This window comes from Heloderma suspectum, chromosome 17 (assembly GCF_057233095.1).
Source record: "Heloderma suspectum isolate Gila_16-S chromosome 17, 16-S_ref, whole genome shotgun sequence".
In the NCBI taxonomy this organism is placed as follows: domain Eukaryota; kingdom Metazoa; phylum Chordata; class Lepidosauria; order Squamata; family Helodermatidae; genus Heloderma; species Heloderma suspectum.
The window spans coordinates 11,990,444-12,041,823 of NC_139474.1; the positions used below are offsets into that span (position 1 = coordinate 11,990,444).

A 51,380-nucleotide genomic window follows, 5' to 3' on the forward strand; every position below is an offset into this window, starting at 1 on the left:
TATTTTCCAGTGCCCCGGATCGATTTCCAAGAGCACTGAATGTCCATTGGTTCCCATGGAATGCTTTTTTAAGGCTTAATTGCTGGGTGGGGGAGTTTTCAGGAGGTATCACAGCTGAGGAAGAAAGGGTTAATCCTCCCCTCCTGGTATCTTGCAGCCCCCCACCCCGAGGCAGCAAGGAAGCGTAGGAAAAACATTTCAGTTGGTTAACTTGGAAGGTTTGTCCTAAGTTTAATTGCCATAGTGGCTGGAGGATGCTGGGAGTTGTAGTTCAACACATCTGGAGAGCACCAGGTTGGAGAACACTGGTCCGCTGTGGTGGGGTGCAGCCTGTTGGACACAGGGCGGAGCTAACAGCCAAAGAAACCAATAGGCAAATAGGCTTTCCTCCCCCACTTGATTCTAGCCCCTCTCCCTGAGATTTTACCCCTTACACTGGACAGCCTGAGAATTCTACTGTTTATTTTATTTTAGGATATTTACAAACCAACCGTATATCTCTTTCTCTCTCTCTCACGGCGCTAGAAATTCCTACGCAAAAGCCTCCCTGAACTCAGTGGGGCTTACTCCCAGGAAAGTGGGTATAAGATGCAGCCTAAAACTCTAATTCGGCCCATAGCTTCTAGCTATCACACATACTTTAAAAATTAAAGACATCTCCACCCCTCTTTCTCTCTTGCCCACCCAATCTGGGCATCCCACACTCATCCTCTTCTCCGCAACCCCACAGCTCATCTACTGCTGCAGACGGAACCACCGAGGCAGCCTGGATCTGCTCAGCTCCAGGGATGCCTACCATCCCATGAGCGAGTACCCTACGTACCACACGCATGGGCGATACGTGGCTCCCAGCAGCAACAAGCAAAATCCTTACAGTGAGGTGAGTGGAAAACACATACGGACAGGGCCGGCGTCAAGGGTAAGCATGGTCAGGCACTTGCCAAGGGCCCACACCCCAGGAGGGGCCCACTGACAAAATTCCTCCCCTGGACTTGCTCCTCCGCTTCAGCATTGCAACCTGCTTGTTCACCTGCCTAATGCTCTGGCTCAGACAAGGGTGGTGGTAAGAAGGAGAAGCACAGGAGATGGCACTGCGGACTTGCTCACTGGCTCTTTGCCTGTCAAGCAAGCAAGTGGGAGCCACGATGAGGAAGAGGAGCAGCAGCAAGAGCAGCTCGTAACAATGGTGGCAAGAAGGTGTCTTGCCCAAAGGCCCTCACAATCCAGGAGCCTGCAGTTCACACACACCAAATCCAGGGGGTTGGACTGGATGACCTTTGAGGTCCCTTCAATCCCTATGATTCTGTGATCCATCATCCCACTCTCCTGTATTTAAGTTAATAGCAGCTGCAGGGTGGGAGAAATTGGACTGAAATGGCAATAGGGCTGAGGGGGGATGTGAACTGTGTTATTTTCCCAATGATCGCTCCACCTCCCCGAGCTGTTACTTGGGGTAGGGGAGATAATTCAAACTGGAAAATGGCGTGAGGGGGAAGGGTCAGCTCCCCTATCCCACAACACAGTCCTTATCTGTTTCTCCCCTACCATGACCACTCCCCCCCCCCCCAGGAGATTCTGGTCATGGATCTGTCACACTGCATCTAGCCGTTGCCATCATTATATTTATACAGCTCCATCAATGTGCGCGGCGTTTTACAGAGTGACAAAAGCACAGGTTCCCTGCCCCAAGGAACATACAAACTAAAAATTCGATGTAGGGAAGACAACAGAGGGAGGGATACAGATGTAAAAAAGCCAGAAAAAAAGGGTGCAGGGGACTGGAAAAATTCAGGGGGGGAAAAAAAAACATGGTGGGGAGGTAATGGGGGGAAAAAAAAAATTCCAGTCCCCCCCCCCTCCCCTTTTCTGGGTTTTCCAGGCCTTCACATCTCTAGGCCTTAAGAACTGGAAGACTTTGGTGCAGTAAAAACTGTCTCACACCCTGCCATGTTCTTTTTGGGGTGGGGTTGGGGCACTGCCTGCCAATCTGGGGATTCTCCCTTGCCTGAAGTCCCCGCTCGCCTGTCGGAAGGAGCCACCAGCCTCCGGCCTCTTGCCCGTCACGAGTCAGCGGCTTCTCCGGGCCGTCAGCCATCAACCTCCCTGCCCTCCTCTGTCCTGGAGTTAATCTCTAACCGGGCGGCCAGCGTGGGAAACAAAAGCCGTCACCACACCACTGGCCTACGGGGCTTTGGCCTAGCAGGCCGCTTCTGCCGCCGTGCCCGCACCCAGGCCAGAGTGGCTCTCGGCCTGCTGGGAGGGCTGCCCTCCCTTTCCTCTCCCCTCCACCCTGCTGCACCCCATGGCACAAGACTGCGGAAGAGGGAGAGCCCCATCCACACACACAGGCCGCTGACCTCTGGAGAAGGGCCGGCGCGACCGTCACACCCGGTAGGCCGGTCGCCGGGGCAACCTGCGCCAACTGACCCCAGCCGGAGCCTGTTCTGTGTTTTGGCAGTAGGACTGGGATGGAACGGGGCAGGGCGGTCACTGACTTTTCACAGCGGGGCGAGGCCGGCTAATGCCACCTCAGCCACTCTGGCACTGCATCCTGCTCCATTCCTTCCTGCCCGAGCCGGCCATATCTGTTCCATTCCGTACACAGCTCCGCTGAACAAACACGAGGACGCTGAGCAAATACACCACTCATGCATCTGTGGGGCCTGGAGAACTAGGGGAAAGGAAGGTGGGAGGGAGGGGGTCCCGCTTGGAATCGTGGGCCCCTGCAATGCTTTTATCCTCCCCTGGTTCTCCAGCAGCCCCCCACCCCAATAAATAAAGCTCCAGGTATCATCCACCAGGACAGCAGAGGGCGGGTATCCCATTTGCTCTTGGTGCGGGCAGCACCTCAGCTGGCCGGGCCGCTCCCCAGCCTCATGACCAGCCAATGTTTACACATGACATTGAGTCGCTTGTGTGCTGTTTCTGGCCACCGTCCAAGCCTCTCCACCGCAGCTGGGTGCTCCCAGCGTTTTAATCCTGCGCAGAAGTGATACTTGAGGTCTGGGCACCGGTGGGGAGGGGGGTAGTTATCCATGCAAAGTGGTCAGCCGGTTATCGCAGATGCGAATCTGGCATCCTGAAATGCTCTTTTTCTCAAAACGGGGCAGGACATCCCCCCCCCCCACAAGATTCTAGCCCTCATTGTTCTGAGAGAAAAACCGGGAAATGTCTCTGTGCCCTTTGCTTGTCTCCATTTCTTCTGAACTGGAACGAAAGAAGAAATGGGGAGAAGTTATTATTTCCCTAATTGGGGCAGGGGGGTGTTTTCCCAAAGATGCTCAGGCATCTTTTTCGACAGGCCGTCCACTCACTGGCTGTGGGATTCTGTGATCAGGATGGTGCAGACAGCGGTGTGTGTGTCAGCTTGTGGGTAAAAACATACAAGGGACCCAGCTGGATCACACACACAGTCCGTCTTCCCCAGCATCCTGCTTCCAACCGTGGTCAGCCAGATGTTCCTGTGAAGCTCATGACATGAAGGAGGGTGGTTTCTTATGTAGCCAAAACTGCACCATCTACATACAAGAGGGAGGTATCAGCATGCTGAAGGGTGCCCCAAGCTTTGCAGAAATGCAAACTCCCAGGGGAAAAAAAAACAGGAACAGACTAAGGACTGAAGATGCTCATAAGGCACAAAATGACTGACTGTTGGGTGGGGAATAGAATACCTGGGGCGGGGGGAAATGGAGTCTCTTAGAAAAGAGCACAACTGGCTAGCTGGAACTCTGAACAGGAGCACTCAGCGCTGCAACAACTTTGTTGCAGGTCTCCCTTGTATAACTGTGTAACCCACATCCCATTTCTTAGGTGCAGGGTAGCTTGTAACATATATATATGAAAGACAGAGAGACTAACAACAGAGTAGTCAAAAAAGAGATTTTAAGCTAAACGTTTCGGCTTCTGCCCTCATCAGTAGCAGTGCTGTAGCATCCACAGTGCATCCAGAGTCTCCTTGCTCTTTTGCTGTTGTGCCGCTTTACACCAGCCTCCCTCTCCATAGAGCTAGCCGAATCAAAGCTAATAAGTGTTCCAAGAAACCTATGCGTGATGTGCAGGCCAGCCGCCGTCTTGGAGGCGTTTCACTGCTTGCCTTGGAAGAAGCCATAATGCCAAGGGGTGGCACAGCAGGGACATTGCCCCAAACATGTCACCCTCCTAAACAGCACCCCAGAGTCACCTCGGAGCTGGGTTGTCCTTGTTTGCACACCCTCTACGTTCCAACCTTTGGAACATGCAAATGGGTACACTTGTGATTGTTTGAAAAAAACCTTTACATGACAAAGTGGCTTCTTACAGCCTGGGAACAGGAGCCCTAGCACTCCTTTCACGCGTCCTGATGACTGGCACACCCTCTGAAAGAATTTTGGAAATGTTCACTTCAGAACTGCCCTTTCGCCTCAGAAAGGCTCTGTGTTCTTACTGGGTTGGATTCAGATTTAGTCAGAGCAGACCCACTGAAGTCCCACTGATTTAAAGGGAACTGCTCTAAGTCTGACCAAGTCTGACCAGCCTATTATATCTAGCTGCTGCCACATGACAACATAATTTCCATTATTTCCAGGGGATCCCAAAAACGTCCCTCTCTGGATATTCTCATTTTCAGGAGTTTAAAACCCACTTCCAGAATGAGCAAGGTATTAGGTCTAACACCAAAGACATGATTTCATGCAGTTAGATCTGTGCACAGCCCATGCTACAAATCTGTGAGTCTGTCCATGGGGTGGGATCTGAACCCGCCTCTCCCAGTTGAACATCTCTCTCCAGCGCTAGAGAAAGGTGCTGAGGAATCTGAATCTGTTCACCAGCAGTTGATATTAGCCTTCTCCACTTTCAACCTGGTTGCGGAGAAAAAATTCAGGGGACAGAGCTATTCCCGGGTACAGTAACACAAGAAAGCTCAGCTCTCCTGTTTTATTTCGGCATGCTGCACCCACTGTTAATGGTGCCAGAGAAAGGCTAGTTAAGCAAAGAAAAGCTGCTGACTCTTGGGCCAAATCCTAGAGTTGGAAGGGGCCCTGAAAGTCATGGGGGATGTACGTGGGATGTACAACACAGGGTAGAACTACATCATGGCTGACACGTACCCCTCCCTTGACACCCAACAGGTTCCCTGACCCTCCTGATTTTTATTTTATCAGGGGGGGTGTTTTTTAATTACACATTTTTTAAAGAAAAAACTAGTTTGCCTTCTAGGAAATGGGTATTTTGTGACACAAACCATAGCAGCCATTTGGTGAATAAGGAAACCCCTCCCTCTATGGCAGCCATTTTGCGAGAGCGCTCACAGCACTCTCCACATTCCAAATGTGCCTAAAATGGTGGGGGACTCTTATCCTAATGTTTAGCCAAGATCTGCAATTTCCCCCCATCATTTCTTGTCCTGCCTTCTGGAGGGACCAGACTGAGAGGTACAGACAGCCATCATGTCTCCCAATAATCCTCCCTTCTTCAGGCTAAAACATACCCAGATCTCGGGCACTAATGTGGCAGCACTTTTGCAAAGGTTCCTTAGTGTCAAAGCAGAACTGACTGCTCTAACCAATGGTATCTTTCTGTTTCTTCCACAGCCCCTCCCTAGGAATGGTACCAGCCCGTTCTCTTACACCAACCCTACAATGGCCAACGATGAACTGTAACGCGCAGGCTTCGTACACCCGGACATGGGGGTTGAGTCAGGCTGCAGAACCCGGCTGGGCCAGGCTGATTGAGAAACACATCGATGGGAACATTCCTGGGCTCTGCTGGGAAGGACCAGACTTGAAACAGCTACTCGTCTAGGGTGAACTGAACTGCCTGCAGTAGGCAGAGAAATTTTGGCAACTGAAAGAGTATTTTTAAAATGGGGAGGGGGGGAACCAATGATGTGCCAAAAATGAGCCTTGGTTAGTATGCTGCGAGCAAGCAGACACCTGCAAAGAGATGGAGACTTGCTTTGAGAGACTGATTTGCGGAGCTGGCTACATCCCTCAATCCTGGAGCATAATGTTACAAGCCAGCGGAATTCACCATCACAAGGATCTCAAAAGATCAATGCAGGATTCTCCAAGCACTGGAAAGTTAACCAGGAAGAAGCAGAAGAGACTTCCTAGCTGCAGATATCTGCGGTCTGAATTATTTCCCGTCACCGGTAGACACTTTCTCAATGAACACTGGATGTTTGATTTCCCCCTCTCCCCTATGAGTGCGTTTTGTTCATTTTGCAATATATTAAAAATGTACATATACTGCCTTTTGGGGAGAAGACATGTCATGCTGCGGTGTTACATTACCAAATCTCTTCTTGGGGCGCTCAACACCCCCCTCCTGAAGTCTGGAGAGGGCAAAGTGCAATCTTCAAAACTGCAACACTCCGAACCCATACGTATGGTGCAAGTCTTTCACTTCACACCCTCCTGCGATCTGCGAGAGATTCTTCCCATGTTGCAGGATGTAGGTTGTGCCAGGGGACTGCCCCCCCAATTCCTCCCCATCACCACCACATCAAGCACGAGTTCCAGAGAAGCCAAATCAGGATGCATGACGGAACTGAATAAAATTAATCTCAAACGTGTGTGCGGGGGGGGGGAGGAAAACGCCTCCTTCCTTGCCAGCCCTGGCCTCTGGCCTGTTATACTAGTCGTTCCCAATCTGGTGCCCTTCAGCCATTTTGGGTTCCAACTCCCATCAGCCCCAGCTTAGGAATGATGGATGTTGTAGCCCAAAGTCTTTGGAGAGCACCAGGGCTGCTGTTGCAATGAATATGGACTTGAGCACACTCCAGGAGAGAGCGCAGGACAGGAAGGCCTGGCGTGCTATGGTCCATGGGGTCACAAAGAGTCGGACACGACTGAACAACAACAACAAGGGCTGCTGTAAATGTTCATAACCTTTAAATTGTGTTGGGGGTGTGTGTGAAACAACCGGTGTTTTCTGTGGGGCGGGGGACGACCCAAACCTGGCAGCTCTCCTTTCCAGGGGACCCTCTCCGTCCCCACCAAAGGTGGGGTTTTGTACGGCTGGGCCCCACGTATTCCTCAACCTACGAGCCTTGGGAGGCAAACAGGGAGCAGTGAAGAGAGCTGTTGCGTCCTTGAAAAATTACATATTTATACCTTTTCACAATAAAATGAACTGTGCTGGTATCGAGTCGTGCTAGCTTCGTTTTGGGGGTGGGGAGGAATCAACAAGCGTGGGGAAAGGACTGCCATTCTGGAGGAGCGGTCCCTCTTTTATTGCTGACTAATACCACAAACTTTTCCCTGGCTTGGCTGACACACGGAAAAACAGCAAGTACATCAAAGGCCAATGTTCCACGGCCCCTGGGAGGCCCTATCTCCTCAATTTTACCCAGAAGGCTCCTGGGCAGCATCGCTGTTCTTCCCAGAAGCCCCTTGGGCAGGGTTACCAGCTTTTTTTCTCTCTACGTCTCCCCCATTACTGCTTCTCCACTCCGGGAAAAGCATCACCTATTACATCTCTTTTCATACCAGAGTGCAAAACCTCTTTCAGCCTCAGGGGCCACATTCGAGCGGTGGGCAGTGCCACAGGCAAAGTGGCCAGGGGGAATACCAGCATATTTTTGCTTAAAGCTCCGACTGCCATAGCTAAGCATTAGGAGGGGCATGTCATCCCTGAATGACCCCTCTGTGAGGCAAAAACTGGCAGCCAAGCCAGTTTGGATAATCCTGAACACTGGACATCATATGTTGGCCTGACCTCCATTATCCTTACACTAGGTCCGACTATTTGTCCATCCAGGCCTCAGTCTTGTCTAGACTGACTGGAAGCAGCTCTCCAGGGGTCTCAGGCAGAGAAGGCTTTGTCTGATGGCTTTTAAACTGGAGATGCCAGAGATTGAATCTGGGACCTGCCCTGTAAAGCCAACTCCGTCTCTGAGCCTGGATCTCCCATGAGACAAAACAACACTATCCACACAACAGAGGGACGTATACGCAAGGTTTGCAGAAGTTCAGACTTGAGGGGGAAAACTCCAAGGGGTGGCGGGGAACCCCAAAAGAGCCCCATGAGGACTGAGCAAGGACAGTGGACACAGAAAGCTCAGTGTCTGGGAAAGAAAGAAAAAACCAGGGAGGACAGAAGGGAGCGTCTTGAAAAAGGGCATGGCCGATCGGCCAGCCGGCGGGAACCCTGAAGCAGAACACTCCAAGCTGCGTTGTTTTGTTGTCAGTCCCACTTGTGTGCTCGAGACCTGGGCTACAATTCAGCCCAATGGGGGGGCTCCCAAAGTCCCCACAAGGCTGCCATGCTCTTCCTTGGCATTACCCAGGAAGCCACTGGGCACTGACACTGCCTCGAGCGCCCACAATGGCCAGCATCCAAGGAGCCAACCAGAAAGCCAGCATCTCGGGGGGCACCTAGAGAAACTGTGTCTGTGTGAGAGCCAGCTCTATATTTGGAGCAGATAGGGTGGCGACACCCCCGCCTATCTCCCACCCGCTTATGGCAGAGAGATCCCCCCACAAACCGAAACATTTGCTCCAACGTGCAGCTACCGAGCGTCACCGGCAGTCTCAGTAGAACATTGAGCATTTGTCCTGCCCTCCACCGCACCAACTGTAAACACTTCCATACTGTACACCTCTCCTTGCTATTTCAAAGAAATGTGTAAGGCTGTAAAGAGATAAGACTGTAGCAAAATAATAAATACCTGTGAACTGTTCTCAGAGTTCATACAGCCGCTTTATAATCTCCCACCCATTAAATACAATGAATATTGACACAGCCTAACTGTGGCCCATCTCTTCCGGGGAAGAGTCATCCGGGTAGACCCTTAAGTCACAGTGGACATGCTGCAAATGACACAATGAAGTACAGATACAGCTGTGAATGCACCTCCCCCCCCAAAATATATCTTCACTCCTTTCACACAAAATCTGGACCCAAGAAAAAATGGATTCTGCAGCCGATTTATGCAAATCCAGCACGCCTGACATTGCCTATTTTGCATAATTTATTCCACTCATGGGGAGGGTGATGAGCAACAAGGCCGCAGCACCCCCCTCATGGAGAATCCAGTTCAGAAGCTTTGGCTTCTGAGGCTTTGACTGGGATTGCCCATGCGCTTTCCAGGCCTATCTTCACAGCCATCAGGACTAGAAACTTACTTCTTCTCTTTTGAAAATGAAAACAAAAGTGGACCTTTTCTGGATGATGATTTCTGCTGTTATCATCACAAAACCTGACAAACACGCACACACCCAGTGCTGGGAAAAGCAAAGTGGGTTGAACTGTCATCTGTCATGTAACTGTTAATGGTAATCAGACCACTCCTGTGTAAAGGAAGGTGGAAACCCCAGTATGTCAAAAGTTCTTCCAACTCCTTAGTGCAGTTAAGGAAAATCTAAGTTACCATGCCAAAAGCAAAAGAAGAATTTCCTATAAAACTGAATGCTTCTGTTTATACAAACAACATTAAGATTAGCAGACTCCAAATGAGATTTCTGCATGTTGGTAAGAATCTTAAGAGGAAAAGACACACACAAAAAACACCGACACCCCAAAACCCTGCTTTGCAAATTGAGTTGCCAATTTAAAAATTTAAATACATAGAATCATAGAATAGTAAGGTTGGAAGGGGCCTACAAGGCCATCAAGTCCAACCCCCTGCTCAATGCAGGAATCCGGAATCCAAGTCAGAGCATCCCTGACAGATGGCTGTCCAGCCTCGTCTTGAGTGCCTCCAGTGTGGGAGAGCCCACCACCTCCCCAGGTAATTGGTTCCATTGTCGTATTGCTCAGACAGTCAGGAAGTTTTTCCTGATGTTCAGCCGGAACCTGGCTTCCTGTCACTTCAGCCCATTATTCCGTGTCCTGCACTCTGGGATGATGGAGAAAAGATCCTGGCCTTCCTCTCTGTGACAACCTTTCAAGTCCTTGAAGAGCGCTATCCTATCTCCCCTCAGCCTCCTCTTCTCAAGGGTAAACATGCCCAGTGCTTTCAGTCTCTCTTCATAGGGCTTTGTTTCCAGTCCCCTGATCATCTTTGTTGCCCTCCTCTGAACCCTCTCCAGTTTGTCTGCATCCTTATACAATAAATACAATAAACTTTGACAGACCTTCTTGTCTTATTGAAACATGGGGCAGGCAGAAATTCACCCAGCTCAGCCTTTTCTCAACATGCAGAGGCAGTAATGGTCAATGCTTCCCTGGCTGAATTTCTGCCTGTTTGGGGAACTGTAAAAAGGATAAGATGGTCTGCAGTGGGGAAGGGAAGATGGTGATCCTAGGAAAATTAAAGAGGCTGCAGAAGAGAGAAGTGAGTTGGGAAACTGGACCATTCTAGCCACCCCACTTAAAGACCACTTGTTTTTTTTCCCTCTTCCCTCCCCAACCAGTTTTTCCTTTTGTGTCGTGTCTTCTTAGATTATAAAAGTGTTCTCTTTTGTTCTCCAAAGTGGAACGCATGCATTAGGAACATCAATCCTTTTTTAAAAACATTTTTGGGACAAACTGCAGCACATGCAGTTTATCACAATGCATGGCCTCTTGATTTTGTGACTCCCCCACCCCCACCCCCGTGTATTGCCAATGCGCGCATCTGCATGGATAAAATGTCGCAGGCAAATGGTCCAAATGTGATTGCATGTGCAGTCACATCAAGATTCTTTTTGTGGGGTGTTTCACCCAAGTGTGCATGCATCTGCGCGCAAAGAAGCAGTGCTGATGGGAGTGTTCCTACAGTTGTATCGAAATTGGTTTTGTTGGTTTTTGCATGCCATGTTACCAATGAGCAGGAGCGCGTGGTGTGCACATCGGTAAAATACTGCATAAAAATAACCTTGAGGCAATCAAATCAGTCCATCCTAAAGGAAATCAACCCTGAGTGCTCATTGGAAGGACAGATAGTGAAGGTGAAGCTCCAATATTTTGGCCACCTAATGCGAAGAGAAAACTCCCTGGAAAAGACCCTGATGCTGGGAAAGACTGAAGGCAAAAGGAGAAGGGGACGGCAGAGGATGAGATGGCTAGATAGCATCACCGATGCAATGAATATGAACTTGAGCACGCTCCGGAAGAGAGCGCAGGACAGGAAGGCCTGGCGTGCCATGGTCCGTGGGGTCACGAAGAGTCGGACACGACTGAACAACAACAATCATTCATATGATGGCATGCCGATTGCACAACCCTTTTTTCCCTGCAGGTCCAGATTTTGTGCAAAAGGGGTGAAGATTTGTGGGGGGAGGGGCAATACATTCACAGCTCTGTTGATACTTGATATTTGAGGCACATTCACCGTGACTTAAGAGTGCGGCAGGATAGCTACTCACTGGCAGGAATGGACAGCAGCTAGGTTGTCTCCTTGCCCACATGGGTGGAAAAGCAGAATGCAGCTGTAGGATGTTTTGAGCGATGCAGACACTTCATAGCTATTTATGGTCTTGGTACGGTCTTATCACTTTATAGCCTTATTATCTGCAATTCGTCACATTTTCCTTTGGAAATTGCAAGGAGAGGTGTACAGTATGCAAACGTTGCCACAGACCGCCACTTTCTGGCTGGCTTTCTGGCTGACGTCCAGACACGGTGCATCATGAGATGCAGTCACCCGTACCGTCCGATGAAGATGCGCTCACTAGTAACGTGGAGGGAGAAACAGTTGGATGTGAATAGAAGGAAGTGAAAGGCAGATCATGCTGCGTGTGCCTCAAGGCATCTTGTCCCTAGAGCGCATGTGTCCCAATGCTGGTGCATGAACATTAAGGCTTAGCAGTTTTATTGTGAACCGCTTAAAGATTTTAGAATGTTAAGCAGCGTACAAATAGTACACATAAATAAAGATCAGCTATGCTGTGTGCAGCCTGCCATATCACACACCCTGGCTGCACCTGAGATGTGTTTTGAACAGTCAATATCAGACAGCAGAACAAGGCTGATCTTTTCCAGTCATATTTTTAATCAAAAGAACACATGTGGCTTTTAAATCAACGGAAGGGAAGCCGTTGCAGTGCGAAGGTACATAGGCAATGAAACAGAGCCATGAGCCCCGTGAAACAGTGTTTTGCATGCAGCAATTCGGTCAGTGAGATTTGGCGTAAGATTTGGGACAGTAGCAGCCCCAGGTTTGGAGGGATATGGCGGCCTCCCCCCAAAAAGAGGAGACACAGGGCCAAAAAATGAGGGTGCTGATTTTCATCAAATTTGCAGATGCCCTTTTTCTCTTCTGGGCTGGATCCATGCTACTGCCTAGAAGGAGAGGTCAGTGCATTTCCAAGCCCAATTCAAACTGCTGGTTTTGATCATTAAAGCCTTAAACGGTTTGGAACCAAGTTACTTGAAGGACCACCTTCACTCATATCAACCTGCCTGCACTTTAAGATCAGAAAGAGAGGCTCTTCTCATTTGCCCACCTGTGAGTGCAGTCAGGTGGGTGATCACACCTGAGAGGGCCTTCTCTGCAGTTGCCCCACACCTTTGGAACAAGCTGCTATCAGAGATCCGCCGTGCTCCATCACTGTAGACTTTTAAGAAGGCCCTGAAAACATATTATTTTACCTTGGCCTTCTTTCCATATGGCTGCTATTGTTGCTGTTACTTCTGTTAACGTTGCGGCTGGTTTTATGGTTGGCTTTTATTGTTGTTTTATTGTTTTTATCACTTTTCATATTTTAACTGTTTTTCTGTATGTTATTGTTGTAAGCCGCCTTGGGAGGGCTTCTGCCCTCAAACAGTGGCCAAGAAATATTTAAAATAAATAAAACAAGCAGGCGATGCCAGGCCAAGGGGGTGGCTCTGATGTTGTGAGCAAGTCTCCTGGGGGGTTGGAGGAATCTGTGAAACGTTGAAGAGTATGGCATGGCAGGGGTGGGGGGACGATGCATCCAGTTCCTCTCTTGAAACCGGCAAGGTGCTTTTTCCCCCCCATCACTGTTTGAAGCAGGACTCCTCCAGAATTTGCCAGACAAACAATAAGCCAAGGAAAATGAGGAAACGAAACTGAATATTTGAATTGGCTAAGATAGTGACAGATGACGTTAAATTAAAAAAGTGGGTGGGGTGGGGACGGGAGGGGAGAGGGGGGATGAGAGAACAGGGTTGGCCTAGCTTGGAATTTCTGTGCAGAGAGCGAGAGCTGATGAGGCAGCAGGCAGGGGAGTCATCAAAAGGTGACCAATCTTCTGCTTTTGTCCCAGTTTCCCCAGTTTCTCGTTCTCGGCCAGGGCTTGAGGTGAGGGAGGGATACATAGAGTGTCAAAGGTGAGGTGCTGAGTGTCTTTGGGCTCGGAGCTCAGTCCTGGAGCTGAATTGGAAACCCAAATCTCAAACTTTGGAAGTTGCCAAAAAATAAACACACAACCATGCTGTGGCCCTCCAGAAGTGGCCGCACTCCAACTCCCACAATGCACAGCCATCAGCCGTGCCAGCTGGGGCTGATGGGAGTTGGAGTCCAACCACTTCCGGAAAGGCTGCAGGTTCTCCATCCCTGCCACCAGTATGGGGTCAAAAGTCCTGCTTCGTGGGATGACGCTGGGACTGGATTACCTTCGGTCCCTTGCAGGGTTACCATTAAAGTAGCTTTGGGGCATCACAGGGGGGAGACAGGTCCTACATCAAGGATGCATTACCTCTTTTGGCCTGCAGGCCAAATTCCATTCCTGAGAAGCTCTCGGGGGCCGCATTACAGTGGTGAGCAAGGCAAAAGGCAAAAGGGGCGGACTCAATATACCAGCATATTTTCGCTTAAAGCTCTTCCTGCCAGGAACTAAGCCTTAGAAGAGGCATTTCAACCTTTCAGAATGGGGGAAGAACAGCAAAAACAGTGGGGAACCACCAAACTATCAGTTGTCAGGGAAAGAGGGTGTGACTTTCTTGGGAGCCCCTAAGAGACAAATTGGCAGTTCAGCTGGGTTTCCCAGCTTTTGCATGGGGACCCAGTAAAGTGATCCTTGGTATGAAAATGGAGGTGGGGAAAGTGCGTCTCCCGTGGACTCATGCAGGATATGTGGCTGAACTGATTTCTCACCAGCCTGCACACTACCCTTGGAGCTGACCCTCAACCAGCGCTCCAGGACAGTGCCTGGTGGAACTGCTGGGAAGAGGAAGCCAGGCAAGTCAAGAGACCAGAGGCAGCAGAGCCAGAATTCAACTCATGGGTATCCGGGCGAGACAGAGAAGGAGGCTGTGAAACACACTGCCACAAAGGCAGGCGGGGTGGGCGAAGCAGTGCAAAGGGCTGTGAGCGAGAAACAGAAACAGAACACCGGGGACACCGGGTGGTGCAGGGCGAGCAAGGAAAGAAACCTTGGGTCAACTTCTGCTTCTGCAGTCTCCAACAGTCCCTAAGCATTTGCCGAGGCTGATGGTCCCAATCTGTGACATGCTCCCGCTTCCTCAAGCCGTGGAAAGTACTAAGGGCGGAGCCACCCATTTTAGCTTCCCTTGGATGAGAAAGCACTCGAGACTGAGGGGGACTTTGCAATATTTGCCTTGGGATCAAGAGCGGAAGCGGAGGCAAAGTGTCCCCCAGAGAGAAACCTGGTTGCCTCCTCAGGCTGCTCCCCTCCCTTGTCTCAGCTACCTCCAGGTAGATCACAGGTGGGGAAAACAGTGGGCTGTGAGCCAAATGTGGCCCACAGGAAGCTTCCCCATCTGGCCTGCAGCCTTCCCTCCTCAATGCCACCCTGCCCTGCACGAGATTTAGTCTTTCTAAAAAGCTACAATTGGCACACTGATAGAATCTTTCTGTTCCCCGAAAGCCTAATTTCTGCATGGGAGAGGGACAACTGGGGGGGGGGGCAGTTGGGAAGGAATGGGTTCACTCTCAGCTTTCTCTTTGCCTCCCCTCAAATTGTGCCAAATTCTCTCTCTCTCTCTCTCACTCTCTCTCACACACACACACACACACACCCTTACATCCAAAGAACAAAGGAAACTAGTCAGACCAAAGACCCCTCCAGTATTCTGTTCCCACAGTAGCGCCAAACCAAAGCCAAAGCCCACAAGCACGACATGAGCGCAATAGTACCTTCCCACTTGTGACCCCAGCAACTGGTATACAGAGGTGCCTCTGCTACTGGACGTAATATATAGCCATCAGGACTAGTAACTTTGATAGCCTTCTCCTCCATAACTTTGTCTGATCAGCCATCCAAGTCGGCGGCCATCTTGTAGTAGCAAATTCCATTGTTTAACAATGCGCTGTGTGAGTAACAATCCTTCCTTTTTTCTGTCCTGAATCTCCCACCATTCAGCTTCATGGGCTGAGCTCATTGGGTTCTAGTCTTATGAAAGAGGGAGAAAAAACATCTCCCTGTCCACTTTAGGGTGCTGAGCTGCAAAGGGGAGTGGGGCTCCTGCATCTTTAATAGCAGGGTAGAAGAGGGAATTCCAGCCACCTACTCTTTTATACTGCTATTAAAGGTGCAAAAGCCCCACTCTCTTTTGCAGCTGGACACCCTAATCAATTTCCCTCAAACCATGTATAATCTTATACACCTCTATCATGTCCCCTCCCCCCACCCCACCCCACCCCAGAAACTAAAAAGCTGGTGGGTTCTCTTCTCCACAAAGATACAAAAGGAAATATCCCTAATCACAAAACCCCGAAGCACAGCACACCTAGAAGTTAAGGAAGCCATTCTTACATCGCAAACTTTCATAACGGTCAGTCTTTTGGAGTCGGCGGGCACGTGGCCATGTGTCATGGGCGGTCCCACAAATTGGTTGCCATGGTGGGCTCGCCCAGTCATAAAATGGCTGCCATGGTGGGTGTGGCCAGTCAAAAAAATACATTTCCCAGAAGGCAAACTGGTGAGACTAAAAAAAAAGAAAAAAAGTAAATTGCCCAAGAACCTGATTACAAGGCAGAGGTGGCATCTGAGCTCCAAAACACAAAACCACTCTTTGAAACCCAAATAAAGATGGCGCTGGAGTGCAGCACTTTGCTTTGCAGCACACCAGCCTCCCAGCAAATAATACTATTAAAAACCTTAAGAAATAAAATTAAAACCAGGAAGACCCGATGCATACAAAGAGAGGTGTCTGTGGGGCACCGTGTTAGATTATCTCAGTCTCAGATATATCTCGGCAAGATGTACAAACTGAATCAAAATGCCTGGCAGTACATGCCTAAAAATACAATGGAAAGAGTATGTGCGTGTAAAAAATATTGATGTTATTGTTATAGGCTTAATATAACTATGTAACTTTATTGTTATATTATGTCTGTAAAATGTGTGGGCTGCTGCCAGACGGTTTAGGTCTTTATAAACACTTCCTTGGCATTCAGTGCAAGCTTGTCTTTTAAGAGTCTCGCCTCCTCCAAACCCTGATGGGTCTCGCTTTCAAAAACACAGAGATTCCTCAGCTATCAAGAGACCATCTCCTAACCATCTCATTGATAAAACATCACCCGACCATCCAGGGCAGTTAGCCTAACTAATAAACATCCAGGCAGCCCGGAGCCTATTTTCAGGCAACTGTGTCTAACAAAACACTGCCATTTAAAAAAAAAAGTTTTTGGGGAGGGGAGGGCATATTTTGAACAAAAGTTTCATAGCATGCATAGAGACATATTTCAGTTCTTCAGGCTCCTCCTATGGGCCCCCCATCCCTAGCTATCATAGTTATAATAATCTAAGAAGAGGAATCAGAGGAAAGTTCTATAAACCCCACATCTTGTTTCTGACAGGGGACACCTGGGGGTGCTTGCCAGCAGGGCATGAAGACCCATAGCCCCTCCTCTGCTTTTCATCTCCCCCTGACTGCTGGTATTCACAGGTAAACTGCCACTATCCCTGGGGGATCTGTGGCTGATAGCCCATTCATAGCTCCATCCTGTATAACCTTTTTTTGTTTTTGTTTTTTAAGCAGCCCTCAATGGTAAGAAACAAGCAGCAACAGGGAGGCAGAAATGAGGTCAGCGCGGGAGGGAGTCGGATCCAGGGATCATTTATTTGCATTCCGTGGTTACCCAGGGCAGCAAGAAAAACAAACATCTCTTTTTCTGTGGCATGGGGTGGGTGGGAGGAATTTGGCCATGGGAAGGTGTGTGTACAAGTCAATAATAAACAATGGGGTTGCCATTTTTTCTCTCTCTCTCCCTCCCTCTCCCTCATTCTTGCAAGGCACTGATGCTTTCAATTGATTGGCAATAGATTCGGGATGGATGAGAGGAAGGACTCCTTCATGATGCAATGCCTAACAGACTTCCTAAATTTGCAGCCACGAGAGTGCTGACCATAGCCACTGAGCTAGGTGGCTTTAAAAGGGGTTAGAACAGGAGTGCCCCCTCCCGCTGAACCCCACCCACTTTCCCATGGCTGCCAATCTTTGGGTGCCTTCCCGGCATTTGCGCAGATTTCTTCCCATGCTAAACGGTTGAAATGCCTCTCCTCATTTTTTATGTCTTTATTTTTATTATTACGTTTATATCCTGCCTTTTCCCCTCTTGCAAGGTGGCTTACATTATCCTCCTCCTCCCCTCCATTTTTATCCTCACAACAAGCCTGTGAGGAAGGTCAGGCTGAGAGTCAGAGGCTGGCCCAAAGTCACCCAGTGAGCTTCGTGGCCCGAGTGGGGACTAGAACCCAGATCTCCCGAGTCCCAGTCCAACACTCTCACCGCTACACCACGCTGGCTCCCTCTGCATTCTAAAAGACTGAAAGGCCTCTCCCAAGCCGTCACTACTGGCAGTAAGCTCATTTATGCTGGTGTTTTTTAAATTTGGGGGGCCACCCCTTTTGCCTTTGTTCCTGCCCACCACTGGAATGTGGCCCTCCGAGAGCTTCTCCGAAATGGATGAAAGAGGTTCAACACCCTGACCTGCACTTTACCCGTTTAACATATCATGTAGTGTAACCCTCTGTTCCATCATCACAGTTTATCATCACATCTTTGCAAATCTGCCATCCCAGGCAAGGACTCATCAAGCACACACAGAGGACTGCCAATTCATCCTCAACTCACAAATAAGCACACCGTTGGAACTGGCCTCTGGCTGCTGTGATTTTTAAACCCCCGGCCTGAGCTGCTGCGGGATAGAAGTAATTTCGAACAGGTCGATGAATGAATTAATAAATCATCTTGACCAGGGGAATTGTGAAAACATGGCAACCCAAAGCCCGGGGAGCAGAACGGGAGCTGGGGGAGGAGGCTTAAATCCTGGTCAAACAGGGCTCTGCCGTCTGTTCCGTATGAATGCCCTGCGGCATCAAGACAGAACAAGCTGGAGAAATGTGCCGCTAAAAATAGTCCGGGCAGTGAAAGCTTGGCTGATCTTGCTGGGAGAAGTAGGAAGCAGGCAAGAGTGTTTTGGCTCCAGCCCTAGCAGCGTTTTTTAATCCTCTTAGGGTTGCACTCATGTCGGGCAGGGACCTTCGCACAGTGGTTAGTGCACCTGCTTTGCTTGCAGACGGTCCCGAGTTCGATCCCCGCCATCTCCTGGTGGGGCTGGTAAACAACCCTGCCTGAAATTCTGAAGAGCCGCTGCCAGCCAGTGTCAACACTACTCGGCTGGATGGACTAGCTTGGCTTCCTATTTAAGATGCGCCCTTCTTTAGAACCATGAGGACTGGAATCTTAGCTTTATTTGTAGGGGAAGGGTTGTAGCTCCACGGTAGAGCCCCTGCTTTGCATGCAGAAGGTCCCAGGTTCGAAGCGGGGCATCTCCACTTAAAAGGATCACCCCCCTCTCTCCCTGAGACCCTAGAGAGACCCTAGAAAGGGATGCTGCCGGTCCCAGTAGACAATACTGGCCTAGACGGGCCTGATCGAAGGCAGCGCCCAGTGCTCTCTTCCCCCCCTCCAGCCCCTGTATTTCAGCCTTCCCCAACCTGGTGCCCTCCAGATATGTTGGACCACAAAACCCATCATCCCCAGATATGTCAGACTACAAAACCCACCACCCCCAGCAAGCACTGCCATTAATCTGGCCTCGCTTTCCTTGGCTGGGGGTGGGGGTGCTCCGTCCTCAGTGCCAGCCCCAGAGCTGGTGTGTTTCTCTCTTTCTCGGCAATCAGATGACCGCCGGCCTTGGACGCTTGACAGCAGGAAAAGAAAAGTGCACCGGAGTCAGTTTTTATGGCAAAACCCTCTTGATGACTTTAAAGCAACACCACCTGCTTGCAAACCCCCACTCGGGTTGTTTGCTTAACCTTGTGCAAGGTTTTTAAAAGGCTGCAGTGGAACAAGGGACAGAGAGGGGGGCATTGGTGTAGGCAGCTCCACACCCCTGTTCCCTAGGCTACCTCAATGGATTTATTAATTCATTCATCCGTCCGTTCAACATTATTTATATCCCGCGTCATCTCATGCCTGGGGTTTGGCAATCGCAACGGCCAGAGTCCAATGCCAGCTGTGCGCTTATTGGTATGTGGACGTTGCAGAACCAGGCAGAATAAGTTGGCAGTCCTCTGTGTGCAGTGGTCAGGGGAAAGGGGGCGGGACTGGGGAAAGGGGCGTGGCCTCCTGGAAACCCAGCAGGCCAGATTGAGACCAGAGTAGGTTATGCAGCCTTGGTGTAGCTGATCCTACCTTCTTATTTATTTATTGCATTTATATCCTGCCTTTTTTTCTCCTTAAGGAACCCAAGGCAGCATACGTAATCCTGCTCCTCCTCCATTTTATCCTCACAACAACCCTGAGAGGTAGGTTGGGCTGAGAGTCTGTGACTGGCCCAAAGTCACCCAGTGAGCTTCCATGGCTGAGTGGAGACTAGAACCCAGATCTCGCAACTCCCGGTCCAACACTCTTACCACTCCATCCACACTGGCTCTCTTTTTTAAACAAAGTGTGTGGGCCCCGATCCAGAAACCTTCCCCTACCAGCCACTTCCACCCCTAAATCCCCCTCACCCGGTAAAGAAAGAAAAAAAAACCCTCCACTGGCACCACAGGCAACTTAAGCCATGAGATATTGCAAGGGTGGGGGAACCTGCGGTGATCCAAATTTTGTTGAATTCCAAATCCCATAATCCCTGACCACTGGCTGGGCTGGCTGGGGTTGATGGAAGTTGAAGTCCAACAACATCTGGAGGGTCACACACTCCTCCATTCCAGGTGTGATGCCTTTGATGGCTGGTGGTGACTAGCTACCGGTGTTTGTAATACTCGGGTGGGGAAACGGAGCCCTGTTCATTTTGTTCTGCTCAATTCTTCTTGTCAAAGCTGCTCAGTTCTTTGCACCTGGCCGCTTCCTGATGAGTCCTCAGAGTTTCCCTCTCCCCCCAACCCCAGCTTCCATTTCCAGGTAAACTGGATCTGATTTATACAGGGAGGGGGGAAACTCAGCCTGAAAAGGCGACCTTTGTTGTGCAATTTTGGATGGAGGAAATACTTATGTGTTGTATACACATAAGTGTTTGTTCTGGGACACGAAGAGACAGGAATATGTGATTCAAGCACTGGACCCACCCTCAGAATTTGTACACGAGACACAAAGCGTGGCGGGCGTTGAGCATTCCTGGCTAACCAAGAATGCTCAACGGACACCATTGCTGCAAGAGTGCCCCCGCAAGCCACAGTTAGAGCACGATGACCTTTTCACTAGTCTTTTGTATTACAGAAGAGAGTAAATAGTACTTTGTGGGTACTGATGGTATGGACATGCTTGTTCAATGGCCTTTGATAGCTGGTGGCTACTAGCTACTGGCACTTGCTCTGTGGCAAGGGTATGGAAACTCAGGCCCTAGGGGTCAAAACTGTGCCCCTGCTCTATGGCCTTTGATAGCTGGTGACTACCAACCAGCTTGTCGTGCTTAATCGTCCCTCAAAATGGATACAAATGATTAGGGAGGGGTTAGACATGATACTTAAACATTACAAATAAAATACACCTTAAAACATTCACTAGCATAGAAACCTAGATCGTGTTCGTGTTCACAAAAACTAGCTATAGAATCAACATCCATATAAGTACTAGCATAAATGTGAAATAAGGAAACACATAACACTTAAAATACTCAAATAAAATGAAACTTAAAGCTTGTTAAAATTCCTCACAAGGTGGCCTGATGAGATCATTACATCTCCCTTACGGACAGCTACCATCTCCTTCAGAGTTCTAGCTCTAATTTTCTTCGCTGTGATTCCATACAAAGCAACTTGATGAGACATGTATCCCTGTTCATTAGACAGGAGGTGGATTATTAGATTCTGGACTGGCCATCCCGCTACATCGTGATACAAAGTGAGACAAAAAACGTTCTTCAGGTTAAGTATGCAGTGGACAGCACAATAAATCCTCCACACAACCATTCCCACGTGTACAAAGACTCTGATTAACAGGGATATGAGAGTACCTGCCATCCAAATAAGCAGATGGCAGCTGTGGGAATCTTAGCTCTGTAAAGGCCTTCCTCAAGGGTGGAGAGGTAATGGTTGTTAGGTACCTAGACACCTGGTAGTCTCTTTTTAATACCGGCAAACCATCGTGAAGAGCGGTTATTATTAAAAATCTCCCTATCAAGGGAGTGATGGACTTATTCAATTTCTTGGTTAAAGCTGGGCTGAAAGCTGGACATGGCTGCAGCATCTATGGAGACTGAATACAGGTTCACCCTTATCCGATAGGTCTTTGCCTGTCCCCATCTCAGTTGTTCATACCAACGTTCCTTAGGGAGTCTAGAATTCGCCATTTCATTCAGTCTGCACCAATATCGTGTCAAACTTTTGTTAACTCTAGATTCGATAGAGGGCAGACCAGACTCCGCTCTCAGCAGGGATGCTGTACTGTCTGGGGGCAGACTGAGTATTTTCCCTATATTTTGGAGTATTTCCAATGGGGCAATATTTCCTTCACCCCAGATCTTGGCTCCACAGCACACTTGGGGGACTAGTTTCCAAACAAATATTTTCAGGACCAGCTCTACTAGCTGACCACCCCTGGATAAATTTTTTTTTAGGATCTGTAGTATGGATCTGGGTATTATCAATTTAATTGCAGCATAGTGTGTTTTCCAGTTAATTCTTTCATTAAAATGGATACCCAGACATTTAAATGAGCTACACTGCTCAATCGGATGGCCATCCATTGTCCATTTGTGCTTTTTGTTTCTTTTTCCGAAAACCACTATCTTGGCTTTAGCGTAATTAATACTAAGATACGCTGAATTGCAGACCGGAAGGTCGGCAGGGCAGCAGTTCGAGACCCGAGGGCCGCGTGACGGAGTGAGCTCCCGTCTTCAGTCCCAGCTCCTGCCAACCTAGCAGTTCGAAAGCAAGAAATTGCAAGTAGATAAATAGGTACCGCTTCGGTGGGAAAGGTAACAGCGTTCCGTGCACCTTGGTGTTCAGTCATGCCAGCCACATGACCACAGAAGCGTCTTCAGACAGCGCTGGCTCTTCGGCTTAGAAATGGAGATGAGCGCCACACCCTAGAGTCGGACACGACTGGTTGGGGACACCTTTACCTTTTTACTCGTTTCTACAGAAAGAGCTAAACTGGACTAGCATGCGTCTCAAACCTATCCAGTTAAGTGACAGGAGGACGTCATCCGCATACATCAGAATTGAGACCTTGTTTGAGTCAAGAGTTGGGGGGGGGGGGAAGGGTGGAGATTCCATTTCTTGCACTAAGTTATTAACAAAGTAGTTAAATAAGCAAGGAGCCAAACTACAGCCCTGACAGACTCCCTGGCCAACTTTAATGTCTTCTGTAATGTGACCATTTAATCCCACTCTTACCTGGGAGACATTGTTGTGATGGGGTATTTTAATTAACCAAAGGAGTCTTCCATCAGTGTTGGAATCAGCGAGCTTTTCTCATAGATGGGCCCTATTTACTGTATCAAATGCAGAAGTTAAATAGATGAAGGCTGCGTAAAATGTTTTCGAAGGTCCTTGTATGGCTTCTTTTAATCAAAAAAGCCATATAAGGACCTTCAAAAATTATACGCTTAATCAATAGCTTCTGATGGCTGGTGACTGATGGGTGAATCTGACAAGTTCAACCCTGCTCAGTTTCTCTGTATTAAACTTTTAAATTGTATATTATATTTTGTGCTGTAGTTTGTGGTTTTAATGGTTGTGAACCACCCAGCGAGCTTAAGCTATTAGGTGGTATAGACATGTAATTTAATTAATTAACTAAACAACTAAGAAAGTTAATTCCACCCCATTTCTGCATCAGTTTGCATTTTCCTCTCAAAGAAGTCTACGCCATTATTTTTTTTTACACGTTTCTCCTAATCTACTCGTTTGTGTATGCACTTTTCCCAAAGAGATGTGTTTCGTGGGTGCTCTTTTCCCTCATCTATGCAGTTTGTGCACCCCTAGGATACACCTTTTCTTGAGTGCGTTTTTCGACTGGCAAACTGCATCGCAACATTAGGAAAAGTGAGAAAACACCGTTCCAGTTTGTGTGCAGGTTCAGGAAGTAACTTCGCGTTACGTGCACACCCAAAGAATTTCTCTCACATCCGTCCTAATGGCTACCGGTGCCTTCTTAGTGGCTGTTGATGGCTTGAGACCACTAGTTGCCATGAGGTGGGCCGAGATTAAATGTTCTGCATGGCTAGAAAGAAACTTGTTTGAAGACTTGCAAACACAGCCGGTGAACCAGGGAGAGCTCTTGCATTTGTGCATGTGGCCAGGGAAAGGAAGTAGCTAGGGCATGCCATTTGCAATCAGCGGGTGGGGTGGGGGTTTGATCCTGCATTATAATATAAACTAATATTGTCTGTCTGCCTACTACCTCTCCCAGCATCCCCATTCAATATATGAATTTGTAAATAAGCAGATATTTTTTTAAAAAAACAATGCCATGAAGTCTCCTGTACTGTCTCCACACAAGAATAAACCTGTGAAAAGCTGACGCCCCGAGAAACCTCCTACTACCTGAAGAAGCCAGGAGCATCTCAAGTCCCCAGCTTCACACTGTCCTGTCCGGGGCTTGTCAGATGAAAAAGAGCACCCCGATATAATAAAATTGTCTCCAGCTTACATTGTGGCCATTGGCAATGCAGCACTGCTCCCTGCTGGCGATTGCTGAAAACACAGGGATAGGGCATGTTAAATGATTCACCCATCAAACTAAAACCCTTTTGATTTATTTTGATTTCTAAAAGGAGGCCCCAATGAATCAGGTGGAGGGATGTCGGAGGAATCCATTTGGGGGGTGGAGCTTGATGAATGTTCCTTGGTTTGCCCCCACCCCCGCCTGACTCTCAGTGAGTTGGGCCACTGTGAGGGTTTCCCAGGTTTTTTAATCTGTGCAAGTTATGGCTGAAATCTGGGCAAATTTTTTGGCCTACAACTCCCATCAGCCCTAGCCAGTATAGCCAGTCGTGAAGAATGATGGGAGCGGAAGGCCAACACTTCCAGAGAGTCACAAGTTGCCCACCCCTGTGGGATTCTGCAGGGTGCATAGCAGCTAAAAGCAGAGGAGCTGTGCTCAGGAGGGAAGAGGAAAAGTTTGCAACCTCCCATATTTCCTTGTCATTTTTCTTTAAAAAAATGCCCATGTTTTAAAAAACTGTTTTGACTGTTTTAACTTGGTGTTTCGTTCTTTTACCTTTGTTGCTCACCACTCCAAATTCTTCTGATGTGGAGCGGTATATAAATATTGTAAATAAATAAAATAAATAAAAATAGTAACAAAAAAGAAACCATACCTTCTTTTTGAAACACAAATAAACCAGACAAAAGCACAGCCTTACGGAGAGGTGGTTCTGTGTGCGAAATGCGGGTTGCCTATGGAAGAAACAGGAGAACACAGGAATTTGGAGTGGTCTGTTATATATGGGGCCTTTTGGAGAAGAAACATCTGGGGACAGGGGGCATATGATTTTTCTAACAATCGAGCAGGAGAACAGGATAGGATTCACCATTCGTTTAATGGGCTTCACAACAACCTGGAAGGAAGCAGGCATTATCTACACTACAAAATTTAAACCTGCACAAAAACAGTTTGATAGCCATGCCCCCGCCGCCCCCTACCTCCCGCTCCTCCACCCCCAGGGAGTGTCATTTTTGCAACAGTATCTCCTCATCAATTGCTCTTTAATCCCTTCTCAACAGCTCCAGAAACCCTGCTTGGGAGCCAAGACAGATCGGAAAGGAATTCAAGTCAGACGCAGTCAGAGGACAGATCCAGAGAGGCGTGGCAAGGGGTTTTGTGGAAAAGGGGGGTTAAAAAATTCAGTTCAAAATGGGGGCCATGGGAGAAGTATGGTGGGTGCCAATTGCCCCACCAGGGCGGTGGATGGAAGGGATTGGGGGGGGGGCAGGGGAGCAGCGGGGAATTATACCATTTTTTTAAAGGCAATGGAAGGAACAAGCTGTTAAAAAAAACTCTAATTCACCCATGCACTTAACAAATGTCCTTCCAGCCTCAACAGTCGAAATTCCTGCCCCAGGGGTGGATCAGAAATATAATTCCCTCAGTCTTTGGGGGGCATCTCCCTGGTGGAGAAAAAAAAAGAGCTTCCCATCCTGCCCCTCCCCCCAAGGCACAAGGACAGGAGGGGGATGGGAAAGAGCCAGGTGGGGCAAAGAAAGAAGGGTCCTATGACACAAAAAGATGTCCTCCCCTACACACAGGTGGGGGGGCTGTGGGGGCAGCACTGCTCTCGGCACCCCCACCTCAACAACAACTTTCTACAAAGCGGGGCCTTGATGGGTTCATGGTTGTGGCCCCCTTGCTCAAAAATATCTATCCGCTGGAAGGTCCATCAGTCCACCAGGGGGCACCATGGAGCAACCCTTGGTATGCCCTGCAGTGGATGGGCGGCCAATTTAGGGCCTCGATTCCCCGCAAATCCCCTCCACAACTTGCTCAAAGCCACCAGGCAGTGTTTTCTGGGGGGGGGAAGAGACTGTCCTGCGCTCTGCTTTGTTCACCCGTCAGGCCTGGGGGGCTGCTTTCCCTGAGGCCCCCCTCCCCCGTCGCCTCCCAGGAGATGCCAAGGGCCCCGACAGGGGGCAAGCTCAGTCCAGCTTGGAAAAGCCGCCGATGGTGACCTTCCGCTCCTGCCGGTTGGCCACCAGCTCCTGGAGGTGCAGGGCGCCGCCGCCGATGAAGCAGAAGGCTGGGCACACCGGGCCCGAACAGTCAATGCCGCACTCCCAGAGGCTGCGGAAGGAGACGGCGTCAAAGAAGGCCACCTTGCCGCGCTCATAGTCCAGGCAGATGCCCACCCGGGGAGGCAGCGGCACCGTGCAGTTGCCGGGGTCCCGGGAGGTCAGTGCCACGCCGTGGGACAGCAGGATCTTGCCCATGCCGATGGTGAGGAAGGCGAAGGGTGGCGACGTGTCCAGGGTGGTGTCCTCAGCGCCGCTGTCGTGGCCGCTGTCGGGGTCGTACCTGAGCCAAGGGAAAGCCAGGGGATGGGTAGGAGGGGTCAGGGCTCGGACGGGCGGAAAGCCAGACGCAAACATGCGGAGTGGGTGTAAGCTGAGCCAGACCATCTGGACTGGTATCATCTACTGCAGAGGTGTCGAACCTTTCAGCCCGAGGGCCGAACTTCATTTCAGAGGGCTGCATTCCAACGGTGGGCGGGGCCAAAAATACCAGCCTATTTTTGCTTAAAGCTCTTGCTGCCAGGAACTCGGAATCAGGGGAGGTGTTTCAACCTTTCAGTATGGGGAAAAAGCTACACAAACACCAGGAAAACCCACAAAGCCCCTGGTGGTTGGGGGGAAGCCGGTGGGGCCAGTTGGGGAACCCTAGAGAGCCAGATTGGGGTCCCAGGTGGACTGAATTTGGCCCTTGGGTCCTCAATTCTGCACCTTTTGTTGACTTGATGCTTCTCCACCCGGCGCCCTCTGGATGTGTGGGACTACAACTCCCATCATCCCCAGTCACCATGGCTCTTTCCGGGAGTTGTAGTCCCACTCATTTGGAGAATGAAGGCGGTTTGCTCTGGCAGCGGCTCACCGGGGACTGAGGCCAAGATGGTTCCTCCCCTGCCCATTACCAAAGATCCTGTTAAACGGAAGACATCGGGGACGGAAGCAGGAAGCTGGCTGACATCTTTCCCCCTGCGGTTTCCAGTACTAAATGCTGCCCCCCGGAGCGACAGAGACCAAGTCTCCGGCGCAACAGCCCTTCAAATACTTAAAGCCAGCCGTCTTCTCTTCTCTGAGCCTTCTCCAGATGAAAACATCCCCAGCTCTTTCAGCCTAGAGCTGTGTGCAAACGGCCCCTTGAAATTCTCCGCCTTACTTGTGGGCAGAGCAATTTGGGAGACAATTTCACCAAATCTCTCCAGGGAGAGGAGAAATTCCCAACCGCTTCTCCCCATTGGCAGGGCTTGTCGCACAACTTCTTCCTTTGGAGGTAAGGGTTTTGGGGGTGTTGGGGCTGCAACAGCATCAACTGTCTCAGCAGGCCAGCCCCCAGTTTGCGCCCACACGGTGCAGGTGGGGGCAGTGTCGCGTCCGGCTCCAGGGATGAGGCGGACTTAGTGCTCTGCTGAAGTCTGTCCTCCAATTTCCTGAATTGTTCTCCCCCCATGAAAGAGGCTTCCATTGTTCTGCCTCAGTCAGGATGTTTTAGAATGTACCTTCGTGGTGTTTTTGGGCTTACCTAATCATGCAAGGTGGCTGAGGGGGCCGTGTGTGTTTTTTTCTATTGCACACCTGCCCATTCCTCTGCAGCCTCCCAGGCTGCCTGCACGTCCCGATCTGAAAAAGCCCCATGGGAGGAATTACCTCACAGTGCCTTAAAGCAGGCTTTAACTGAAGTGTAGGAAGCTGAGGAGGCCACAGGCTGCCTGAGAGAGGATTGTACAATGAAAAACAGGACACTTGCGCTCACTCCTCAGCCACCTCCTCAAGTAAGGTAAGCCCACGAAACCCAACCCCAACCCTTGACAATTTCTCTGAAATTTCTTCACCGCTGAATTTCTTTTTGAAAGCAATTTCTGACTGAATGAGAATGGTCGAAAAAAATGTGGGAGGCATTTTCGGCACAGCGCTATTCCAACCGTTCCTCACAGGGCCAGTGGCATAGTGCAGCCAGGGCTCCCTGGGTCAAAGCCCCGGGGCTTTTTTCTTAGCGGGGTCGCCAATGTCATCGGCCATCCCGTCGGCATTCCCTGTTTTCTCTGAGCTTAGCTGCAATCCTCACAGTAGCTCGGGGGGGGGGGGTGGATTTCCCCAGCAACACCATATTGCTCTCTGTCATAATTTGGGGGTGCCTTGGTCTGAAATGGGAGATGAAGGCCCTTTTGCTTGACAAAAGACCTGCTCCTGGTGGAGATGAAAGCTGCTAGAACCGGTCTGTTATGGATCAGTGCAGCTGCCTACAATTTTGGACTCTGCTTGGGGGCGTTGGCTGTGGGGACTGTTATGCTGTTATTTGCCCTTCCAGATTTACCACTACATGACTGCACAGGATTGGGTTTTTGAGACCCCCCGCCATTCCAGTGCCCACCCCCAACAAGCTCCAGATTGTCAACGCCCTTCTTAAAACTGTGGCACCCAGAACCGGGAACCATCATCCAGATGCGCCTGGGCCAACCCTGCCCCAATCCTTCCCCGCTTCGCCGCCACCCCTCCACACCCTTGGCCGGGAGAGCCGCTCACCTGGGGCTCACCACGTCCTGGGGCACCTGGAACCACTCCTGCAGCTTGCTCTCCAGCCCCACGCCCACCTTGACCAGGTAAGAGCTGGGATCCACGCAGCAGGCCCAGTAGCTGCGGCCCTGGGTGACTGCCACGTCCCCGATCACCAGGTCGATTGACAGGTGGCAGCTGGTCATCAGGCGCTCGGCGGCAAAGAGCATGGGCAGCCCCGGCACGCTGCGGACGGCCCGCTGGTCCTTGCTGATCACCAGGCGCTCCCGGTTGAAGCCCCACCGGTTGTCCAGGAAGAAGTTCAGCACTGGGGGGCAGGGCGGGGCAGGGCGGGGCAGGGCAGGGCAGGGCAGGGGGGAAGAGGAAAGACATGGAATCAGGAAGACCCCAATTCAGGCGAGATGTAGAAACGGCGTCCGCATCCAGACCAAATCCCTTGCCCTTAAAGCAGGGGCGCCACACCTCAGGCCCCCTCGGGGGCCAAACCCATCCCGCCTGTGATCACAATCCAGACTGCCTGGGGTTCCCCAGATGGCCACGCCCCTTCCCCCAGCTCCGCCCCCTTTCCGTGACCACTGATCGTTTTGCGGTGTCCCAGCTTTTGGACAGTTTTGTCCCCACCTCTTTTGAACCCAAATAAAGATGGCACGGATGGGCAGCACTTCGCTTTGCAGTGTGCCAGCCTACCTCCCAGTTAAAAAAAAAAAACATTTAAAAATTTGTAAGAACTGCAGTAAAAATCAGGAGAGGCGAGGCAATGTCTGCAAACGCACTTGGGCTGACAGGCACCGTGTCAGAGGCCCCAGATATAGACAGACAGACGGGCAGCAATCCAAAATGGACTTACTACAGAACAGTAGTGAGGAACCCCTTTCAGCCCCGAGCGCTGGGTGCCATTTCGGAGAAGCTCTCGGGGGCCACATTCCAGGGGTGGGCGGGGCAGAGGCAAAAAGGGCGGAGCCAAAACCCAGCATACTGTAGAGTACAGCTCTTACTGCCTGTAACCAAGCCTTAGGAAAGGCGTTTCGACCTTTTAGAATGGGGAAAAATGCACAAACCCAGGAAACCACCCAACGATCAGTGGTTAGGGAAAGGGGGCAGGGCCAGGGAAAGGAGGTGGGGCCTTCTGGGGAGCCTGGCAGGGCCTAAGTGGCATGCCAGGTGGGTCAGATTTGGCGCACAGGCTGGAGGTTCCACAACCCTGCTAAAGAAGAAGCCCCACTGAGCATCGTGGGACTAACCTCCACATAAAACATGCACAGGGCTGCCCCGACTGAGAGAGAGAGAGGGGGCGGGGCTGCATTTCCGATCAGCGCCTGACCTGGGGCGGGGGGCGTGTGCAGGTAGATGTCCTCGCTGTAGTCCCCGAAGCCAGCCTTGTTGCAGCCTCGGACGCGCAGCACGTAGACGCAGTCAGTGTCCAGGTACTCCACCACGGCGCTGGTGCCACGCACCTCCTCCCGCCGCTGCCAGAGCTTCAGCGCCTTGCCCTTGGGCTCGGCCCGCCGGAACTCCACCGTGTAGTGCCAGGCGGGCGGCGAGTGCTGCGGCAGGCGCCAGCAGAGGAAGATCTGGTCGTAGGCATAGGTGCGCTGCGTGTCAATCACGGGGGCCTCCGGCGCTGCGGCGGGGAGGGGGAGAGAGAGAAAAGGGCGGGGGGAGACGCGAGACGTCAGACGCCGGCTGGGTGCAGGTGCTGGGCGCGCTGGACTGACCGACAGACAACCAGCTACAGGCTAAGGGTTCCAAAAGGCAAAAAATAGACGGCGCACGGGCCCAGGAGGAATGGCGGAAGGGGGAGAGGAGGGGAGAGACGGGGCAAGCTGCTGAGAGACTCCGGGGAGCAAGAGAGAGGCTGAGTGCGAGTCGGGGAGGGGGTGGGAAGGAAGGGGAGAGGGGAGAGGGGAGCGAGACAGAGAAAGAGTGTGTGTGTGTGTGTGTGTGTGTGTGTGAGAGAGAGAGAGAGAGAGAGAGAGAGAGAGAGGGAGGAGGCGGTTGTGAGAGTGGAGGAGGAGGAATGGCAACGACGGAAGAGGACAGACCATGGCGATGACGGAAGGGGGAAGGATACAGGATTGGTGGCCGAGTGGCCACTTTCAAAATGCAGGGGCTCATCGTGGCAGCTGCCCTAGCCACGCCCCCAAGGAGAGAATGAAAAAGCTGGCAGTTGCGTCAATCCAGATCAAGAAAGCAGTTCCGGCAGCGTCCGTCGCCACCAGGAGCAGGTCCTTGGCAAAAGCTTAATTGCCTGTGCCAGACCAAGCCCCCCGACGTCCTTGGCATTACAACATGGAACAATACTTTATTACTGGGAAAATTCGTGTCCTCCCAGCTACCGTGAGGGTTGCAGCGAAGCTCACAGGGAACAGGGAACGGGAGGAGGGCAGAGGACAGCAGCATCCCTGCTGGTCAAACATTCCTGGTGCTGCTACGCCACTGCACAGGTTTGCAGAAGAAGGCCGATTTGGAAAATAATAGTAACAGTTGTTGCTGCTGCTGCTGTTGTTGTTATTAATAACAATTACAACAACTATTATTATTTGTTCTATTTATGAGTGGCCCTACTGTTGACGCTCTCAGGGTGACGTGCATAAGAACGGCAAGCCCACTAAAAGCGATGATCGTATGCATTTAAAAACGGTCAGAGGCTCCTGAAAGGGACCTGGGCTGAACGACAGGAAAGAGGAACAAGCGATCAGCCCTTGACGCTGGGAAGCAGATGATGCTGGGACTACAACACTGTGGCCTAGTGGTTAGAGCGTTGGACTGGGACTCGGGAGACCTGGGTTCTAGACCCCAGCCGTCCATGAAGCTCGCTGGGTGACTTCAGGCCATTCACTGGCTCTCAGCCTAACCTACCTCACAGGGTTGTTGGGAGGATAAAATGGAGAGGAGGACCGCGTAAGCTGCCTTGGGTTCCTTGCAAGAGGAAAAAAGGCAGGATATAAATGTAACGAACAAACAAAGAAATAAATAATAAGCACGCATCACGCCCGGCTACACCAGCCGGGCTTGGCAGGAGTTGAGAGTCCAGCACCCCTGGAGGGCCCCAGGTTGGGGAAGACTGATCTAGTCCAGGGGTGCACAACCTTTGCGGCCCTGAGGAAGCATCGGTCGTCTCAAGGGGTGCCAGGGGCCGCACGCACATGCACACACACTCATCTTCACATCGCTCCCCCCCAACATACACCCACAGGCATGTTTCCCGCCCAACAGGGAAATTCGGGGGAGGGGGGAGGCATGGCTCTGCAGGCCATGCTGGAAGCGGCCCTGTGCGGCCCATGGGCTGTGCACCTCTGATCTGCTCCAAGCCCCTTCTCGGTGCAGGAAACCTGGAGCTAGAGCATGCGTCCCTGGGCAAGGGCGCCCAGATGGCCTGCCAGCATCGGACAAAATTCTGCCCGTGTTACACTCAGCCCTGGTTGTTGTCACCTCAACCCACCAGCGCTCAGATCCTGCAGCTGTGGCAGGTCTGGCAATGTTGCATGTCCTAGGGGGTAACATGCAAAGCTGAATTTCAGCGAGGGTTTCTTTAAGTTGCCCTCAGTGGGAGCAATCAACTCCCAAACATGGCACGAGTGGCCCCAGGCATGTCTAGAGTACCCCAGCTGGCTGGGGATGATAGGAGTCATAGTCCAACACCTCTGAAGGAGGCCTGGTTGGGGAAGACTGTACTAGAGAGTTTGCAATGCCTCCTCCAGCTCTATGATTCTGTGATCCCGAAAACATTTGTCTTGCTTTTATGGGTCAGCGATAATTTTACAAGAGCTTCCGTTGTCATTTGCCCACATGCTGCATCAGAAGGAAAGGAAGCAGCGGTCAGGACCCTCCATCGTGCCCGGATACAGCTCCAGCTGAAAGCCCCCCTCCATCCACCTACCAACTGTCTGAGAATCTAGTGCTCGATTTTGCTCTTTTTCCTCCTCCCTCCAAATCCCCTTTCCTTTCGTGTAGTGTCTTTTAGACTGTAAGCCTGCAGTCACGGGCTGCCTGATTCCTTATCTTTGTAAGCCGCCTTGGTAGCCTTTTGGACTAAAGGGCAGGATTAAAAGGCCATAAATAAATAGCCTCTTTCAGTCTGATAAACAACAGCTCAGGAACACACACACACACACGTCTAAAACGGCACAACAGCAAAGCAACAATGAGACACTGGATCCACTGTGGATGCGGTCCATCTAAAGTTAAACCATATAAGAAAATTAGACTAACAGAGTAATTTCAAAACATATTTAGAGCTAAATGTTTCGGCTTCTGCCCTCATCTGATGCAAGCAGAAGCCAAAACGTGTAAATATATTTTGAAATTACTCTGTTGTTAGTCCATCCATCCATCCATTCGCACACATGCTTCTGCTCCAAGATTTACAGACCTTTATTAGTAGTGCAACCTTATATATGTCTACTCAGGTGTAAGGTCCCACAAGGTGGTACGATCTGCCCCACAACAAGGCTTACATGAGAACTGGGGATAAAAAAAAAGGAATCCCAAACCTGTTTTGCATCAACATAGATATTGCAACTTTTAGTATGTTGTTTCTTATGCTAGACTGATTCGCTGTCTCAAAAAATAATTCTCTTGTGCAATTATTTGAAAGGTGGCATGGTTCCTTCCCACTCCCTCTGCCATCTTTACTGGACTTTTAGGTGACCCCAAGGAATTCTTGTATTTTTGAAAGATAGAGGAAAAACCTCTCTCAACCCTCTTTCTCCACATCCATTGTACAGAAATGTATACAGCTCTGTTGCCCTGCTCCTTCCTTACAGACTTTGCAATCAAGTGTTCCGGGATGCAGGAAATTTTATGGGATGCTGAGCTACCTCTGTGTGCCTGCATAGGGTTCCAGTCCGGCCTTCTGGGGTTTCCCCGATGAATATCCCCCTTCCCCCCCCTCCACTGTGGATCATTTGGTGGTTTCCTAGCCTTTGTGCAGTCCTCACCCCTATTCTAAAAGGTTGAAATGCTCCTCCTAAGGTTTAGCTCTGGCACTAAGAACTTGAAGCTAAAATACACTGGCGTTCGGGGTCTTTTGGCCACACCCCTTTTGCTTTTCACCATACCCCCTTCGCCTTTGGCTTCGTCCACCCCTGGAATGTGACCCCTGTGAGCTCCTCCAAAACTGAATCTGACTAGTGGGCTGAAACAGGTTCAACACCCCTACTTTAAACCAATTAGACCATTGAAATTTTCACAGGATTCGGGATATCTGGGAGAAAGCTGGAGCTTTTAAGGGTGCAGAAGGCAGAAGCAGGAGACATGGGGTAGGGAGGAGAGGGGGCAAACAGCGAAGCACAGAGGGCCTCTGGAACTCTCCAGAACAAGCCGCCGCCCCCCACACACAACAAACCTTCAAGAGGGGCTGAAAATATCATTTTTCTTCCTGCAACCATGAGGACTAGAAACCTTATTTGAACACCGGAGACAGCAAACCCTACATCAGGATCTGGTGCTACCCAAGCGGCTCAAAGGTGAACAGGATGAGAACGCCCCTGCAGAGGGCAGTCTCTTTCCACCATGGCACTGTCTCTCAGGTGCTCGGCCTGGCCACAACATCTGAAGCAGCGGGCAGGCAACCCGGTGGCCTCTGGATGCTTTGGGCCACAACTCCCCTGGGGATGATGGGAGTTGTATCACTGAACGTCTGGAGTGTGCCAGCTTGCCTACCCCTTAATCATGAAGGATCCAAACTCAAAGATTAAAAAGGGCGGAGAGGGTGAGTGCAGGCAAAGGGTGCGGGATGGAGGCAGAAGGATGGTCTATGGGAACAGAACAAGGAGGAGAGAGAGAAAGAGAGAGAGAGGGCGGGTGGGAATGGGACGGCTTGGAAAGGACTGGGTGGAAGGATCGTCTGGGCGAGAGATGACTTGCCTCATTTTACTTCGATGAAGACTCAGCAACAGCCAAAGCCTATAAACAAAGAGAGGTAAAGCAGATGGGTCAACAGCCAGCCACGGAGAGGACATGGGCCTCTGTGCGGGGTGGGCATGGTGGGGGCACTGCGCCTGGAATATCAGGGGGGCTGTGGATCGCGGGATGCAGGATTGACAGTGACTGGGGAAAGATGGAGCGGACTGGGGTAAAGAATCCCAGGGGGATGGTGGCTGAAAGATATCAGGTGACAGGAAGCGCAACGGCCCCCTGCGGCCAGCTTCCCCAGCTTGGGATAGGGTGTGCGTGTGTGTGAAGAGGAATGGGTGGAAGAGGATGAATAAAAGCAGCCCCAGCCTGGCCCCGCCGTACTCACCCGGCGTGCCCCGCTGTTCAAGGGCCGCTGTCCAACTTCCAACAGGTTTCATCACCTACGCACCACATCTCTTGGGTGGGGGGCAGCACAGGACTAGGCTACTCCCCCACTGCCGGGGGTCTCCAAGGCTCGGGGCTCCCTGGGAGAGGTCAGCCCACAGTCCCATCTGGAGAGGAACCGACTTGCCCCACTGCCATTAACAACGAATCCCGCAGCACCTTTTGGCATCACTTCCGCACCAGCCGTTTTCCAATATGGGCAACGGGGCAGACGGAGAGTGCAACGCCTCCCTCCAGAAACTGCGCGGGCAGCTCGACCTGGCATGGCGTTCCACCCCAAGACCCCTGCTGCTACACAACCCCCCCCCCGCCCCATCCCCAGCCAAGGTGGATTTCCGACGTACCTTTGATGAAAGTGAGGTCTGTGAGCAGTTTCAGCTCCCGGCTCACGTCCACCTGGAAGTGGCTGAAAGATGCGCTGGCAGCCGGCCGGAAAGCCTGCAGTGAGTCGGTTGCCCTGACAATCCTGCCGCCGACAGGGGACAGCAGGAGGAAAGAGGCAATCAGGCAAAAAGAACGGAATTCGAACACAGACCTAAGGCCTGAAGTTCACTCTAGAGCACTGTAAATTCATGCTTATACACCAGTATATTAGATCGTTTTTACCAGTTATGGTTTCATGAGGCAGAAGGGCAGGGAGTGCTCGCTTGCTCCATGGTTTTTCACAGCTGGTGGCTGCTGGCAGTGTCAAAAACTGCGACAGGCAGATGCTATTTTAGAAACGGGATTCTTTGATACATGCACCCCAACCAGATGAACTGGACTACAACTCCCATCACCCATCAGCAGCATGGTCAGTGGTGAGGAATGATGGGAGTTGTAGTCCAAGACATCTGGAGAGTGCCAGGTTGAGATAGGCTGAAAGCTTTGTAATAGCTTTTAATATTCCTAATTTTTCTCATTTCTTTCCTTGATGTTTAGCTGTTACTTTATACACTCCTGCTATTTTAAACTGGGCTGCCTTCTTATTTAGTTAAAAATGTGATGAAAAGCTTCTACAATAAAGATTTTTTTAAAAAAGAAAAGGCATTCTCCCTTCTCTGTCACCCTCTTCTAAGATGGCACCAGCCAACCACGGTTTTTCTATTTGGTGGCTGGTAGCCACCAGCCATCAGCTACTGATTTAGTGAACATCATCTAAAACAAAGGTAGGTCAACGCTTTATTATTATAAATGCAATAAATAAAAGATAAACAAAAAAATGCTTATTTTTTTATTGGTTTTAATTTTTGTGAATCGCCCAGAGAGCTTCGGCCATTGGGCAGTATAGAAATCAATCAATTTTTTTTCTAAGTTATTTGATTTGTACCCCGCCTTTCTACCAAGACAAATGGCACTCGACGTGGCTTATAATCATCAATCAAACCTGAAAAAGCAATAATAAAACAAATGCATGGAAACACAGTTAAAACACAACAATAAAAACAGCACCTGCCCCAACAGACCCGCTTGCGTGCCAAAGGCCTGCTTGAATAAAAAGGCCTTTGCTTGCTGGGCAGAAGGTCAGCACAGAGGGAGAGACCCTAGCCTCCCTCGGCAGGGAGTTCCACAGCTATCAAGAAGGCCCTCTCGCATCGAAACCAGGCACACCTCTGGAGGAGGTCTCGAGAGAAGGGCCTCTCCAGAAGATCTTACGGACCTGGCAAGCTCATATGCGAGAAGGCAGCCTTTCATGTCACCTGGTCCCAGCCGTATGGGGCTTTATAGGTCACAGCCAGCACTTTGCATGCTGTTTGCAAACAAAGTCGTAGCTGGTGAAGCTGTTGTCACAAGGGAGCGGCGCGCTCCCTGCAACCAGCCCCGGCCAACAGTCTGGCTGCAGCATTCTGGACCAGCTGAAGTTTTGGAACAGCTTTCCAAGGCAGCCCCACATGCAGCGCATTACAGGAGCCCAACTGGGATGTCACTACGGCATGCGTGACCGTGGCCAGGCCAGATCTCTCCACTGACGGGCACTGCTGACGCACTAGCCTCAGCTGCGCAAGCGCGCCCCTGGCCACCACCGAAACCGGCGCATCCGGGTTCAAGGCTGAGCCCAGGAGTGCCCCAGCCTGCGAGTCTGGGTCTTCGGTGGAGCGTGTGACATTTCTACACCGCCCGATGGCCAGAGCTATGAGGGTGCTGCAGATCCGGTGTGCAAACGGGTATTTTCGGAGCATTTTTCTAGCACATCGCAGCCAGCGTTGTTGTTTCGTGATCCCTCGTTCGGTGTGGTGATTTTAAACGACTCGCCATGGCGAGTGCAAGGGTGCCGCCCAGCGGTGCGCGCTCAGAATAAACACCTGTTATGCAGCTGCTTGGCCGCCTGGACAAAGCAAGGCTGGTCCGTCTCTTTCAGCACCTCCTGCGTGTAGCCCACCATGCCGGAGTTCTCCATCATGGCCCGGTGCTCGTGCAGCTGCGTACGCAGGTTGGAGACGCGGTCCTGCTGGCACTCCTCGATGGCGCTCAGCAGGGACGACTGCTTCTCCTCCAGGAGGGTGCTCAGGCTGCGCATCAGCCGTGCCACCTCGTCCTTGGCCTGCGCACCGTTCGCCTGCAGCGGGACGGATAACCGAGGAGGGAAAGTGACAGTGAGCTGGACAGCAGCACTGTGGTGGCCAGTGGCTCCGATGTCAGCGGGGCAGTGATTCTTCCCCGGGTCGCAGGCAGAACCAGTCAGAACTCCAAAGGAGCTATTCATGCTGTGGAGAGCTCCTCTAGAGTTCTGACTGGTTCTCAGCGAAGCCCAGAGTGAATTCACGGCCCCACTGACATCAGAGCCGCCAGCCGCCACTGCTGGATCAGATACAGTTCTGGACTTAAAGGAGGAACACCCAGGGTCCAAACTTATTTATCCATTCATCCAAAATTATTGTCAGGCTGCCTTTAAGGGGAAAACCCTCTGAAGTCGGTGTACGGGATTAAAAAGCTACAAATACAAAAGCATACAAATAGACAAATAAATCTACAACAAATACTATAGAAACACTATAAAATCCAGGGTTCACCCCGCGCTCCCAATTTGCCACCCCTTTCATGGTGAATTTGTGGGGTAGGAACCACAGTCCACCATCGCCCCAAATGCCCCAGACACAAGTGTGGTTCCAGGGCACGTGGGGGGTGGGGGGATGGTTGAAGCCACATAAGTGCTATGTCAGCAGCGGGTGGGGGTGGGACGGGTTAGGAAATGGCTGGGCATTCTTAACATTGAAAAAAAACCCAAATCTACAGCTGGATAACAAGTATTATGACTGCATTTATTTTTAAATCAGCCAGCAGCAGCAAGAACTGCATCCAGGATGGAAGGATGTCGACGAAGGGGTTCTCTGGAGCCTGACGCAAGCCTTGGAAAGCTTACAGGACAGTTGCACCCAACTCACGCGAAGAGGAGGGGCTTGATAGGGTAGGCAAGGTGCTGAAGCCAGGCTGCCTGTTCTGGTAGAACAGCTCAGGTTACTTTTAGAAAAAAAGCATTTATAAAAAAAATCACAGCGATTAGAGCTGGTTTGGATTTCGGGCGAAAGGTGTCATAGAATTATAGAACAGTAGGGTCGGAAAGAGCCTATAAGACCATCGGGTCCAACCCCCAAACCAGTCCTGCCTATGTGCTTGTTCCCGTGCCCCCGGAATACCCATCAACCTGTTGCTGTTGTTTATTATTGTTTATTATTAATAATAGTTTTAGACTGCCCAATAACCAAACCTAAGCTTATTACCTTATTACCGTATATTATCATTACTGATTATTATTTATTGATTATTAACTAATTGATTACATTTCTATGCCGCCCAACAGCCGAAGATCCCTGGGCGGGTCACAACAATTAAAACCATAAAACACAAGAGAATAAAGTACAATATAAAAATGTAAAGTTTAAAAATGTCGGGATAAAAATAACAACAACAACCAAATAGAACTTAGCTGAAGCACAAAGACTTAAAATACAGTACCAGATTTGAAATAGAAACTGAAAAACTAAAATGTCTGGGAAAATAAAAAGGTAGGTGCCAGGTGAGCCTCTCTAGAAAGATGGTGATGGTGGCAATAATAATATTTTTAGTTTTAGTTTTTGACTGCTCAGTAACCAAAGTGCTCTGGGTGGCATACAAGTACGTTGAAAACACAAACTGTGAAATGACCACCAAAAAAAGGGAAGATTTTACACGAAGTTAAATAAATAACCAAATACTGTAAAATAAATAAATAAAAATGAAACAAATACAAAACAAAACAAAACAAATAACCAAAGTAAAACCAGCAGCAGGGGGGGCAAAAACAGTGCGGAACACAATGACCAAAGTAAGGTCATCAGCAAAAAATAAAACTGTGTCGAGAAAGGCACTAAAATCGTTCTTAAAATTTTAAGAACGATTACACTGAGCCAGTGTAGTGTAGTGGTGAGAGTGACGGACTGGGAGCCGGGAGATCCGGGTTCTAGTCCCCACTCGGCCATGGAAGCTCACTGGGTGACTTTGGGCCAGTCACAGACTCTCAGCCCAACCCACCTCACAGGGTTGTTGTTGTGAGGATACAACGGTGAGGAGGAGGATCATGTAAGCCGCCTTGAGTTCCTTGCGAGAGGGAGAAAGGCGGGGTATAAATGCAATAAATAAATAAATAAATAAATAAATTAAAATGCCTCAGAGAATAAGAAGGTCTTTGCCTGGTGCTGAAAAGACCATGCAAGCCTCTTTGGGGAGGGCATTCCACAGATGGGGTGCCACCATGGAAAAGGCCCTCTGTCTTGTAGCCCACTGCTTCACTTCATTTGGTGGGGGCACCTGGAGGAGGGTCACGAATGGTTACCTTTGTCAAAAAAAACCCTGCCAGAGCACCAATTTTGGTTCTATGGCAATTTTTGCACCACCACCACCACCACCACCCCACCTCCCAGGGAGAACGTCATGGTGAGGGGGAGACCAACCTGGCCCCATACATCAGGCAGAGGAGGCATAATTGAAGGGAGCTTGCTTTCACCTTTCCCTGCCCGAAAGAACACTTATAAGAACTTTGAAACAGAGAACCGGTGCCCAACTTTTACTATTTTCCTCCACCCTCCCAATCCATTTTCCTTTTCTATCGTGTCTTTTCAATTGTAAGCCTGAGAACAGGGACTGTCTCATTATTAACCTCTATAAGTTGCTTTGGGAGCCTTTTTTGGCTGAAAAGTGAGGCAAAAATACTGTAAACAAACAAACTAAGGGAGCAATCCTATGGCCGCTAGTTGGCAGCTAGACAGCCACAGGATATGTCGGTTTCCGGGAACTGACCTCAGAGCCCTCACTCCACGGTCGGTTCCCGGAGAACCAACCTTCCCCCCCTCCCACACTGCCTCGCAGGCAGCTTGGAACAGCCCTGCGCTCCACGCTCGGAAGAGGAGTGTGGAGCGGCGAAAACGGGGCATTCCTGGGGACTTTCTGGGGTGGGGAAGGCAGACATGCCAGTACGACACGTCCTGTGTGTTATCCGGCAGCTGCCTCCCCCACTCCGCCTTCCTGTGGCTAGACAGCCAAAATCAGCTGTCCAGCCACAAACGCAAGGCGGCTGAAGCGCAGCGGGGATGACCCCCCCTGCGCTTCCCCTGCCCTGCATCGGACAGCTGGTTGCCTCCGAGTTTGGAGGCAGCCGCCTATCCCACTAGGATTGTGCCCTAAGAGTATTACAGAGACACTGCCAGCCTTGGCAGCCACATCCCATTCACTCCCACCGCGTGCAAAGCGGACGTAGGGGAGGAAGGAGGTAAAGAATACTCGACTGCCACACTTCAGTCCCCCTTTCGGATCAGCATCAACACTGCCGCAACGACGACAATGACAAACGCGTGTGCTCTTACCTCCGTGAGCCGAAGCGTCTCCTCCAGCTCACTGATCTGGGCCTGCACCATGTCTTGGTTGCTCAGAATGTACGCCAGGCTCTTCGTCAGCTTCTCCTGGGAGCGCGAGAAAAACGGAGATGAGGAGAGAGGGAATGAAGCAGCGGGCAAAGCGAGCTGGTCCACACTCCACCTGGAGCTCCCAGGGCTCTTGGAGCTCAGCTGGCTTGTGGCGTCCCTGCCCCTGCCCTGCCTCTGCTTCTCCCACCGCTGTGCCCGAGAATCAGGACCGCATTTGTCAAAACAGGACCAGGAAGCCAAAGCACCTCCTCCTTCAGGGTCTGCACTAGGCATCCCCCTCATGCTGTCCAACAGCCAGGGCACCTGGTCTCCTGGCTCCCCCAAGGGTATTTTTCTGAGAAGACGACGACGCAACTCTCCTTGTCATGTCATTTGAGGGCTCTCCATCTCGGGCCCCGAGCCACCCTAACCCAGCCCCGGGGGTCTCGTGCAGCAGCCTAACCCCCCTCCCGGGCTATCCCAGATCCCACAATGCATCTTCAGCATCACCCTCCCCAAACCGCCCTCTGCCACATTTGGAGTCTCCATCACATTCCCAACCAACTTCACTGATTGGCAGGGGCTTGTCTGTTCAGTTGTTTTTTGAGGCACGGGGACAAGGAGGAAAAAGTGCCGACCCCCACAGACCCCTTACCTTGAGGGCCTGGTAGGCACTGAGGACGGGCGTGATCTTGTGGCCCGTGTGTGTGCGGCGGACACGGCACAACGGGCACACCAGCCGCTGGCAGGACTTGCAGTAATGTGACACCTCCTCCCTGTGCTCCGGGCACGTCAGGCCCTGCGTGGGACGGGACAGGGAGCCGGTCAGAGCGAGCGCTTTGCAGCCAGTGCTGTGTCAAGCACCCCAACACTCAGCAGGGCTTTAATTTAGAGACAGCATGTTTCTAGCCCTCATGGAAACGAGGGCATGCTTGCTCATTTTTCCAGGACTGAGTGGGTCCCCCCCACCCTCTCCATTCCTTGGTTTTTCCATGGGTTTGCTCCACCTGGCCTTCTACTCCTATGGCATTCTGGCCTGATGAGAGAATTTCTAGGAGAGCCAGTGTGGTGGTTAGAGAGTGTGGGATTAGGACCGGGAGACCCAGGTTCAGATCCCCACTCAGCCATGAAGCTCACTGGGAAATCCTGGGCCAGTCACTCTCTCTGAACCTAACCTCCCTCACACGGTTTTTGCAAGGGTAGCATGGAAACACAAGATCCACTTATGCTACCTAACGCACCTTGGAGGAACATGGGATGAAAAATGTTATAGACGATAACAACAAAGGGAACAAAATTTGAAGCGTGGGATGCTGTTCAGGATACCAGCCACTTCATTCCATTCCCCAGCTGTTTTGGGCTCCCCCCTTTAGGGGTTTTTGGACTTCTGCAAGCCTTGGGGTTCCCCCTTCCCCAAGCCTGCTGTGACCTCCTTCTTCTGTGTTGGTGGTGCCATTCTAGCGTGCACTGGCACTCACAGCCCAGACATCGGAAACAGAGGGAATGAAAGCAACATTTCAGTTTGTTTTATATCTGGTATCATATTTGAAAGGTTTGCACTGCTGCTAGCTTCTGTTTGGTTATTCTGTTGATTTCTCTATTGTAGTTTTAAACATTTAAACTTTTACATTGTATTTTATTGTCTTGTATGTTCTGGTTTTAATTGTGGTGAACCATCCAGAAAACTTTGGCTATTGGGCAGTATAAATGTGCAACAAACAAACATACGTTCTGGAATCGGAGTGTGCGCGGTATCGTGGCAACTTTCGGTTCATTTGAATCTATTTCCAACCCCCCCATTCCTGATCCATGCAAATAAAGAAGAAGAAAAGCAATCTTGATGCAGTCATACATATGACTACATTCAGTTTCTTTTTGTGCTGTGTTTCCAGCCAGCACACCCACCCACTCCTCCTGTGAACTACTGAAACACCATGCAAAAGAGTCTTGATACAACCCTATATACCATAGCAACAAGGTTGCTTTTTGGGTAGCGTTTTGCAACCTTAATAGGGTTTTTTTTTCATGTGATTATCCCTGGCAAGTTTGTGAGGGAATGTTGTATGTGCCACTGAAATACATATATGTGTCCATGTGAAATGGAACTAATAGCAGCAGAGAAACTGAAGGTGTCCCAACAACCTTAGTGGAAGGAAAATGAACTCTGCTGAAATAAATCAGTGGTTGTCAACATATCATGCACACTCCTTTGGGTTGCCTAAAATGCATTAGTGTGTCAACAGTTTTCAGTAGAGTTGTTCGTTTTCGCTTCCTTTTAAACACTGTAATGTAAGTATATCCTACTGTTCTTAAATTTGACAAGTATTCAAATAAAAATTTATACATAATGACCTGGTTCAGAAAACATGACAACCCAGAGTATGGGTTGTCATTGAACCATGGGTTGTTATGTTGGGTGAACCCAGACACGCTAAGAAACCGTGGGTTGTTAACCATGAACAAGCCAGGGTTCACAAGTCAACAACAAACTATGGATTCTTTTCGTGCGTTGTTCATGGATAACAAACCAAGGTTGCTTAGCGCAGCTGGGTTCAAACAAAGCAACAACCCATGATTCAACGACAACCCATACCCAACCTATACTCTGGGTTGTCATGTTGTGTGAATGACCTTAATATAACATTTACATCTCCTTAAATATGCTTTAGTTTTGCCCTTCCAATATTTCGGGTCCCATACTCATGGTGCATTGGGACAAACAATTAACACAGATTTTTTTTTAGCTTTGTTGTTTATGAAATACAAGTAAAATAAACATGCCAAATTAGATCAATCTCTAAGGAAGCCTTCCCTAACCTCGTGCCCTTCAGATGCTTTGGGCTACAACTCACATCAGCCCCAACCAGCATGCCTAATGGTCAGGAATGCTGCGAGTTGTAGTCCCAAACATATGGAAGGCACCAAGTTGGGGAAGGCAGTTCTAGGGCTTCTGATGCAAACTTAAAATTTTCTGATGCAAATTGCCCTTTGCAAATTACTCTGATATGCACAGGAAAATTTTCCAGAAAGCCCACATCATGAGCTGTAGCTGCATCCTGCACTGCAGATCCTGCACTGCGCAGGGGTTGGAATAGATGACCTTCCAAAGTCCCTTCCAAGGCGATAATTCTACAAAAATGCAGAAACTGAAACTGAAGCACAGGCGGATGCCTCAGGCGCTTTGGAAACACGGCAAAGACGATTTGGATCGCCAAAGCGCAGGGCAGCGTTTCGTGTGGCAGCGCCGCCCCTCCTGCCCGGGGCTGTGAGGGGAGGCCCTTACCTTGGGCCGGAAAGTGAGCGTCGGTGGCGTGGGCTCGTGCTGCGCTTTCTGGGTGCCCCAGGGGTGGTAGAGCTTGAAGCACTCATTGCAGAAGCTGGACTTGCACTCAGTGCAGCCCTTGGTGGCCTCCAGCTGCGGCGGCTTGCAGAACTGGCACATGATGGCCGCGCTGATGTTGATGGTGTGGCGGTAGCGCTCCACCACGCGCTCCAGCGTCAGGTTCCGGAAGAGGCTGCCCAGGCCCCGATCGCCCAGGTCCACATCCCGTCGGCACGAAGGGCAGGGGAAGAGAACGCTCTGGGGGTGCACAATGCCTCCACGCTTCCGCCCGGGGTATGTGCCAAAGCCTGCGGGGAGGGGGAGGCTGCTGAGAACATCAGAACTGCAGAAGAGCCCTGCTGGATCGGACCACAGGATCAAGAATCGTAGGGCTGGAGGGGCCTGTAAGGCCATCCAGTCCAGCCCCCTGCTCAGTGCAGGAATCTGAGTCAGAGCATCCCCGACAGGTGGCTCTCCAGCCTCGTCTTGAATGCCTCCAGTGTGCCTCCCACGACCTCCCTAGGTCATTGGTTCCATGGTCATATTGCTCTAACAGTCAGGAAGTTTCTCCTGATGTTCAGCCAGAACTTGGCTTCCTGTAAATTGAGCCCATTATTCCGTGTCCTGCTCTCTGGGATGAGTGAGAAGAGATCCCGGCCTTCCTCTCTGTGGCAAACTTTCAAGTACTCGAAGGGCGCTATCCTATCTCCCCTCAGTCTTCTCTTCTCAAGGCTAAACAGGCCAAGGTCCATCTAGTCCAGCATCCTGCTCACACAGTGGCCAACCAGCTGTCCACCAGTAGCCCACCAGCAGGACATGAGCTCAACAGCACCCTCCCAACCATGTTCCCAGTGTACATAGGCACACTGCCTCTGAGACTGGAGGTAGCATATAGCCAGCAGGACTAGTAGCCAGGGATGTATGGATTTGGTCGCATGACAATGGTGGGCGGGGCCAAAGGCAAAAGGGGTGCAGCCAAAATATCAGCAGATTTGAGCTTCATGTTCTTCCTGCCAGGAACGAACCCTTAGGAAACGCATTTCAACCTTTTTCAAATGGGGAAAGAGCCATGCAAAAGCTGAGAAACCACCAAAGAACTGGCAGCCAGGGGAAAGAAGGCGTGTCCATCTGGGGTCCCGGATTGGCCGCCAGGCAGGATGGATTTGGCCCATGGCCCAAAGGTTCAACACCCCTAGTTTAAACGTTGTTGTTTCCCCCCTATGGTGATCTTTAGATCTGTAAACACCTCGGGGCAGGGGCCTGTCCGCTTGTCCTCTGCAAAGCGCCAAGTACGCTGTTGCAGTGCTGGATACATACATAAAGCAGCACGTTCTGACGACCCCCGTGCTCCTCTGCATGCCGCCAGACAAGGAGACCCTGCCACTCCTCTGACATCCCGCAGGCAACCCACCTGATTTGAGAAGCCGGTCCAGGCGCTCCGGTTTGGGCACAACCCGGCGCCCCAGGCGGGGACTCCGCGTGGCTGGTGTGGAGGCTGGAGAGGTGGGCTCGGAGGTGGGGTCCGGGCAGACGTAGCCCTGCTGCAACAGGACCTCGGTGGCGCAGATGTGGCACACGTTGTGCATGCAGGGCAGCACCAGCGGCTGCTTGTACATCTCCTTGCACACTGGGCAGAGCAGCTCCCGCTCCATGTTCTTCATGCTGGTCTGGAAGGCCAGGAAATGGGGGGGGAAGGGAGGCAAGGTGAAAGGACATTTCTGCCAACAGTCACCCATTCTGGTCTTCTGCCATATGTACCCACCCGGACCCTAAGACCCCAGGTGTACCCGCCCGGACCCTAAGACCCCAGGTGTACCCGCCCGGACCCTAAGACCCCAGGTGTACCCGCCCGGACCCTAAGACCCCAGGTGTACCCGCCCGGACCCTAAGACCCCAGGTGTACCCGCCCGGACCCTAAGACCCCAGGTGTACCCGCCCGGACCCTAAGATCCCAGGTGTACCCGCCCGGACCCTAAGATCCCAGGTGTACCCGCCCGGACCCTAAGATCCCAGGTGTACCCGCCCGGACCCTAAGATCCCAGGTGTACCTGCCCAGAGCCTAAGATGCCCGGACCCTAAGATCCCATGTGTATTTAAAACCCCAGCTAGTAATTTCTGTGGACTGGTTTTGAAATAGAAATTCAGTAAAAAGTCACTAACAGCAGCTTGTTCTAGTGCTAATACGCCTGCGTTTATAAGTTCAGCAGCTCAGAGCACGCCGCTGTTAATAACTTCATAGAATTGGAAGGGGCCTGTAAGACCATCAGGCCCAACCCCCTGCTCAGTGCAGGAATCCAAGTCAAAGCCTCCCTGGCAGGTGGCTGTCCAGCCTTGTCTTGAAGGCCTCCGGGGTGGGAGCGCCTGCCACCTCCCCAGGGAATGGGTTCCATCATCTTATCAAGCATTCTGTTTGGTGTCCAGCTAGCTGCCTGCAGGAAACCCCCAACCAGGACATGAGTGTACTGGCGGTCTCCTGTTCATGTTCCCCAGCAACTGATATAGAGGCAGCATATAGCTACCAGGACTAATAACCATGTATAGCCTTCTGTTCCATTAATGTGTCCAATTGGCTTTTAAAGCCACCCAAGTTGGTGGCCGTCACTATGTCTTGTGGGAGCAAACGCCATTATGTGCTGTGCAAAGGGGTTTCTTTTTATCTGTCCTGAATCTCTCACCATTCAGATTCATGGCAGGACGACACAGGGTTCCTACAAGGCAGGTTCTGGAATATAAATTCTGTACACCAAGCTCATAAACAGCCACTTGCCCAGTCACCTGGGGCGAGTAGCAGTCATCTCCAGCAGACCACGGAAGAAAAGGTTTGCTAGCTGGAAGAGAACTGCTTCCCACCCACTTGCCCACCCCTTTTGATCACTAATTTCCAAACTGTGCTCCAGAGAATTGTCATTCCTTAGGAACTCATTGGGGTCTTCAAAACTGGAAATCAGTAATGGACACTCAAAGTTTCCTCAAAAGAGAGATTACGCACAACTCTGCTACCGCCCTTCCCCTATAATCTGCGGCCACTGCACAGATGGGAAGATTTCAGTTTTGTGGGATCTACTTTTGTTTTTTTATGAAAACCCCAAGATCTACCACCTGGTGCAAAAGGCGCACACCAAGAATTAAAGAACTCCGAGCCCCGGAATCTGTTCCAAGTACCAGAACTGAACTCACAGAGCTCACAGCCCCTTCCCTACAAAAAAATCCACTCCCAGTTACCTCAAACGTTCTTCATTTAAGAAGTATAATTTGCTGGGAAAGGCAGGCTATTTTGTTACTGCTGTTATTCAACTGGGAGTCAGAAATCATTGGTGATCTACTGCAGATCACCCAGAGATCTATCAGTTGATCCACATCGACCTTCTGGCCATCCTTCATTCTAGATTGCCCTCATGGTTCTCAATGGGGCAACAGTGAAGTCACAAGGACCTGGCAGCATGAACCAATCATGCCAACATTTCCCAGAACCCTTTGCAACATGCAGGGGTTCCATGGCGGGGTGCCGGATGGACAAATTCACATGGGAAGTGTGCCCTGAGGGTAGAACGAAAGAAACTCCAGTGTGTAGAATTATAATGATCTTATAAAAACAAGACTCCAGAAGAAAAGTGCCATTGCTCATGTCAGCTGAAATGGTACCACCTATGCACAAGAGAGAGAGATCAGGGGGCTTTGGGAAAACCCAATGTTCACAGAAGTATAACAAATATTTAGGGAGGGAAACCCTAAGAGTGGGGGAAGCCCCACCCCAAACTGCTCAATGCCGACTGAGTGTGGTCAATAGTCATGGGATAGATAGTGACTGAATGTTTGGCGGGGGTGGGGGGCCTGGGGAGAAGAGGAACTCGAATGGAGTATCGTAAAAAGGGGCATGGCTGGCTGGAACCCAGAAAAGGAGCACTCCACACTGCAACAGTCTGTTGCAGGTCCCACTTGTATATTATTACTAGCAATATTATTAATAATATTAATTATTTTGCCCTTCCTCCCATATAGGCGGTGTGTGTGTCACCCCTTTATATCCATACAACAACAATGCGAGACAGGTGAGGCTGAAAGGACATGCCTGGCTCAAACCCCCACACTCAGTAAGCATTGGAGCAGAGTGGGGTTTTGAACCCAAGATAAACATCACAGCACGAGGGAGACCAAGCTGCCCCGTACATCAGCCAGAGAAGAAACAGCTGCCGGGAGCTTGTGCCACCCTTCCTTTCCAGGAAGAATGCCGATAAGAACTCTAAAGCTAAGAACCGGGGCCTGAGTTTTGCGTCTTCTTTTTTTCCCTCCTCCCTCCCAATCCCTTTTCCTTTTGTGTCGTGTCTTTTAGATTGCAAGCCTGAGGGCAGGGGCTGTCTCATTAATTTCTGCAAGCCGCTTTGGAAGACTTTTTTGGGTGACGAGCATAAATAAATAAATAAATAAATAAATACTAATAGTGACTAGCTGTCCTATCATACTCGGGAGTGTTCAAAGCACTTCAGTGATCTTCACGACTGCCCTGTAAAGCAGGTTACTGTAACCACCCCATTTGCAGATGTGGGTTGGGGTGTGAGCGTTGAGGAGTAGTAAGCTGCTTTGGGGAAACTGCAGGAGCAGTAGAAGAGAGGAGACCTGAAACTGAGACCCTTTGTCTCTTCTTGGAGAAAAATGCCCCTGAGCATGCACAGAGGGCCACTCTCCCTGTTGGGTCTCCACGGTAAAATTGTGCACATCTGAGACTGGTGGGTGCTAGATGGGTGGCAGGAAGATGAGCACCAGCCAGCCTTCAAGTCAGTTTGTAGCTCTCTCTGCCCTCCTGCAACCCTCAGTCCCTTTCAACTACGTCATCTGCTTGATTGGGGCAATGATCCTCAAGTCCCTCTGACTAATACAAGAATGCATTACGTTGCCTTAGATCGAGTCAGACCTTCCGTTCATCAAGTACTACAGACACCAAGAGAAGATCCAATGTCAGCCCTATGTAGAGTAGATCCACTGAAATGAATGGGACTTACGTCAGCCATGACTAATTTAGGTCCCATTCATTTCAATGGGTCTACTCTACATAGGACAAACATTGGATACTGTCCCAGAAATAGACAACCTGGGGTGCTCTGATGTTTTGGACTCCAACTCCCATAAGCCCCAGCTAGCAAGGTCAATTGTAAGGGATAATGGGACCCGTAGACCAAAACACTTGGAGGGCACGAGGTTGCCTGTGCCTGGGCTGCACAGATTGGCAGCGTCTCCCCAAGATTTCAGGCAGGATTTCTTCCTAGCCCTACCTGGAGGTGCTGGGGATTGAACCTGGAACCTTCTGCATCCAAAGCAGGGGCTCTGCTGCCGTGCTACGGCCCTGCTCTTAAACATAAATCAAGATTCCAGTCCTCATGATTCTGTATAAAGGCCTGTTTTCAACACAAACACAAGGAGCTGCCTTTGACCAAGTCAGACCATTAAGTCCATCTACCTCCATGACATCTAGAGGGCAACTTTTGGCTCTCCAGATGTTGTTAGACTACAACTCCCATCATCCCTGACCATAGGCAATGCTGGCCGGGGCTGATGGAGGTCTGAATCCAGCAACACTTGAAAAGACACAAGTTGCCCACCCTTGATCCACACTGACTTGCACTGGCTCTCCAGGGTTTCAGGCAGGGGTTTTTTCCCAGCCCTACCTGAAGATGCCAGGAATTGAACCTGGGACCTTCCGCATGCAGAGCAGGGGCTCGACCCCTAAGCTATGGCCCTTCTCATCAGGGCCTAGGAGACACTGTCATGCACACCCCAACGTGTCCCTAATTATAGCGTACTTTTTGTGAGGATGTTCATTGTAAGCAGGCTTGAAAAGCAGCTAGGGTCAGACCATGGGCCCAAATCTGGCACCCCACAGCCCAGGGGGTTACCAAATGACCACCCAGAGTGTGGCAGGTAATGAGGGCATCAGGGCAGCAAGATTTTAGTTTTGTTGCTGTTCTTCGCACATGTCAGGAAGGTAGTTTGGGACAGGTATCAGAAATATGAGTTGTGTGCTTTGCAACTGAAGTAATTCACATAGCTGTCTAAAGGGAGGCCCATAAGACCATTAATTCCGGGGTCTAAAATGGTTTATTTGCACCACTGCTGAAAAGCAATCTTGGCTGAAAAGCGGGGTCTAAATGTGTCATGGTGGGTGTGACTTCCAGACAGACTTAGATCCTGCCATGTGCTCTTTTTAAAAATATAAATGCAGGCTATGCTGATGGTTGCAACTGGGCAGAAAAGTGAGGAAGGAGATTAGGCATAGGTATCTTTTTGAGCTCACCCTCTGGAAAAATGTAAACTAACAACAAAGAAGTGGCAGAGAGGGCATCTGAGTGTGTGTAAAGCGCCTCTCCTTTGCTGTTGGGTAAATGCAAACATTCAGTCTGGGATTCAGAGGGAGCAGATTTCCAAACTGGAACGTACACCTTGTAGATAAGAATTGAGCCCTGGAACTTATTTTAAAGTTTAAGGCCTACAGATGCATGAGGAATGTTAAGATGCACATGTCTGAGAGCGGGAACTTGCATGGTGAGAAATTTGTGTATGTAGGAAAGGTACCAATCAGGGTAGGGGCAGCTATCCAGATGTTTGGGACTACAACTTCCATCATCCCCAAACACAGCCCACACTGTCTGAGGCTGATGGGAGTTGCAGTCCAAAATATCTGGAGGGCACCGGATTGCCTACCACTCAGATCAGGGCAACTGTAGCTGCAACGCTATGCTTGCTTGCCCAGAAGTCAACACAACAGAACCCAGGAAGCAAAGCTTTCTGGAAAAAAACATGCACAGAATAGGGCTTTAAAATTATCAAAGGGTTGACACATCTCTCCAATAAGGGAAAGTTAAAGAAATCAGGGCTTTTCAGCTTACGGAGGGCAAAAGAGAGCACTGCGGAGGAGGGAAGGAATACTGAAAGGGGCTTATATACATTTAGGAACAGAGAAAGAGAGAGGAATTTACTCTCTCTGTTATTATACTAGAACTTCATTGGCAGTGACAGAGAAGTAAACACTCCATCACACAACGTATAGTTAACATACAAAACGTGGCAACGGCTTTATACAAAAATAATATGCAACTTCTCAGGAGGTTGACAAGCCCAGAGTTGGCGATCAGCCACAAAAGCTGAGCTGAACCTCCCTGTTAAGCGAGAGTCTACCCCGCAAATAGCAGATGCAAACCACCGAGAAAGGCCATCATGTCCGTGTTCTGCCTGGACAGTGTTAGTAACACACGATGCCAGACTAGCAGAGGGACCCTTGATGGATTCCTGACCCTGCATAAAATCCCTTTATGTTCTTGCAGGAATCCCTTTACGTTATTATTGTCGTTTCCCATGCAAAGTGGGTGGGTGGGTCCACCTTGCTGCTGCAGAGGAAGGAAGAGATTTCCAAAAGCTCTAGAAAGTGCTCTCTGTCCTTCCCCCTGCACCCAC

General features: G+C 50.4%; 2 protein-coding genes across 2 annotated transcripts in view; one reads left to right on the forward strand and one right to left on the reverse strand.

Annotated features, from left to right (window-relative positions):
- MUC1 (mucin 1, cell surface associated) overlaps positions 1–7,119 on the forward strand; it is a 24,844-nt gene extending 17,725 nt beyond the window's left edge. The window contains exons 6-7 of the mRNA XM_084824544.1: positions 731–880; positions 5,571–7,119. Of these exons, the coding sequence (XP_084680670.1) occupies positions 731–880; positions 5,571–5,639 (219 nt within the window). The 3' untranslated portion in view covers positions 5,640–7,119. The remainder of the gene's footprint in view (positions 1–730; positions 881–5,570) is intronic.
- A 17,635-nt stretch (positions 7,120–24,754) lies between these two features.
- Positions 24,755–45,613, reverse strand: TRIM46 (tripartite motif containing 46). The gene is made up of 9 exons (XM_084824291.1): positions 45,349–45,613; positions 43,899–44,245; positions 41,271–41,414; positions 40,577–40,672; positions 37,043–37,296; positions 35,105–35,226; positions 29,779–30,078; positions 28,467–28,764; positions 24,755–26,241 (listed from the first exon to the last, which is right to left on the reverse strand). The coding sequence occupies exons 1-9, from the start codon at positions 45,596–45,598 to the stop codon at positions 25,866–25,868; spliced, it is 2,187 nt and encodes a 728-aa protein (XP_084680417.1). The 5' UTR covers positions 45,599–45,613; the 3' UTR covers positions 24,755–25,865.
- Positions 45,614–51,380: the final 5,767 nt, after the last annotated feature.

What these genes read in the sequence shown, in the direction of transcription:
- TRIM46 (XM_084824291.1), bottom strand. Translation starts at nt 45,598, where the DNA reads ATGAAGAACATGGAGCGGGAGCTGCTCTGCCCAGTGTGCAAGGAGATG. An exon ending in GGACCGGCTTCTCAAATCAG is followed by an intron (nt 44,246 to 45,348) that starts GTGGGTTGCCTG and finishes CCCTCCCCGCAG; the next exon opens with GCTTTGGCACATACCCCGGG. An exon ending in CAGGACGTGGTGAGCCCCAG is followed by an intron (nt 26,242 to 28,466) that starts GTGAGCGGCTCT and finishes CCCTTGGCTCAG; the next exon opens with GTACGACCCCGACAGCGGCC.